The 72,089-nt window shown below is 43.8% G+C and overlaps 1 long non-coding RNA gene across 2 annotated transcripts; it reads left to right on the top strand.

Annotated features, from left to right (window-relative positions):
• Window positions 1-12,863: 12,863 nt before the first annotated feature.
• On the top strand, window positions 12,864-22,452 carry LOC129785202 (uncharacterized). 2 transcript variants are annotated; one of them, XR_008748876.1, is made up of 4 exons: window positions 12,864-13,048; window positions 15,343-15,577; window positions 17,082-17,159; window positions 18,153-22,452. It is a non-coding gene; the product is annotated as an uncharacterized LOC129785202 (long non-coding RNA). The 2 variants fall into 2 exon arrangements; XR_008748875.1 differs by having other exon boundaries at window positions 15,343-17,159.
• The last annotated feature ends 49,637 nt before the right edge of the window (window positions 22,453-72,089 follow it).

A 72,089-nucleotide genomic window follows, 5' to 3' on the forward strand; every position in this document is an offset into this window, starting at 1 on the left:
GAATCAGAAACCCAAGGGTTTTTCCTGATCTAGTGTCTCTCCCTGTATAATCATATAACTACATTTGTCTTCCATAGCATGTTTAATAAATTCACACTATAGTTTTGAAATGATGCCTTTGCAACCTAGGGAGTTGATTATCACCTGCTCACTGTACATAGTACCTCTCTAAACCCACCACTCCTTAGGAGTTAGACAGATAGTATTCTAATTGCATATCATTAAATGCTTTACCTATACTGAATATTCTCTGTGAAGTCTATGGGGCCATAATTTCCTCCCCTGTAACTGAGTTCACACGGCAGCACTGGCAAAGTACCTTTTGGAGGGCAGGGAGGTAAAAAGGATCCGCACTAGGTCTGAGCGAGCCCCTTATCTGTGCTGATACCCCAGTCCTGGGTTTGTGAGCGTTACGCTGACGAGAGTGAGCAGTGCCACATCGCCTGTGTCCCTGGCAGAGGAAACTTCTGCTCAGGTCAGATGCTCCTGAGCCCAGTGGATCTCCTTATCCTAGACCCCCTCTAACCTTGCTTTTACTGCATCAGATCTCAACAGGCACCCTTCTCTGCCATCACTCGGCAAGTTTTAAAAGGCTGTTAACGAAACCTCTGGACTTTGTCTCGTTTTACAGAAAGAGAAACGAAGTAGGTGATGGGGTTTGAGAGGCTCACTTGTGAGTGAGTCAGTATCCAAAAGGGAGAAGCAGGACATGTGGGACAGCCCGGCACTGTCTGGACCCACCACCAGCACTGGCAGCCTGCTGAGCTCCGGCACGGAGGTTTCTGCATTTCCCAAAGCCTGGCTTGCCATGAGCTCTGTCTCCTGGCTTCCAAGGGAGGAGTTAAGCCATGTTTTTACACAGGTTAGGCCATTTCTACAGGCTGCTCCCCACCATAATATTATTTTGGTGCTGTCATATCTGAAGCCACACAAAATCTTGCTGCAGCAGCTCCTGGCACCGTGGACACCTGTAGACTCGCTTACTGATTTTTATAACGCTTGCAGGACAAGCAGTGCCCCTGGAACCTCTACCCCTCCACTCCCACCCCCCGTCAAAGTAGGTTGAAATTGAGCAATGAGTCCAAAAGTTATTGGGGAGGGGAGGAGGATGTAGACACAGACGCACAGACAGTACGATTGCATAAGCCTTGTTCCCATGAGAAACCAGGCTGAAAAACAAACTGTCCTAACATGGATTCTCATAACTCTGCCTAGTAAGTAGGTCATGCCAGGTCTCAGACTCACGTAACTTTGCCTTTATCACCGATGGGCTCTCCTCTAGGAGGCAGTCCTGGGTCTGGCAGGTTCGACCCCTCCTCTTTCAACTCACCTAGGCATCCTTAAGGTAAAAAACCAGACAAGCCCTCTCGCAGGTCGATATGATGCAATGTCAAAACCCACTGCAGTCTCATGCCCCAGCAAGATTTATGCTATGGGGTAGAGTCAGGGAGCAAATAAACCAGCAGGGAACAGCTATGGCAATACCCCTGCCTACCCACCTGCTCCCACTGCTCTGGGAGATCGCGTGGTCTAAAATAATATTCTACATCTCTAGTGGGTCTCTTCTGCCCTTGAGGCAGGAGAAACTTTCCCACTAACATGAACAGGAATTATGTGTCTGCCCTGGAAATAGAATGGACATTAGGCTTGTTCCCAAGAAATGAAATCTTTGCATGCATGCTGCAGAGAGGCACGCTCAAAAATAATCTGTTGAGAAAATACACTAATAAAGGTAGCCTTTCAGTTTAATTCTGAGGCCTCACACTCTTCTCTATGCATTTGTCTCCAAACTCATGAACAGCTCATCAAGTATATACTTTTCTGGGGGAATACCAGCAGACAAAACCAGTCTGTTTTTCAAACTCCGCAAGCTCCTGGCAATGGTCACCCTTAGGCATGGACCAGGCATCAGGTAGCCCAGCAAGGCAGGACCAGTAAGTCTCGCCATCAGAGGAGCCCCGAGTCCTCCCAGAGCTGTGATCTCTTTGCCTGTGAAGGGAAACTTCATTTTACATCTCTTTGCACCCACATCAGCTCCTGTGTGCAAGAGGGGCTGCTCAGCTGCTGCCCCACTGACCGTGTCACAGCTGAAAGAGACCCAGAAGCGCTGTTGTAAGGAATGTTACATGCTTGTAAGTCAAATAAGAAAGACTTCTGCAGTGGATCAAAATGCTTTTGGAGCCCTCCCCAACACCGAACTGGGAATTGCAATGCTAATTGCTGGCAGAGGCCAAATGTAAGGATGGGTGACCCGTTCTGGGCTACCCTTTCTGCATCTGCACACCCTGGTAGGGACGGCAGGCACAGCGCAGCCAGACACACAGCTGCTTCAGGGTGCTGAAATCTTCTTGCTTTTGAGTAGTGCCTGCCGCAGATGCTGGTATGGGAATACAGCCACTCCTCCGACAGCTGAGCAGTGTGAGACTTGTGAACAGAGCGGCCGAGATGGAAAACAAGAGAGGTCCAAAGAAATACAATGAGAAACCCCACTCATTTCAACAGATACATTTACAGGAAAAGTAATTTATTTTTTTTATTTTTAAACACATAGAGGAATGTTCTTTCTCTTTCTCTTTCTTTTCTTTGAAAAAAACGAAAACAAAACCAGAAACTTCTCCACCTCTTGTAGTTTACCAATTGCGCTTTTTATTTTTTTTCCTTGCGGGAACTTTTAGTAAAATATATCCTGGTCAGACTCCAACTATAGCCAAGGAAGCTCCAAATTTGTTCACATCAGACACTCAGTGCATAGAAAGCATCATAGTGTCAGATTTATTTCCACCAGCTACTTCTTTGGTCAAGTGTGTGCAAAGGCCCTTACTGAGGTGCCACGTAACGTTGTCCCTTGTAGCTGGGTATTTATTCGTGCAAACTTCTAGAGAGTTGATCACCAGAGTATTCAAGGATTTGGACAATGGGCTCTTTCTGCATTTTTTCTGTTGTGCTTGGTGATTAGGGAAGGTGGGCACACAAATGCCTGCTCCTCACAGTCTGCTGCGTTCACTTTTCACATACGCTTTCCATAATGTTCCAGTGACAGGCCACAGCTTCATCCAGCGTAGCTCTCTGCCAATGAAATCTGCAGATTTTTGTTTATAAATTGGACTTGCATCTCAAATTAAAGGGCTAGGAGCTTTCCAGCTCTGCCCCTTGCAAATCGCTCTGCAAGCACAAACATTACAGGAGCCAAATACCTCTGAAAAGAGTGACAGGCATAACCACAATAAAAAAAAAGAAAAAAAAAGAAAAGCACATTTCTTTTAGTAAAAAATTAAAAAAGGAAAATGCATGCACTGTTGTGCTCGCTTTTGATTTCCATACAAAGCTACTTCAGTCACACATGAGGATTTTACAGGTGATATTACCTGTCTTGCATGCGGCATTACAAATGGATTTAAAACACTTTGCTGGAAAAACGGGGAAGGAACTCAGCTGAGCAGAAAAATAAACATTGCTCTGAAAAGTAAAACAAAATAAATCCTTCTACAATTAAAGGTAAATTGCAAAAGACCTGCAAAAAAAATACTCGGGAACATTACTGAGATTCATTAAAAAATCAGATTTTTTCAAGTTTTACGTGACCATGGAAATAACCAGTGCTCCTTCAGCTGATTTGTTCTCCATAAAACTCTTCTATTTTCTGTCACCTAAAAATATCTGGCTCTTTCTGAAAAACTGATGAAGAACCCAGCTCCTTTTCTTCTCCCAACATGCCTCAGCTTGAAATCGTCAGAGCAGCGATGCTCGGCTTCTCTCCTCAGCCAAGAGTGGGAACCGCCAGGATAGGATTTCTCTCACCTAGTTTTAACCACCAAAAAAGTGGGTATCAAGTGCGAGCTGCCTCTCTAGGTGCTTTTTATGACCAGTATAGAACAAATAGCCCTTTGGAGGTGCCACTGACTATTGACGAATAATTTAGACTAAACACCTATAAGTAGGTGAGATGAATCCCACCCACAGAGTTTTCTTCTTCCTTGAGGCCAATTAGATATAAATGCTGCTTCACCGTGATCTAGTTTCAAGACTTTGAAACAAGGCTTTCAGTCAAAAATGCAAATTCAGTGAAAACAAGACCTTTTTGTGGGAAAGGGCTGGTTTCTGATTCCTGTCTTAAAAAGATATTTAGAAGAAAACAAGAGGTGTGGTTTCTACATTTTCAAAAAGCAAAATTTCCATTTTCTGTTTGAAATGAGTCTTGTGTTTGAAATTCACAGGAATGTATAGTCATTTAAAAATAAAGGGTCAACATAAAAAAGGAATCATTCCATTGGCCCAGCCTTTCTCCTTATATTTAAAGCACAGATCTGCAAAGAAATTTCAAATTTTTCCTTTCATCCTGATTTAGAGAAGGAAAAAAAAACCAACCAAGCCACCAATCAAAAGTTCAGACATCTATTTGGGAAATGAAAGCTATTTCCAATACAGCTTTAAGGCTTCAGCTAGAGCTGAATCACTGTGCTGAAAGGGTTGAGCTGACTTCACTTGAGTCGGGGGACTCCTGCTGCTACCAATTTTCGTTCCTCTTCTACTGCTTGGTGCCCAGCTCCAGCACTGGTCAGAGGCACCCCAGCTGCGGCATGGGGTGCTGCTGTGCCTGCGTTGGCCAGAAGCACCGTGAGAGGTGCTGGGCACCAACCTGGCTGTGTTTTGCTCATGCTCTGAGCCACAAGGACTTGGCCCAGGTCCCACCTGGCAGCTGAGTGAGCAGGTCAGCAAGGTGCAGAGCCCCAGCTCCGGCACCTACCTCTCTGCTCAGACTTGGTGCTTTGCCGACATGGTCAAACAAACCCTTGGTGCTGAACCGAAAGGCCAACAAACCCTTTAACAGATGCACAAAACCCAGGGGGAAGGTTTGCTGTGACTTTTCCTGCGGGTGAGTTTATGCTGGGCTGTGTGTGGCAGTTTGGCAGAGCAGCCCCTCGTTTCACCCGGTCTGAGCAGAGCTGTTTGCTCCTTGCAGACACAGTTTCCATGCCACAAAGTCCCGTAGTGCCCCTTGAGCCTCTGCCACCCCTTAACGCAGCCGCACAAAAACCAATATTGAAAAAGAGTTAACATCTCAGCATGAAACTAAGCTGTACGGCATATGCTTTTAACATTAGAAAGAGGAAACAGTTCAGGGAAAAAGATGCAGACCTGGCAAGTTTTTCTTTGTGGGGGAGAAAAAAAGAAAAAGGAGAAGAAGAAGAAAAAACAGCGAAGAGTTTTGCCTTTTTTCAGATGGAGAGGGGAGAGAGGAGCAGCAGTGCAGGGCACAGGGTACAGATCAGTGCCTGAGAACTGTTGCTGCTGATATTGCAGGGTTTAATTCACAGAGGTAACTGCCCCATTTCTGGCACCAAGAGCAGCCTTGCTTTCCCAGTGACAGCCCTTTCCTATTGCAGCCTCCTTGCCTGCTGGCTGCAGGGCTGCGAGACGGACTCTGCAGTGCTGTGCAGCCCAGTCTGAGGAATTGCACGGGCTCCGTGTGATGCAGGAGTGATGCTAGGGAGCAGGTGGAGCAGGGCTGATGGCAGCTGTGATCTTTGGTGCATTTTTAGATAGTCCCCAGCTCCTGCACCTATGCAGAAGTCTCAGCCTTCATTTATTTCAGTAATTAAGTCAGAACGGTGTTTTGGCTACAGAGAAAGACTTCAAAATAGTCATTGTGTGGATTCAAAAAACAGTAAGCAAATAAGCAGAACATCCTTATTTAAAAAAAAAAAATAAAATAACAAAAACAACTGGGGAAAAAGCCCTCTATTTTTTTAACCAGTCTCAGTATCTTGTGGTATTTGAAAGGCTGGGGCTGATAATCCTTGCACAGGGCTAAGTGCAAAGGCACTAAACCCTGCTCTCGTTTCTCCAGTGGGCCAGCACGGGTGTAGCTGAGAGTAAAAGCAGACCCACAGTGAATGGCTGCTCTGAGAGAGGAAGGGGATATTGAAAACAGCAGGCCACCGCTTAATTGTTTGGCCAGTATCTTCGAGACGAGCATTGTTTGCCTGGCAAAGCCACCCAAGCTGCCATCTTGGATTTTCCTTCAGATTTTTCAGCAATGTTATTTGCAAGCCTCCTAATTAATGCCAGGCCAAAAGCCCTGCGGGAAGGCTGACTCAAGGGAACGGTGGAGCAAGAGGCTGCCCCATCCAGGCAAAGCCCCGGGATGCTCAAACCCTTTTCTTCTCAAGACAAATAGTTCACTGCGAACCGTTATGAGCTTCTGAGTTTGTGGGATGAGGATAAGAGCTTGTGTCTCCTTGCTTCTAAAGGAGATAAATAGATCATGTGGTGATCTGAGAGTTTACTGGGAGTTACACACAGGCTCTGGTATGTCTTTAATAAGGATACAGCTCGTACTTTGGATCCACTTTCTCTCCAGCCCTCCTTTCTTCTCTGCCTCCTGTGTATTTGCTTGCATGTGTATGAACACACACGTGCGCGCACACACAAACCACAGACATGTGGACGAATAACCCACGGGACCAAATCTCGTTAACAAAAAGACTTTCAAAGGGAATAGGCCCCTCCCCGTTGGTTGAAATCAGAAAGAAAACGGGACTCTGAAATACTGCTGGTGATGCTCTGGTAGAAGGCCAGGAATACCTCAACCTCCCCGAGATGCTCTTAGATCAGATTGGTGCCCGTCTTGTGCTGCTGTGCTGCTGAGGATTGCCTTCCAGGTGTGGGAACTCAGCTGAGCCTCTATGAGCACCACTTTTATCTTCTGACTTCCTGACTGATTTTTTCTTCTCGTTTCCGTCAATTGAGAAAGCTTTACTCTTCCACTCCTTGAAGTCCACATCCAGAACCTCCCTTCTTCCTCTGTGATCCAAACGTGCAGGCAGGGTGGGAAGGGGACAGGCAAAACCCCACCAGCCTGTGTCCCCTCATTGCTTCTGGGCTGCTCTCACGTATTTGAGGATAATTCACAGCGGTTCTTCATGCTTAAAGGGAACTTTCCCTCTCAGGTGTCTAAACTACAGATTTTTTTCCCTCCTCTGGAAGAACCAAGGAAAGGCAGGCAGCTGAGAGTTTTGTGTGTGTGTGTGTGTATATTTATTTATTGTAGAGAATGTGGGTTAAAAACATTTGAAGCAGCCTAGGCTAATACTTCAGTGTGGCTGTGTGAAGTCAGAACAAAGCCCATTTTTTTGATTCACAGGCTCTACACGCAGGGGAATTGCACAAGATGGACTGTCCCTTTCTTCCTCTCTGCTCATGTCAATGGTACAGAATGGAAAATTTGCACGCGAGAAAAAAAGGTCTCCTTGAAGTTACATGAATCATTCTGAGGGGCATTGCCCTACCTTGCCTTTTCTAAGTCATCTCCTCTATTTCCTCTCCAAGGTATCACGTGAAGGCAAACCACAACAGACTGTGCCATCGCTTACTCAAGCAGCTTATTTTTATCCAGCAGTGAATATCCTGACTTCCCCCTTTTCGATAGATCAATGGCTCTCCCAAAATCTCTTACTGCAACAGAGCTTCCTGCAAATTTAACTGTGTCTGCACTGATGGCATCTTTAATAATCAAACAACTGACTTGCTTTCGTATTTCTTAAACAGTGACATTCTCATCGCTGGAGAGATCATGGAAAAAGTTCAGTGGAAAAAAATTATGTACTTTTACCTCAAAGTCTCTCTTGGCATCACAATTGCTCTGATGCCTCTGTTTCCAAAGTTAAGCTGGCCATACTGAGCAAAATCAGGCAGTTTACACTCGGCTTTTCTCCATTCCTTTTTCAAACAAATATAATTACTTAGAATTTTAGCTGGCAAGGGTTGAATGAAAATCGGTAAAGTTATCATTAACTGACCTCTTTTATTTTTAGAAATAAGAAACTACCCACGGTTCCTCCTTTCCTTTCATGTAATCAAAACCCCCAAACAGTTGACACTATTGTAAAGGCATAAAATGTTGGCAAGTAGAAAAAAAAAAAATCAGACACAGAAAGAAATGCCAATGAAAAATGTATGTGCTACCCTGCAGGTGATGTGGCCTGTCACTGCAGTCAGTTATGGGCCAGGGAATAAAGCACTAGTCCCTGAGTAAGGATTTTACAGCCTTAACAGAGAAAAGAATCGTTTCAACCAGAAAACAACACAAACCCAAGCAGAAATGTGCTAGAGAGGAGGATTTGTAGCCATGCGGAGCAGTGACGCTCTCCCAACAGGACAAGGAACAGCAGAGTATCTCACTTCTTTTCAGCCAGGTCTTGATCCTCTTTTAGGAGCGTACGGCACAGTTCCCAGCACCTGCCCGGGGGGTTTCCCTCAGCTTTGCAGGTTTGTACTTTTAATAGAGTCACTGTAAGAAGAAAAGATGTATTTTTTCCAGTGTGCCTGTCCTGCTCTGACTGGGGGATGAGGAGTGCCAGCCGGCGCTCTTTTAGCTGTGCGGCTTATTGCATTTAGGGAACGTACTACCAAGACTTGCTAAATCCCCCTCTCCTCCTCCCCAAACCAAAGCCAATACTGTTATAAGCATCCTGGCTCAGGAAGGAGACAAATCTTTTGGGGACTTCTGACACTAGTAGAAATCTGGGTATCTGAGCAGCCTGGGGTCCTGGAGCTCCCCAAATATGTGTTCTTCCTCTGCTTTAAGACAGGGGCAAAGCACAGCCCCCTGCTATAAGCCACTGCTCAAGATTTCATGCCAGGCACCCTCCTTTAGTACAACATCATGCTCTTCCTCTTTCATCTGAGCCCAGAGCAGGTCCAAACTGGAACTTCAAACATACAACCAACAGATGTTGTGAACATCAAGGGCCCCAAAAGGCGACTCAAATCCCATGATCCCAAAAGAGGAACTTGCTTTGTGAAATGTTTTCTTGCATGTACCCACAGATACTAGAAATCTCACGAGGACAACCGATCTGATAACATTTCCACTGTTCCGAAGGATTACTTTTCCAGTCAGAACAAATAAAGACATTTTAGTAACTGCAAACATAAAGCAGAGCCCTGCTTCAGCCACACAACTGAAACGCTGCCGTCCTTGCCTAACCGCAAAACCCATCTGGACCCTGCTGACACCCTTCTCACTCACATTTAATTCCAGCAGCCATCAAATTGCTTCTCCAACCTAAATTTTGTCTCCCTGTACCTGTTAGTTCCACCATGCCCACCCAGCGCTCAGCTCTTGGGGACATCTGCAAAACATCAACTGACTTTTTATTAAAGGTTTTATTGGTCAGAAGGGGCTATCTCTTTAAAGGGAGAAGCTGGATGGATTCCTTTTTCCCCAGGCTGCTGAAATACACAAATATTGTCACATTTGCTGAGGCTATTTCAAAAATAAATAAATGAAGCCCGCAGGCTGGGTAGCGATGGAGATCTACAGCTGCAGGGTGTAAAATTGGAATCCCCATCTACGGCCATGCCGCAGGGCTGCTCCCCTTGCACAACATGCAAAGGAAGGAAGTTGAAAGGAAGCAATTTATGAGTTAGCTCTGAGTAATACAGTGATATGGTTAGCAATGCAGAGGTAGAAAAGCCTCTATGACAGTGAATATACGTGGGCTTGTAAATCAGTGCTGAACGGGAAACTAACGTGAGGAGAGAAGCTGCGTAATTTTATCAGCGTGCATCCAGTAAGGTCACGGCCAACAGCAGATGCATCGGATAATGGGAAAAGGGGAAGAAAGGCTGCTTTTTTGCATTTTATACCTGTACCTCAACTGTAACATAAATGGTCAAGCAGCGTTTTCCTTTCCTTCATGATTTTCTCTGAAGGAGGCAACTGTTATAGAGCAAAATTATTTTCTCCTAACATCCAGTCTAAGAAGAATGGGATATAGTTCCTTATTCAATAGACAGTCCAGATTCAGAGAGAGAGAGAAGAGGTTTTTGCTGTAATTTTGCTTATTGCTCTTGTTTACTTTTTCACAGTTCTTAATAATGAAAAATTTCAGATGAAACAAAACACACTCCGAGTCGCTCAGCTCCTGTGCTGAGTTTGAATAAAACTTCACAGCAACTTTTTCTAGTGATCAAAAATATCTAATGAGTTTTTCCCCTAATCACTTGGCATTTTTGTCAAATTAACTTCTTGGACCTGTCGATGATCAAAGATATCATAACACATAGAGAATAGCAGTAAAGGCTGCCTACTGTTGTAATTTTCTTTTTTTTTTTTTTTTTTTTAATTGAAAAATAACCAAACCTCTGGTACGTATTTGAGTTTTGATTAATCTCTGAAGGTTCACACAAGGTTTTGGGTATTTATCAAAACACATACATGAACCTGAGGCTTTTAAGGTTTGGTAATCAATATTTAATTTATTCCTGTATAGACAGCTCCAGCCTACCAATTATGCATTTGTTTAAAAGAAGAGGTCTAATGGTAATACTTCTGGCTTCGAAGATAAAGTCCAGCATTTAGAAAGGTACAAGAAATGTAAATTGAACGGAGAATTTGAAACCATCTGCTGAATTTTTATTTAATTAAGGCCTCATCTGCATTTGAAACACAAATTAAGGTAAAGTGTGAATTTAAATGAAAAAGAGATTGATGAATAACTTCATGGGCATTTGAGTTCTGGGACAAGAGTGCATTGTCCCTATTTACCTTAATATACTTTGAAATTATGTTATTCAAATTAGAAACACAGACTTCTGTATTCAAGAACAAGAGCATTGATACTTGGAGTTAATCAGAAACACTCAAGAGCAATCTATATGCAAGACAGTTTATAAGAAAAGTTAGCAAGGAATTGTGAAATGAGCTTTGCACTCCACATGTAACATATTTCATAGAACTGCAGTTTAGGGAAGTTTCAGGCGCACAACTTACTCAAACCTCACACAGATTGTTCTGAGTAACATCTTCCTTGGGTGTGCATCTGGTGTAATGAATAGAAATAAGGGTGTGTTGTTTAAGGATACAAAGAATATTAAATGTAAACGTAATCATAGGCAGTTTGGGGTTGCATAGCTCTTTCTGGTTTTGCCAGATAGGTTTAAAGTGAGCACAGAGAAATTGCAAAAATTGCACACCACAGGGAGAGTTTTAGGGCTGAAATCCTGGTCCAGCTGAGCAGAGCAGATCCTGAAACTCAAGATGTCCTGGGATATCTCCAGCCTCAGAATAAAGGATTCATCTCATACTTTGGGGCACCAAAGAGGAGTCTTCTGTGTTTTTCAGAACAGGACTTGCACCCCTGCATTGAGAAATCTCTCTGTTAACTTGGCATGAGCTGCAGCAAGCCTGAAACTCCCATTGAACAGCCCTATGAAACTGATGAGACGTTAGTTTTCTAGCAAAAGCCCCAGTGGTGAAATGCACCGATTTCAAGTCACCCTTTTGCCATACTCCGTTTTTGCTGTCATCAACATTTCTCTGATCCCCCTGCAGAACAGTTCCAACTTTATCAGGGTTTAGAGGATCCAAAATTTTTATCTCTGAATCTTCTCCCACAAACCAGGCTTTAGTGATTCACATAAAATAACTTCTGGGCCTGAACTGACAAACTTTTGCAAAATGTAAAGCACCCCTTTTCCATCAGTTGTCAAGATGGATAAAAGCCAGGGCATTCAATCTGACCTGTGCTTGACCACACAGACTTTGGAACCAATGCTGCCTTGCTCTGCTTATGGGAGCTTAGCTATTGATTTCAAGGGAAACATGAAAATGGAGCCTGAATCTGAGCTAACCTAGGTTACTGGTCTGGTTCTAAAAGATAAACCCCTAATTCTTCCTTGTTAGAAAGCCAAAATACTGTATCGATATTGGGCCTACATCAGGCGTTTCATTACAGAAGGTCACTTATTAACATGTTCCTCTTCCTTGGACAGTTGGGTGGACCACCATATATGCTGGAACAGTACTAGTATATATAAAAAAAAAAAATTAAAATCCCGACCACACTAACAGTCCCGTTGGGGAACAGTGATGAACTCACAGTATAGATGATAAAAAGAGCAGCTGTGGCAATCTCATATTCATTGCTTGTGTTTACAGCCTTCTGCAGAAAGTGGGAAGCACTTTGCTTCAACACCCGAATACATGTAATTCTGCCCCCCCCCCCCAAATAAACAAACATTTATTTTAGTTAGATGATGTTTTTGATTATTTCTCCCAAAATTATTTCTTCTCAGAGTCAAAACTTACCTCAAGATGCACAGAGCAGAGAAAAGACACTGCGGATTACACAGAAGCCTAAAACCCGCCTGTAAGTAAATAAAATCAAATAACTGTAATAAAAAAAAAAAAGTTAATTCTAGCCTTTTGTTTGTTTCCATTGTAAAATTGCCATGGGACTGAGGAAATATAGTAGCGCTTAATTTTAATAGTTCCATCATTGTAGATTGGCTGGGTATTAATTGTGTTAATGGTGATCATACTGAATTCATTTGGTATTTATTGAGAGACCACCTGTGCACCCATATGGTTTCCATCATTATTTAGGAGTAGTTAATGGACCCATTAGGAGTTAGCAGAAAGATGTGGGCTGGCAGTACTTCCCGAGAGTGGTAGAAACATTCTGTTGATATCCATTGCATTTTGAGGATTTTCCAAAGAGCTATTTGCTTCCCACCAATTTTCTTTTTTCTTTAAATTACATATAATCTCATCTTAGCTTTCAAGAACTCCTGGAAAAATGAATTCGTGTTTCTTTGCGTATGACAAATCGAGGGGGGCAACCTTTAGCCTTCTGATTTTGCAAAATCTCTCTTAACATGTTTGCTGCGTAGCTCTCTGGAGGAAGCAGGGCAGAGGAAAGCTTCCAGCATCACAACAGAGCTTCTGCTGGGTGGGTGAACTTGTGTGCTGGGGGGAGAGGATGGGGAAAAGGGGAAATGTTTACTGGGACGCTCAGCCTGCAGCGTGACAAATTTGCCCATGCAATATGTAGTCTCAGTTGTGCAAGACCAGAAACCTGTGATGGGGAGGGGATGGTGGGGGAGTCACATGCAGAGAATCAGCCTTGACTGTCAGCAGAGGAGAAGGAAGAATGCTTTGGCTGGGTGTGGTGGTAACCAAGGCTGCTCGCTGACCGCAATGACCTCCTGCTTTGATCCACGTATCTGAAAAGGCGCTGCTAACGCTCTGCTGCTGCACAGGGTGAGTAAACACGCAAGAGGCTGTAGCAAAGCATTTCCATTTTTGGTGCCATGACAATGGGCAGATGGAGGAGCATCTGTGTAGCTTCAGTGCAAAAGGACAGTTACTTTGTTCAAACTGGAATCTCTGGAGCAGTCTAAAATGAATTAAGTGCTTATTTCCGCAGAAACAGGGAGTCTAGCTGCCCCCACGCATACTTGGTAATTTCAGGCTTATTTTCTGTGTCTATCCCTAACAATACGAAGCTTATGCAATCTCTGCTCTGCACCAGTATCCATCTGTCAGCCATCTCTAATAACATCTGAACTTATTGGATAGTTGCAACCAGATTTGATAAAACAGTGGAGGTCTCAAAGGTTTTAGGTTCATACTGGTTTCATAAAAATGGGGGGAGAGGATAAAGGAAGGGGAGAGACCCCAGCTAGTGCTTATACAGAGCAAAGGGGCTCAGTCTTGGCTCAACTGTAGCCCAGACAACAGAGACTCCACTCCTCAGTGAAGTTTTCTTTCCCTTACAGGTGTCTGAAAGATTTTCTCCTATGTTTAAAGAATTTTAAAACTCTCTCCCTCTCACATACACGATTAAAGAGGAAAACATTGAAGCTGCAGATTTCCTAGATCTCAAGTAAGTCAGGAAGCCACGTGGTACACATCATGAGAAACCAAAATTCATTAGTTCTCTTGCTCATGGAAATACTTGTTTCAATAAACAAGGAAGAAACCAGGCTGTCTTTCTATTTTGCTAGAGAAACAATTAAATTAACAGTTATTCATCATGAGTGTATTCAGTGTGAAGGAGGCCTGAAACAGTAATTTCTGCATGTAAGGTATATAATCAAGGTACTGTTGACATGACTCTGGTGATTATTCATACTTATATTCACAACCTGATCTTGTTAAATGAGGCTGCGTCCTCACAAACACACCTTTGGCATTTAAAAGAGGCTCTTTTCTGTAGCTATGGAAGCCAGGTCAGACTTCAGTGCACCTCTTGATGGGACCCCTTCCTTTTCTGATCTGGGTATAGTTGGGCTGTGCTCTTAAGCAGCTATTAATACAATAGACACACCTACGTTAGCATTTTCATAATTCCCTCTTGAAGGAAATCTGGCAAATGTCTTCATTTACTGTGCTTAGGTTTGAAGTGCACAACAGTCTTGAAGGGCACAAATCAGATTATTTTGGGGAGTATTTAAAGCAACAGATGTGCATCCAAAGGGTTCCAACTGCTAATGAGCTTTCAGACTAGATCTTATGTAAAATAGGCCCCCAAACATGTACGATATGGAGGTCAGGTTCTCGTCACCGGCAGTTTCACTCCACAGATTTGTCTCTGTTGCATTCCCCCTCCAGCACGGTGTGCCCTGGTGCCCGTGCCAGCTTGCTGTGGAGATCAGAGCAGTGCACAGAGTGGGCCGTTGCACTCCAGCAGAACTGTCTTCAGACCAGATCTCATTAAGTTATTTCCCAAACTTCTCATTTCAATTCTTTCTAACTGCTGTGTAACAGCAGAGCAGTGCTTTTGCTTTTTGTTTCTTGTATCAGTGATGTGAAATGTTAGTGGCTTGAAATGTCACGACACTGGGAAGTGAGAATTTGATGGCTTCACAGCATATCCTAACAGCTATCCAGACTTCTTCTCAATCCTCGGCATGGCTGTGCCACACGGTCAAAAGCCATTAATAGATGGCTCCTCAGCCACTGATAATGTTTCCTTCTTTATGCTTTTAAAATATTTCTAGTCACTTTCTGTAAAAGGACCTAAATCACAAACATTTTCATTTCCAATAGCTTCATGCTTGTAGTTTTTCAATATTGCAATAACCCTCTTTTGTCTTTTCCTTTTTCCTCTATTGCACCTTCCCTCACCTAATTCTAGCACTCCTGCTTTTGTTTATTCTACTTTCTTTACTTTGTCCTATCTATGTTGCAAAATCACACTATTGAAACTGTTGGAGCGGTGTTACATTCGGAAGTTTACCTTCCCCATGGCTCTGCACATATGTCACCCTCTGTGCTGTTCCAGCACCACAAAATGATGCCAGGTGTCCACAGGGTGCCCCTACTCAGCTGTGTGGAGCTGCATCTGGTGCTGCTCGCCCTGGTCCAGCTGCTCCAGTGCAGGAGGCTTTTCAGGGAATTACTGCCCAAGGTGGCTTGTTCTGTTTCAGTCTGCTTTCTTACCCTACTCTCTAGTGTGACCAATCTGTGCACACAGGCCTTTAAAGTTTGTGTCATGATTGAGCCATTTCACTGCCTCTTACATAAAATCCTTCTCTTGTCCTTTTCCTTAGGGTCCACACAGCTGAGGATGCACCTGAAATGCAAGAGCATCTCTGTGCCTTACCTACTGCTTCATTCAGCAGCACAGCACTGAGAGCACTGGAAACAAGACAAATTGAAGCCGTTTTCTTTTGAAAGGGGTTAAAACCCCTTGCAGCACCCCTTTTAAGCTAAGATGAGCAGACAGTGGATCCTCCTAGAAATCCACACTGAAGATGCTCTCAAGCAGTCCTGTAAGGTGCAGTGGTCCATCACATCTTCTCTGCGCATGTACTTTTAGTGGAAGTCCACCCATAATTAACACTTTTCAGTGAGTGTGCTTTTGGGCTGTAAACAACAGTAAGGAAACACAGGATGCTGCAGGTAGTTTCCCTGGGTGAAACAAGGCCTGCCCAAGTGAAAGCGAAGCCAAAGAGAGTGTTTTAAGATTATTACCATTCCAAGTGGAAATTCAGCAAGTAGGAAAAGTGATTGCACAGCTGCTGAATGCTGCGCGAAGGCTGGATGTGGCAGTAGCTGTCTCTCCAGCCACGTGGCTTTTCCCAAACAGTAGTTCTGTTTAGAAGTCAGCGCTGCCACTGGTATGCTCCCGGGCAGGATATAGAGGAGAAGAAATACTCTGTGCCAGTACTTCTCCCATAGTTCATGCAGCACCGTTAGCGCTGGGTCACCCGAAGGTGACAGGGGAAGGTAAGCGCACCTGTGGGGTGGCCAGGATGCTCCATCTCCGCAGGAGGAGGAAGCAGAAGAGGAACTGAACTGCTCGGGGTAGGTCTACACCACCAGTTAACAGCAGATTTAGGCATGTTGTGTCCAGCCCTGCACATGTTCCGCCCACGCTGCTCAGTCACATAGTGTAGGAAACATTTCCCACAACGTTATAGAATCTCCTGTGTCTAAATATGTCTGAGTAACCTATGCAAGCCTCTGTGTAGACATGACACCTGAGCTAGCTGCCTAGCGTGGCTGCTATTAGGGGGCAGAGAGGAGCACTGCTAAAGCATGACCCTTCTGACCTCCTTTAGATGCTCTTCTTAGAAGGAGATAGTTGGTAACCCTAGAAATGCTTGTGTCTCTCCCTTGATTATACGCAGAGCCAGGGTAATTAGCTTGGCAGCAGATATCTGAAGGTTAATGGGATGAATTCCACCTCAGCTACACTTAGGAGGACACTTGGACACGGAAAGACATTGCACGCGGTCAGGGTATAAAGCTCTTCATCAGACCTTCGGAGACACCCGCTAGGTGCAGCCAGCACACACGGTTCACTCCTGCTCTGTATGAAGGATGGAGCTGAGGCCAGCGTGGACCGTGGCTGGTTTGGCCACCAACGGCGATGTTGGGCTGAGAGCTTTTCTGTGTGTGCTTTGTATATGAACACGTGAAGGATGGAAGGATCTAGTCCTGGGATCAAGTGTGAGCCTACGCTTTGACAGCACAGATGTGTTCCCGAGCAACACGGACCCAGCGACATACAGCTTGACAAGGGGTTTGCCTACAAATGGGATCTAGCTTTGAGTTAGTGGGTTTTGTTACTGAAAAAGAGGGTCACCTCCATCACACAGGATAAAGCTTGGGGAACAGCAGGTAAAGATGCATGGAACCAGGAAAATAATTGCAACCGGCCTTTGATCCTTAACCTGTGTATTCAAACTCCACAGGAACACCCCCCAAACCTGAATATCTCATTGTTTATATTTATGGTTATGGTTTTTAATGGACTTCTACCCTTCCTTCCCCTGGGTACGAGCTGTGTGGCCAAAAATAATGTGAGACCTGGTCTTTCCACCATGTTTTGACTCCTAGGGAACTGAAGAACCGTGAGAAGGTCTTATCTGATGTTATTTCAGCCCCACAAATAGCTCCCTAAGTGATTCAAAGTGCTTGAAAAAGGGGAAAAAAAAAGTAAACACAAATACCTGGAATGAAAATATAAGTCCCCAGAGCCCCACACACCACAGCCTGTCAGAGCATGAGGGACTGACAACCCAACCCCTCTTGGCAATATCTAATGTCTCTAAAAGGTTCTCTGGGTAATTTGTCCATGTTTAACATTGCATTGGAGGGGAAGTTGAAGAAGTTGTATTGTTCCTTTGTATTGTTCCTTTTAACCAGTTGTACTGCACTGCCTGTTGCTCCTCTTCTTCCCTGAGACCTTAGCAGAGACTGAACCAGACCTCAGACATCTAAATCAGTGAAGCTCCATGACTGTTAGCTACAGAGCTGGACACAGGGTTTTCCCTCTCAGCCCTCTGCTCCCCCAGGCTTGCCTGAGGCATGGCACGAATTTCAGCTGTATCTCCTATGCTGCCCTGAATGAACAGTGCCTTCCCCTTTAAACAGTGGGCTCATCGCTGTGACCAGCTACACTAAACTTAACACAACCCACCTGCTCCCAGCACAACTGCTTGCCACTGCGTGTCTCCCCCCATCCCACCGCATCCCACCTCACTGCAGGGAACGCCTGCGCTGCCACCCCCAGGGGCACGGCCACGCAGGAAAGGCTATTTTATACAAACCTTGCACCCCCACCTCAGAGAAGATACGACCATTGTGCCTGCTTCCCCTTGTACTGAAGTGGGTCTTTCAATAGATGCTGTGGGAACCCACCTAGAGCTGATTATGGTGTAGACCAACGTGTCTTTTGTTCCTTCATGTGGGAGGCAGCAGGGATTATTTTTGGGGGCTATGTAAACCACCACACATCAACTATAAACTCTTAGTCATCTGCAAGGGATGGTATGCCCCCTTTATTCATTACTTCATTGTAGGCTTTATTTTCTTAAATGAATGAATCTTTATTTAGTTTTCTTTCTTTCAGACATGAACATGCGAATCACACATGCAGCAAGGATCCAAGAATCCATCGACACATGAACTCCTAGTTTTAAAGCAAGGAGTATCCAAATATTACAGAATGGAGAGCTTGTACTCTGTGGCATAGCAGATTTCAGCCATTCAGTGTCCAATTTAGGAGAATACTGAAAAGTCTGACCTCAGTTTTACCCATACAATGTCAACGTTTCAGTACAAACCAAGAGCTATTTACAGTGGTGCCTTGGGACAGATGGGATCTGCTGAACTTTCTGGCTGCCAGTGATGTAAAATGACTATGTGGGTAGGAAACAGCATGCCTGGACCACTAGGCTGTAGGTCACAATACCCAAGATAATTTGATTTTTGATTGTGCCCATTTCCCTTTAACATAGGACAAATCCTTTTACCTCCTTGTCTCTCCATCCAGCTCTTGTCTCCAGCTAGCCTGGGCACAGCTTGGCTATAGCAAGCATCTGGTGATTTTATTAACCATATTGACCTGGGTGATCTCTGAAATGAAAAGGTCAATCAGACACAGAATCTGGAAGATGGCATTTCCATTTGGGGAGAGAAAACTCTTTGGAGATGGGTTGCAAAGGCACATCTCAAATTCTCTAAGTTTCCAACTACTTTAGGCCCAGGTTTTTAGCTTAAGCACATCTGGAACAATTACTGCTCCAAACATGTGGTACATGTCCTAGAAGAAAGTATTTTAAAACAAAATAATAATAATAAAAAACCCCCAACAACCAGAATGAAGTCTCTGGCTTTTCCACGGAAGGAAGGCAGGACCACTACCACACTCAGTGCCAACAGCTTTGGAAGCCCAAAATGAAGTTATATAGTAACGACAAATATCAAACAAACTGAAGAAAATGGGAGTGGGGGGAAATGCTGCTCTCCCTCTTCCCACCTCGCTCCCTCCTCCCCTTTTCCTGGCCCACCCATGTGTAACTGACTCCAGTAAACCACGAAAAGAGCAACTTGGCAGCCGCTGGCACGCTGGACCTGGGCAGATGCCAGATGCTGCGTTCTCACTGGTTTTTAAAGTAGCATTTATTTTTTTTTTTTATATATAAAATCTATAGTGTCACTCTGAATGGCTAAATGAGCCACTGAAACCAAGATAAGCAAAAGCAGCAACTGGCATGCACCCTGCTTGTTCTCCACATCGTGTCCAGTTACTATGTCAGGCTAAATCCTCTAATGAGGTTCTTATGCAACTTTATTTTAGTCACAGGGAGCCTGAGTCCTCCTCCTGTCAGTCAGTAGGAAGTTTTCAGCTGAATATGAAGACCAGTATTTTGCCATGAATTTGTCAAGCATAAGAAGCTACAGTATTTGGCTTTCAGTGTCACAGTCAGGGAGATTTCCCTGTGTAATAAGAAATCAATTAGATTTCTCTATGCAATTGGACACAGAAATATGCTGTTTTCTTATTTGTATCTATTATTTATTTTGTGGAATATCTCTTTACTGAGGCCACATTTGATGCTTCATGTAAAGAGAAAAAAAGACAGCCCCTGCCCCAGGGAAATGCCCGATGTGACACTTGTTAACTTTTCAAAGCAGCAGTAAGATCTGCAGCGAAGGGGGTCTCTGAACTGGGTGTGTAGTGATGAGATCCCTTCAGGAAGCAAAGGGCTCGTCTGGGTCGTGAGTGCTGGCGGGTGAGGCAGCAAAGCAGGTTGCTAGCATCACCCAGACAGGAGCACAACCTGTGATAAACTCCCTGGTTGCCCCCTGTTATCACATTTCCTCCGTTTGTTCCGAGGGGAACTGTGGCTCAGAGCTGCCTGAGCACATCTTGGAGTCACACTGGCCCAAGTGTCGCTTTTTGCTTTGCTGACCCCTGAAATGTCTTTGAGCATCTGCCTTGTGCAGGCATTCAGCCATGTCTGGAAAGACGACTCTTCAGAAAAACAGCGTGTTTTTCCTGTGTCTTAACTTGAGCTGGAAAATGGAGCGCAGGCTCCAACAACTCACAGACTAAACACCAGAACCTATGATTTCTTCTTTTGTTTTAAAACTCACATCAGCAACAGAGAATGGAAAAAACGTGTGAATCAGGTCATTTCCAAGTGATGTGATTCACTCCAATAGGATGTTGCATTTCTTTGTGTCTCTTCAAGGAATCACATGGAACAAAACCACAACAGGCTGCTGACTTGCTATGGGGTAGGGGCGGGTGGAGGGAAAGAGCAAAAGTGCCCCTTATTTTAAGAAAATAACTGTTGTGCTTATCTTCTCCCAGGTGTCTATGAGGCCTGTAGAGGTTTGACAGGATTCCCACGAATGAGAACTTTTGCCCACGATTCTGTTCCAATCTCTCTCTCTCTCACATATAATAGAGCTGGAGGCTTGTGGTCGAGTGACCTCAGCATCGTTGCGAAAGTAGTTTGCTTGCATTATTCTCACCACACGTGATTCCATAAGAAACACCACTCTATGCCTAGCTATTTTTCATTAACTCTTTCCTGGGAGGCAAAACACTGAAAAAACAGAGGCATGGGACCCTTTCTCTGTAGAAGCCATGCTGGGCAGTTCCAGGCATTTGCCCACATCACAAGCGCTCCAGGGCTGAGTTTCTCTGCCCCAAGAGGGCTGCAGCCTTGGGGAGCAGTACCTGCCTGTGCCGTGGGTCGGAGGTGTGCGAGGGAGCGCTGCTGCTTTTTGTCAGATGCACTAAAGAAACCTGCCCCTGCCCTCCAGGAGAAGGGGCCCTGCACAAGCAAAGCCCAACGCTGACCTCGTGGTGCCTGTTTGCCAGCCCAGAACACTTGGGCTCACCTAGAACTGTATGATGGGCATCTTCTTAGTCCTATTTATGTCAGGAGTACATGAAGGGAGCAACAGAGTTTTGGATTAAGCAGATTTTTCTCTCCAAAAAAGTTGAAATACTGGAGGGGGGCAAAGAAATGGAGAAGTGTTGTCCTCTTTAAACTTCCCTATCAAGTGTATGTTTTCTTCTCACAGCACTGCTTTTTGCCATCATTCATTCCTTGAATAGAGATACTGGGGTCAGGGGCAGTCAGAGAAGTTGTCCTCTCCCTCCCTGAGCCCTCTGTGCTACTGGGAGAGAGCAGCCCAGCCAAAGTTTGCCACCACTGCAGGCTCTGGACACTGGGGTGAACGGCTTGTAAAACTGTCTTTCTGCATGTTTGCAAAGCACTTAGCACAGCAAGGGTCGATTGTATTACTACAGGGCTGATAATAAATATTGGTAATAATGAAAGTAGGAAGAAATTGTTACTGGAGTGCTGTGTGAGAATGGCAAATTTGGCTACTGCTGTTTGCAAGTGTATGGAGACTGGGATGAGAAATTCTTTGCGTGCACAGTGTGGTGTTCAGAAAAGGTTCCTTCCAAAATCTAGACGAGGATGTGTGGAAGCAATCCTTAATGCATTCATTCCAGGCCTGGTATAAAATCTCCTTTATATTAAGAGACACAGTCCCAGTGCAAGTCCCCAGCCAGGAGGGATGCCGTGAACAAATGCCACAGGACAGGGCAGGCACTCCTCTCAAATCAGACAGTGAAAACAGCATAACGGAATGGGGAATCTTGTTCATTTAATCAAGCCATTCCAGTGTGCTGGAATATAGATGTTTTCTGAGGGATGACAGCTTCAGGCAAGGGACTCCCAGCAGCGAGAAAGCAGAGCCAGCGAAAGCAGGAACACACAGCGCACGGCTCTCAGAGGGAACTGTCCCTGCCACATAACGGAGATCACCATGTTTCACAAAGCATCCTCGTTTAAAACACGTTAAGGCTTGTTGTTCATAACCTGAATGAAGTCCAGGTGTCGCAGAGGGCCAGACCGTCCCCTCCTCCAAGGTGCACCCCTCGTGCTGTGGGTGCTGAGCACATGCAGGGGTCCTGAGGGCTGTGAGAGCTTTGCAAGCCACAGGTGCAGCCGTGATCTCCACTCCTCAGTCAGGGTGCTTGCTGGCTGCCAAACTGTATGTGATGATTACGCAGTGTGGACATCTCATCAGCTGCTAAAATGAGGCCTTCTGATTCATTTCCACTTGGAATCTAGATGACAGTTTGGTTTGAATTAGACATGGGCTAGAGCCAAAACCCTGGATCTGAACTTCCTCAGATTTTGGGAAGGCTCCAACCTGGATCTGAGCTTAGCTCATGGCTCTCATACAAAGATTGGAGCCAAACCCTAGATCAGAACATTCCCAGAATATGGGGAAGCTCAGAGCTCATCTTTGATGCTGGGTTCATCTCAAGCATGGGTTTCCAAGGATTAAATACTGTCCTTATGTCAGCTTGCTCTGTTTTCTTCTATAGCTGGTGTTTAACAAGTGCATTTTTAGCTCTACAATTGTACCTTTCCAGTTCTTGCAAATGAGAATAAACAAGAAAGAAAAAAAAAAAGAAAAAAGTGTGTGTGTGTATATTTCAACTGGAAAAGCATCTTCTTGTGAATTTGCCTATTGGATACACAAGAGGCTTTTTGGCTTCAAGGCACGACAGTTGTGTCTCATTCAAAAAATGCTGGACACAGTTCCCTTGCCTTTCAGCGCAGGAGTTACGACTGTGGCACCGTGACTGTGGGGAGAGCTCCTCGGGCATGCCCCCCCCCCCTCAGCTCACCCCTGCACGAATCCTTTAAAAGAAAGGAAAGGACTGAAGAGTAACAAAATTCCACTTTCAAGCTGCTCAGAAGACAGTGCTGACAAACAGCCCCCAGAAGGCGAGATCTCGCAATCTGCTGCTGCGGAGCAGCTGAGAAGCCGGCTCTCAAGTCCCAGGGATCTCAGGGTGTGAACACGGGCAGGGAAGCACGAGAAATCCCACAGAAGGTGTCCCCTCGAACGTCTGGAAAGTGTCGAACTGCCTGCCACTCTGTGCTGAGGAAAATCTCAGCTCCAACAGAAGGCTTTGTCAACACAGCGCCGTATCATTAGCTGGAGGTTTATACACTTCAGTTGACACCTCTCCCTTGTCCTACAGATGTTGCGCTGCATTTCGGATGGAGCCTCTAACAGTACAGCTGTTTGAACACATGTGCATTTTCCACTCAACAAACCGCAAGAATACAGCAGCGGGGTTACAACGTTTGGATCCTAGGGCTAGAACAAGAGAAGCAGAAAAGGTGTTTCTTTGGGAAATCTCTGTAATTTCTCCTGTAGCTTCTCTCTTTCCGATTTTATTCACTGACTGTGCTACGCTCAGGCCATGGGGAAGGTAAAGTCTGATTGATATTGTAAGTGACAACTAAGGCCTTGAAATCATTTCCTCAGTTCATCTTCGGGAGGTGTTAAGCCCACAGCGTTTTGCCGGTGCTAGAGAGGTAGAGTCATTTTGACTTCTGCTTGTAAAAATCCACTTTATTCCAATTCCTGTTAATCCACTGGTACTTATGAATAAATTAGAGCCTGCCCCAATAAAAGGGTTTGAAGAGGAATTGTCAGATGTACTCAGAAGGGAAAGAGTTTATAAAATTCGTTCCACTTTTGCCATTGTAGAATACGAGAGGAGATGGTTAGGGCTTGCCAGGGGTCTCACAAAATCATTGAATGCCTTTCTGCTACCAATAAAGTACAAAAGTTGGGGCCACTCGCACAAGTGACTTAATAAGATAAAGCGAGCCCCAAAATGGGCTTCTTAAGGAACATGAGGCCTCAGGTATTGTTCTCTTATTGCTAAGGGCACCTATCGCAGGTCCCTTCAGTTATTTGACTCCTGATTTACGTCAGTTGGTGTAAGGAGAATTGCATTTCTCTTTCATCTGATCAACATCTGTTTTTTTGAAAAACAGATGTGCACAAATCAATCTGATTAATGTACTTGATTCTGCAATTACTGCAGGATAAATCAGCAGCGCACTAAAATCAACCTGGTGTCAAATTTATGCTCCTACACCTTCCATGTTCAGCCTGACTTGAATTGGATTTTTGCTTTGTGGAACTTCTTTAGATACAAAAGAGCCAGAGTAAAATCCCACGTGCCTGGATGTGGAGCAGTTCAGATGACCTGATGTGGAATTATCACTAACTAAAAGTTTCCATCTGGGGCTGCAACGAAAAAATGCAATACCTTTAAACAGGCTGCAGGCTAGCTCATGTGTTAGCAGGGCAGAAAGATCCATTTCTCACAGTTACTCAAGCTTCTTAGATATTAATTGGGGTTGTCAAAGCAAAATATAAATGTATATAGAATACAAAAATAGAAATATATTTTATAGCTAATATAAAAATATAGACTGAATAAAAGGACACACACCTTTGTTCAAGCAATGAGGGATGCAGCTGATTATCTGGTGGAGAATCAGTCTCCATGCTGTGTAAATCCGCTGGAAATCCCAGAACACGTTGCTATTTTGTTTGAAGGTCCTGCTGCTCCAGGAGACAGAGGAAACATAAGAACTGAAATGAATGGTTTAATTTACAGATTGGGTTATGACTTATTTTGCTGTCCATGTGAGGGAAAAGGTGAGTGGGAAGATCCACATGGACACTCTGCTGCTCACCTAAGCCTGGTACAAGGTGCTATTTGCATTGCCCTGTGTTGTGAAAAGACTGTCACACAGGCAGATGTCACATTCTGCATCACTTCGTTTCCCCTGGGAGGGAAGTCTGTTTCGTACCTGTGCTCTCCATCTCCTGGTGGGCTGGGAGCTGGGACCACCCCAGCCGGCCCGGTTCAGCACAGCTGATTGTCACCTCCCATGGCTGCAGCAGTCGCTGGTTGTAGGTCCGGTGCTGATACCGATGGTTAGCACTGACACAAATGTACTCCTTGACGTTGATATTTTTATAAGAGGGAGTGATTAAAGCAAGATAAAACTGAGGAAGATTTCTGCGCCCCTCTTATTCATTCTTTCACAGCAGAATCTCCTGTAAATCATCAAAATTTCAAAAAATCATCAAAAACCCCCACCATCAAAACTCAAATACACATCCAAACCTGCATTTTCCCAAATCTGTGGATGTTTTGAGCTGGAATCCATATTTTTATTTTATTTTTTTTTTTCCAGCTGAAACATAATAAGTGCGCTGTGTAAAAAATGACTTCAGCCAACATCTGGAGGCAGATAAAAATCCTCCAAGCTACTGTTCCACGATCTTAGGGATCATTAGTACTGCAGAATGTCTATACAGAATATTTATCTTAAGCATGTGATAAAATGAAACCTACTGTGCCAAATTCAGAACAACCTCTGATGAAAAGAATGCCTCACGTCAACATTAAGCTAGAGCTTTTCTAGCCAGGGAGAAGCTTTTCTCTAGCCAAAGCACAGCAACTTGTAGTTACAAAAGCTTAACGCTAAGCGCAGGGGGGGAATTTATTATTTTAATTGTGAGAGTTCATCACCAGTTAAATGTGTCTTTCCCCCTTTTTCTTAGAATCACCCTCCCCCTCTCCTTGGGATGGTTTATCGCTTGTAAATTATTTGTCACATCGTTGTAATTCTATCCAGATCCTTAACTTTCTAATCATGCATCTTTTATGGGGTCTCTTTTAAAGAAGCACTATAATTACTTGCCAAGGGTCCCTGTAAATTTTATCAGGCTGTAAAATATTATACTTTAATTATTTGAAAAAAAAAATTGGAAACGTTCCCTCTGAAAGGCTACACGATCGATATTGCAAGGAGCGAGGCACCTTCTGCAGCTTTGCATTTGTTCCTGATGTATACCTCAGAAGCCTTCAAAACTCTTCCACTTCATTCAGTGTCATGAGAAAGTATTAATGGAGAAACTGGCCTTTGATTAAGCTGAAGAAATTGCTTACTACATGTTTTAGCTGTTATAAAAGCTAAGAAGAGGATGGCAAAGGATGCTTTCCCATTCTTTTGTAGGAGGCACAGGGACCCAGCTATTGGCTCGGTGAAAGAGGTTTGCACCTAAAAGCAGAAACGCAGAATAAACTGCAGATGCAGAAATGAGTTATACGTCTCTCACAGGAGGTGGAACTTCTTTTAGAGGGAGAACTCTGTACAGATTTTGAAATTAGCATCTTGACAATTTGTTTAGTTTGATTAGTAGTAAAATAGATTTACATTTTATAAATGTATTTATAAATATAAAAATAACACATCAACTACTACTCTTTCTACTGGCAGCAGACATTTGAGACTTATTTCTGTCAACCTTTACTACAGAAACTAGCAACTTCCACGATGCTATTTTCTGGAAAATGTATGAGGAAATTAGGTACCAGACAGTGACCTGAAGTAGTTCCCAGGCAGCGTTTCGTAAAGCACTTGTCCAAAAACTGGTTTGCAGTTAGCTTAAACCTGTATGTGTAGGTGTAAAATTATATATCATACTCAGCAGCAGCGCTTCAATTAAATGGACATAGTAGCTCAGCTCTTGCACATTTCTGGTAAGTATGCATTTCCTTGGATAGCTGAGCTGAAATATGAGGAAGTTAAATGATTTGGTCAAGGAGCACAGTAAGCTAGAAGCAAAGTAAAACATAGATCTCACCTCAGCTCCTTACTCTTGGGGGACACTATGGGATGTGCTTAAGGGGAAGGAAACACTATCTATACCGTTCCTTTTTATCCTAAGAGAAACCCTGAGAGGATCCTAAGAGATCCTCTTATCCAGTGACTTTCCAGGTACTAGCCTGGGAATACCCACTATTCCCCGCCCCCCTAAACAGCACTAGACTTGCCAGAACTCAAACAGCTCAAGGAAAGGAACAGATAGATCCATGCATGATGGACAGGTGGTCCTGTTTTTTCCCAGGTTTTCCGTAAATACCCAAAGTACTGTTCCTGAATGCCCTCTCTGTAAAAGCACAGCACCACTCGCAAACTGTCCACGTTCTGCACAGCACCAGCTGTTGCAGCAGGCTTTGGCTTGGTGGCCAAGGACATTGGCATATGTCGCATTTTAACGTGGAGACATCTCGGTGCATCATCCCATGTGTGCAGGGAACACATTCACACAGAGCTGTAAGAGCAGAGAGCCACATCTTACAGCACCAGCACCTGGAAGAGCCAGTGTGCTGTGTCACACAGCAGCACTCAGGACATCACGAAGGAAATCTTTTTCCATCCATGATTCAGACCAAGTCAACCAATGATTTTTAATGACTGTTCATGAATGAGACAGACCTTGATATCTATTTACAGTGGTTGTTGACTGTCAGAAACCGTTCAATAAATATCTCTTATAAACCGCACACAGGTAAATATAAAGTTGGCTCCAACTACTATATGTTGTTGCTATTTTTAAGAGCTGAACACTGACAGAAGGTAGCGGTAAGGGTGGTAACCATGTTTAAACACAGATATGGATATGGATGGCTGAATTATTCATTGCAAGCCAGGGGTTCAACTGAAGTAACCTTTCCACCTGTAGGCAGGTTGTCCACAAAGAGGTCTGTGTTTGTGTCATAGCCATCTCTGTCCTGGTACAGCCAAATAAAGTAGCTGTGACAACAGGTAGCCTGGAACACATAAAATACATCGGCTTGCAATTAACCAGACATGCTGCAGATGTTTGAAAATAAGTATAAAACTGATTTCCACAAACTGATATCTGGTCCTACAAGGGTCCCTGGGGACTTTTCTGCTGTTGCATTAGCTCAGGGGTCAGGTGCACGCTCCGAACCAGCTCCCCAAACCCCTCAGCTGTTTACCTTGCTGCTGTGAAAGTTTACACCCCTACCCAGGTCTGGAGGGAGCCAAGTGTCTCGCTCACTGGAAACTCCAGCACCAGGTTTATAGCCCTTCGCCAGAGCCACCCCGCCGGCAGGGACAGTGCCCCTGGCTGAACCAAAATGGGTTCAGACCTGGAGATTAAAAAAAAAGGCACCGTACACAGAGCTGTTCTGCATCCCAAAGGCCAGGGAGCAAAACATGCGATAGTTGCTTTGTGGAACCTGCGAAGTCGCCCCTGCCAACAGCCGTCATTACCCCCTTCACAACCACTTCAGTGTTGCTCTTTTATTCCCCATTCAAAACAGCTTCTTCCCTCTGATTCCCACCTGGCAGGGCCAGTATTTACCCTCCAGCCTGCATTTATGCTCCCATCCTTGCCTGAATTCCCTGCCTTTACCTGGGGAGCCGGGGACCCCCAGCTGTGCCGCCTGCCCCCCTGCAGCCATGTGGCCACAGCCTGGTGGCTCGGAGCCCGGCTGCTGGGGCACATCAGCGGTGCTGGAGGGCAGGCAGCAGCTGGGGAGCAAACAGGCTCCCAGCTCCGGGGGGTACAAGCCATCCTGCAGGCTGGCTGACAGCTACAAATCAGCTCCACGGAAGGAGAGGGGAGGGAGATGCTTTTTGCGTGTAAACTTTGCAGCCAGGGATTTGGGGACTTGCTCCTTTCTCCTGGCATGCAGATGGTATCTGTCACAACCACCATTTTCTGTAGCAAGAGGAACAGGGAAAAGGAATTAACTAAATGAGCAGAAATAACCACTGCTTTTCTCTTTAGTGCACGTTTTTGCTGATTTATCACTTGCACGTTTCAACAACTACTTTGTAAGTGGTTAGCAAACTATATTAATTTCTGGAGAGTTTAGTGATCAGTATCTGTAATACTGAGAAACAACAGTAAAATAAAGCATGTCCTCAAATGTTATTGCTATAGGCACACAAAATGGAGTCTTACAAGCTATAGATTAATAAAAAAAAAGCTATAACCTTGTTCCTCTTCCCTTTTCTCTTCCATCCATGACTACAAAAGCATCTTAGCTTCTGGTCTGAAAAAAAACTGTACCCCACAGTATCTCCTCTACTAGATCACCTCTACAGACTAAAGATCCTCCTTTTTTTCAATATAGCAATTCAAAATACCTAATGAAATCAAACCCAGCAACTTGTAGTGGACTGAACACCAGAAGGGTTACTTAATGGTGATGACCTGACACGTGTTTTAAAGGTGACAGGGCCAGGAACACAGCTGCCAGCGCAACACCTTGGCCAGGCATGCGGCATTCGGAGACGCACGGAGCGCGCAGGGCTGTCACACGCCGTCACAAAAGGCCAGTTGGTTACGGAGGCAAAGCTGTATCAGATGAAACGTAAAACAAACCAGAAGCGGTTTCTCCAAGGCTTTTAAAGTTAAAAGCATGGCTAATCTTGGGTAGTTAGAACCAATAACACTCAGATATTCCCTTTGATCCCATATTCCTGCAAGTCCATTATGAAACCGTCAATATCGTGTGAAGGTCGGAGGGAAGGTGCAGGCTCTCAGAGGATTGGCCAAATGCTACCTTTGCATCTCTCTCAGCTCCCCTTTCCAATATTTACCTCCATCAGTGATGCTGATAACATAAACAAGGGGAGCTCACATCAAACTCAAGGCAGCGAGGGGAAAAAGAAGTAAGAGTTATTTGCCAGGGATGTTGCTGTCCTGGGTCTGTCCCGGCCACCTGGCCACAGGTGTCCTGTAACACCTCACCTCTAGGTACTGGGTTTGCCTCAGGCAGCTTCCCTCCATGTAATGTTAAAGAGAAACAGTAAATCAACACGTTTATAGGCACTGACTTAGAATTCAGCAAACACAAAATCATTGCAGCTCTGGGCCCTAAACTGTACAGAAGTCACTAGGAGTACAAGGCAGGGGTGCAATGTCAATGAGGTCTCCCACCATCTGCTCTTGCCCCCCGGATTAGATGGGAAATTTCTCCATTTATTTGGGATGGACATTAGTGTACAGGTTGTCCCCTTAGATATCTACCAGATTCCGAAGTTCAAGAAACTATCAGCAATGCTTTGCCAGTGATTCCCATGAAAAGTCTGTCACAAGGATTATTTCCCAGCTGAGGGGGATGGAGGAGGTAATAGCCCCCAGGTGCTGTGCAATTATCTTATAATTACAAGTCTTAGACACAGCAAAAAATCTGAATATGTTAGAAAATGGGACTGCAGACAAAATGTCTATGGCTGGAGTTTAGAATTTTTTTTACCAAATCCTAAAATCAATTAGCTGTGACAATAAATGGATAGAGGTGTAGCTGATTCACACGAGGTCAGGGAGTCTCTCTGTCTCTGCCACGAAAACCAGTAGAATTTGTGGCATGGAGAAGCTGCAATATCTCCTCCAGCTTCCATGGTGCCAGCACTACCTTTCCTAGGACAAGGAAACCCCCAGCTGAAGACCGTGCTGCGTGGAGGAAAGCAGCACAAAGACCCTTGAAGAGACTCAAGGTGGCCAGCTCCCGGCTCCCTTTCCCAGGGCAAACCTGGCCCCGTGAATGAGATGCCAACGCTCAGGTGCCTCATACACCTGGCAGCAGGTAGGGCTCGTTTTGGGGTCACACAAACTCTGAGGGGGCTCCGCTCCCGGGCAGGTCTGCACTTTCAGACCCATTGGGATGGCCGGATAGTGCAGACCCATCGGGATGGCTGGATTCCCCAAGGAGCAGCATCTTTCTGATGCATACAGACCTCCAGCGCCTAGAGGAGCGGAGCTGAGAGTGTGCTGTTGCCATAGCAGGAGCAGGGGAATCTATGGAAACCCCTGAAAGGGGATTGCTCTATGTAGCTGCAAAACAGCATCGCCAAAGACACTACCAGGGCACTTACAAGGCATGCTGTGAAGCTAGGATAATTTCAATCCATTTAGCAAAGTGCTTCCAGTCCTCGTTTCAGAGCAGGTAAAAGGAAAATATAGTAAATATTGAACAAACAAAGTTAATCTGTATCCACAGCACTTTACCCAAGAAAAAGCTAAAACTGTCTGACTGCTGCCCGCTCTTAGTTTATTATTTTCCTCTCGGGCAGAACGCCTCTTTGTGCGTGCGTGGTTTGTTTAGAAGACTGCTGCTGCGTGATGGTTAGCTGCTCCCATCCCCTCCATATACAGACTCACTAACCCATAAGGGACAGGTGAAAATCATGGGGTAGTCAATACCCTATGGCAATGGCAGACATTCTGGTAACATGATATATATCTGTGAGTAATCACACACTTTCCTCCTCAGTTAGGGTGGAAAAGTGCCCTTGAAAATTGCTTACTCTCCCACTAAAACGTGCAGGATTTGTACTCTAAGGGACAAAGCAGAAGTCCAATGAATCACTGAAATCAGGAAAAAACAAGTAAGGTTCTTTGAATTTGCCCTTTCACAGACAGAGTCAGGTCTCAGTTCTTAAAATTTTGCTTAGTATTGCATTACGCTGTGTTCTTGGTTACAGCAATTTAAATATCAACAGGTATAGCTAAATTTCTTCTTGAAATTTGCAAGTAGGGTGACCATGGATGAATTTTTCTTTCAAGGCTAATAGATTTTTCAATCTGGTTTTGTCTGCTACAATTTACATCATCCTAGTAGTCAAAAGCATTATAAAATGCCCGACCAAAAGCATTTATGGAATACATGATGAAGGCACCCCAATTCCTTGTGAAGTTTACAAATCCCTGGTTTTCCAGACAAAATGCTCATTTTCCATTGAACTCAGGCAGCTTTGGACAAGATCATCTTTGATGTTCTCTTTTCCAGGGAAACCCTCACTGGATATAAATAGCTACAGCACTCATGACTTCCAGTAGTTTTAGTGAAGCTATTACTCTGGTATAGAAACTTAACTGGTTATGCAAGTTTTGTTGAGACGATTTCAAGCAGCCTGCTGCTGTGCCTGCTAGAGACACTTCTCATCCATTGCTAGCTACAAGGACGTTGGAGATTGTGGAAGAATTATTGTGTTTCAAGGCCAACAGGGGTCATTTTGATCGCTAACTCTGGATTCTTGCATTTTAATCTTCTTAAGCCCAGGGCCCTGGTAGGCTAGCCTGTTGAAAGCAGGACACTGTGGTTGAGAGTGCGTGGAGAAATGATTGCCTAGCATCAGCTAACCCCAGCTAGATCAGCTCAGAGCCTGCAGGATATTTGCAAAACAAGTCTTAAACTTGACCTTCTTAATCAAGTAGGAAGGTGCTTTAAAAATGCTCTGCCACCATATTTGTTCCACTGTATAATGCCACTCTGTACAGTTCACAGAGGGCAGCCTTTCATTTTTTGGGTGGGTCTTTCCTGCTTTGTCACATGTAAGTGGAAGCAGCAGAAGACCCACAATGAAGGTGCAAGAGCTATAACCTCCTCCTGAGGCAGCTCACACAAACTCAAGCAGGACTATAGAAGGGTGGCTGAGAGTTAAGTGAGTCATCTAGAGATCTAATAGATGGGTAAGCTCAGAGCAGAAGACCTGGAGAGGAGGAACACCATTCCTTCAACTCAGGCAGATGCAGGGAGAAAAGCCGCGGGGAGCTGCAGTCCAGGCTGGATAGAGGCTTTGCTCTGCTGTTGCACCTAGGGCTGCATTTGCAGAGAACCACCTGTGCTGTGTTTCTGTCTGAAGAACACAAGTGATCAGACTATGGGTGTCTGAAGCACCCCTTCTGGAAGGGCCAGTCTCACTAGAGGGAAACAGGCAGCAAACATCACCACAACAGGGTGTTTGAGATGAGCATGACACTCAGCTGTCCCACACAGCTCATAAGAGCAGCTTTCAAGGACATGTTGACCATTGCACAACCCTACCAAAATCATCAGGTCATACACAACTCTCACTAAAACTGCCTTGTCTATATCAGTCTTACATCATCACGGCACAAACAAACTGGCTAACTGCAAAAAGGCTTTACCATTGGTCAGATCCTACTGTCCATGCTGGTTTTCCATCCCACAGAGATCAGACCACACTCCCTCTTGCCCCCACCTCATCCAAGTCCTTCCTTCTCCAAGCTCCTCCCCTCCTCAGTGCTATTTAACCACTTTGCAGGAACAAGCTACAGCTGCACATCATCCATGTCAATCAAGCCACTGCCTCCATTCCTCTACATTACATAGCATTAGCACAAGCAGAGGAAAGCTTTGAGTGGGAATCAAGCACATCTGCAATACTCTGAAGAACGACTGTCTGCCCTAGAGCCTGAAGGGATGAAACACCCCGACTGTTTGAAAGTCAATGACACCTTGGCTCTTAGCTCACCTACGGTCAGGAGTAGAAGCTTGTAAATGAGTATCATATAACCAGAGAAAACTACTATGCTGTCAGTAAGCCTGTTATTCTGGACAATCGGTGTCTCCAGACAAACTCTAATGAAAGATATTTAGTAATTATTAGAAAGTAGAATGGAAACTGCACTACGAGCTCCATTTTCTATCAACTGGAACGTTGTACAGCTATTTAGATTGATAAAGAGAAAATGTAAAACACATGCTTTTTGTAAATGCTGCTGAATCCAAAGAAAACTGCATCTATTTGAGGTCTGTGTGTGAAACACGTTACAAGATATCAGATGCAATCTCAGAATTTTGTGAGTGCTGTTCAGTATTTCATGTGATCTAGAGGGACTTCAGGGGCAGGTCACCCATTCAAGAACATCCAGACTTGAGTAACGTTGACCTAGGAAATGACATTTCTCTTTTGTAAGGATGAATTTCTCAATCTGGTCAAGAATGAAGATGCTATCCCAGATTGGAGGGAAAGCTCTCTCTCTTCCCTCCCTGTTTCTCCAGAGGAAAGAAGATTTGAAAATTGCACTTGGAAGACATTCAATCAAACAGACGGTCAGCTGTGCTCACATACCGTTTGGATCAGGTTTTTAGAACTATGCCAGAACGTACCTTATGCAAAAAGAGTAAAAACAATAACACCAGAGCAGAGGAATGGCACAGCAAACCGTACAAACACGTAAGGCACAACCAGCCATTAGGTGAAAGGCCAACATCATTTAGCAACTCACAAGTTCATAAACGGTAGATTTACAGAAATTTAATCCCTTTCTACTCATCAAGGGATTTCACTACAGACCAGAAATAGCTAACTGGGACTCGGAGCAACATATTTAAAAAAATGAAACACACTTCAGAAAACTCCTTAGAATCCTTCAAAAAGTAAAAGCACTAATTAAAAAAAGATGTTTCTTTAAGGAACAGTCACAGGTTTACAGGGTGGGAATTGGCTAACTTATTAGAGTCTGTTCTGTGTGTCTGGCCACTGGTTGGCAAATGCAGACCTTTACGCTATAAAAACTGTTTCAGTAACACTTTGAAATACTTGCCCAATCATGTTTAGTTCACTTGGGATTCATTATAATACCATTAGATGGGATTATATCATTTGGTTTAATGTCAATTGCATTTCCATATTGTGTCCAGTGGTTTTATGATGTGGACAAATATTCCACCAAGGACTACGCTGAGGCCATCACATTTAAATTCTTTTCCTGAGTCACAGCTGGCAGAAATCTTCATCTCAAGACATCCAGGCTGCAAAACCCTCCTTGGAAGCAAAGGGGAGATCAAACACAGTTTTATGCTATTCAGAGGATCACTGCAATGGTGCTTTGTGTTCTAGAGTCTGCTGAACCCACCTAAGTGCTTGAGTCAAATACAACATTCATTGCCTATCTGTCCCTTCATCTTGACTAGAAAGGCCACAGTGAATTACAGATCTGAGATCTTCTGATTCATTGTGGCCGGCCAAAGCAGGAGCATGAGCACCAGGACAGATGCCTGAGCCTCCTCACAATGGAAGAGCTGCGCTGACAGACGTCTGACCTGCCTGGGGAGCTGGCGATGAGCTGAAGCCCTCAGACTCAAATGTCTCATCACATCTGCTTTCATGTCCAAAACATTAAATGCTTCCAACAGTAATAAGGCTCTAGAAAAATGGAATCATCATCAGTGGCAACAAGAATGATGTCAGACTTGTTGTCACACAAGATTTGTACTATGGTCCTCATCGCTGTTTGAGGACAATAAGTAAAGAAGCCCTTGTCTTATAAGGGGAACAAGCAAAGCTCGGATGTATCAAATTGCATAATGCATTTTCAACAAGAGTTTTGTTGCTGGCACCTCTGATAGGAATTAAATATATGTGCTAATGGCCTAGGTGACAGGAATGCAGGTTTCTCTGTATGGGAAAAAGTTGCTTTCTAACAAACTTAGAGAAGAAGGTGGATTCTGCTGTCTAAACCTGACTGGAAATGTTTTGAAGTACATGGCAAAGCACAGAAAACATCTCAGGAAATAATAATAAAAAAAGAGCAAGCTAAAAGTACCAGGGCTTTATATTAATAATAAAAATCTTAATTAAAATAATGTTTAATGGGACTATACTAAGAAGCAGCCCTAAACTACATAAAGTGAAAGATCTGTTTTAGGTGGGCTACAACAGACTGTATGTTGATGAAGCATTTCTTCCTGATCATAAAATAATATCCATCATTAGAATGTTAGGTGTTAAAAAAATTATATCTAGTCCAGAGATGATTTGCTGTAAAAATGACCGTGATGCGCTGATTTCAATGAGTGTGCCTGGGTGTCTTTTGGGAGCCCTCTGCTCCCTAACTCTTATATCCCCCACCTGGGTGTAACATGTGAGCAGGGAACCCGGGGTTCCTGACACCTCCCACCCCAGGGTGACTGTGGGAGGAGGCAGCCCCCTGCAAGGGAAACTTTCCCTCTTTCCTCTGTGCAAAAGCAGAATGGGGCAAGAGTGCAGTGCAGTCTTTTTGCAAACCTTGGAGAAATATAATGTCTTCAAGGCCTCTTCCCCTCTATCAAATTTGACTGAACACCAGCTCAAAAGCAAAGAGGATAAAGTGCAATAGTTGGCCACAAGCACTCAGTCTCGCAGCCCCCACAGAAGACTTCCTTCCAGAAAGACATAAACTGCTTTTCCACAAGACACAGACCAGGAGGGAGAAAGGTGTTCGGAATGGTTGTACCTCTGTTGGATGTGCAATGAGCTTGGCAGGTTGTCCTCTGCCCGTGTTGTCCCTGGTGTCAGCTGGACAGCCCAAGGAAGCTGCGGAGAGGGCTCCTCTCGGCTGGAACCTGGCCCGTGGTGCTGTTTCTAGCGGAGAGTCTCCGTGTGCCTGTCGGGAGGCTTAAGCTTCTTTCTAGGCACCAACCAACACTTGGCCTGGGGAGAGCAAATGAGTCACATCTGCACAGCTCCTTGGCAAACAAACACCCTGTAAAACTCTGCTTTCTTTTAGTTAGGAGTTTCTCAGAGGGAAGATATATTTTCATGGGAATTTATAATTTTTTGCCCTCGAGAGAAACTTCACCGTTTTCCTTAATCAAAAGCGGTGTCATTTTTACCACTAAACATCTCACTTCTTCCCATCTGGCCAAAGACACTTCAGTGAGACATGGGCTTGGAAGAACTTGCAAGCCTTGGAGGGCCAGATGCAGCGGACCAGGCTGACTCAGTTCCTTTATGGCTCTGGGCAGTGGGCTTGCCTATGAAGGCATAGCCTTGTGCGGATGTAACCCCGGCATGCGCAGTTCCTGGCAGATGCGGAGCAGAAGCCAAGAGACAGAGCAGATTTAAACCACACTCTCTCCTGGAATAGTGAAGTTGGTCTGAAGTGCAGACTTCAATGGTGCTTGGGCAGTGGTGAGGACAGGTCTGGTTTTGGCAGGCACAGAGCCATATGCTGTCCTGCGACTTAACTACTGGAAGTGATGGATTTGCTGTGGAAAGACCTTGAGTGACCGTGTGGGTCATGGAAGCGCCACGCACGCTGTCCGTGCAGCATTTCCCAGCACTGCTGGGCAGCTGTGCACCAAGGTCATGCTGGAGTATAGTCAGATGGTCCATTTTATTCTGGGCTTTGGTCCTTCCAAAGTCAAATCTCCAAATCTCAAGCACACATGCCCATCATGACGCAGCCTATGTAACCTCATGTATAACCGCGTGGGGAAGCAGTTCTTGGGTCTGCTTGAGATGTGTTTTGCCTGCAGGTCTGGTGATCATGGGAAGATACAGAACTCTGAAGAAGAGCTAGTTGACATTTACCATTAGGTATATTTTTCCATCATTAAAATGGAAGGAAACCTCAAGGAAAAATGTCAGGTTTTTAATTACTTCCCAAGAAATAAAACCCTAGTAATTGAAAGTGTTCACAGTAACCAACAAGGGAAACATTTCTCTAACAATCAAAAAGTGGAAGTCTGCAGTCTGTCATGCAGATATTTCCTGAAATGTTCAACTGGATAGCTTCTCCAGTTGCTGAAAACTAGAAAAAAAAAATCAATGAATTTCTCTCCTTGCAATAAGAAATATTTTTATTTTGTGCACACTCAACAGTTTTGCAGTGCGAGAATATTTTCTTGACCCTGTGTCCAGCACTACAACAGTAAAATACAGGCTTTCTATTTCCCTCTCAGTGTTTTGCTTATGCTCCTCTCCTTTCCTATTAGGATTTCAGCTGCAATTCCCAATTCTGAACTCATGTAGGACAGACCTGCGGACTAGAGACCTTTTTATTCCTTAGCAGGTTGCCAGCAAGCATGCCAGTGAGAGATCACTGAAAATCAGGTCTTCTTGTGCTTTTATGTGTGCTTCCCTGTGCAAGCACGAGAAGTTTGCATAGGGCCCCGTTACATGCGGGGTAGGGCACAGCTCCCTGGCAGGAGGTTTGCTGGGTGATGCTGTTTTGTACCACCTGGCCTTGCAGCACTGGTGTCAGCATCTGCCACCCCCTCCCACAGTGCGGAGAGGGTGGCTGAGGGCAAGAAATGCAGGGCAAGAAGCTCTTAGTCTGCTTGCTCTGATAAACTGAGAGAACCTGGTAGCCCTTCAAAGCCCAAAATTACCAAATTTGAAGATTGACCCCATGAGCCTGCCAATCTGAAGTGACATGAAAGGAGACAAGAAAATGAGACTGAGTGACTTATAGTTTATCGAATTTATATGGAGCCTTGTGTTTTCTAGTCCCGTTCAAGTTCTTCAAGAAGGTACATGTGTCCCTTTTCTTTTGTTTGAAAATATCCAGGACATGGCTGATGGTTTGTTTCAGAGGACGTCTGAGACGCAAAGCCATAAATTCCAGCAGGTTGTGTGAGAGGTGTGTCATCTTTTCTGTTTGTTTATGTGTTTTTTTTCCCCTGAGGATAAAAAACAGTAATAATTAATGCTGTCATTTAACATGTTCCTTCTGAAGAACAAACCTATTCTTCCTTCAGTGCCTTCCCTTTCTTGTGTTGTTTCTGAGAAGAAGTGCTGAATGAAAACAGAAAGCTGCATTTTCCAAAACCACATTCAGTGAGGCTGTGCACGTTTCTGCTTGGTTTAAAAATATCTCTACGCTTCTAGACACGTTCAGCTCCTGCCTTTCTGAGAAAAGATCTCCAGTTGAGTGTTGGCTCACAAAAAGGTGAGCTGGATGGCAGTGCACACGAGCGGACACGTGGAAGAGCTGAACTGAAAAGGAGGAGGAAGATATGCTGTCCTGGACAGAGAGATGTCTGCGTGCGGGTGCTGACAGGGTGGCATTAAAAGCAAAAGAATGGGAGAGCACAGAGCAGGTGGGATATTTAACGTGGGGACGATGTGTTTTAGTTTCTCTTTCAACAGTTTCTTCAGGAGGCAGAACTTCCACCACATGGAGCTAAGGGCCAAGAAATGTCAGTTTAATTTGGTCTCTGATACTCAATCAGCGCATGGCCTCAGGCAAGAGACTTATCTTTCCTCTATCTAAACGTCTACATCAGTGAAACAGCAGCGAAAGTACTTTCCTCAGGAGTGTCAGTGAGTTTAGCATAGCTCATTAATGGCTGCTTGGAGCTTTTAAATCCTGCAGCAAACTATTCTCTGCAGGCACCGGTGGTTAATGCACTGTAGGGGTGACGGGCAGGAGAAACCGAAGCCCAGCGCCCCTGTTCTGTGCTCGGTGACTGACAGTTGGCCGCCCGTGGTAGGTCCCCATCAGCGTGATTAGAGGATGCTCCCACTGGAAAAGATTGTGACTGGGAGAGTGCCAACGATGTCTCACTGAGAAACAAACAACCAGTGTATCAGCCCTGATCACTGCATTCAGCTAATGAAAATGTATGTAATTGATATTTTATAACTATATGGAGAAAGGATTTTTTTAGGGCTTTAATGGTATCGATTGACGGAAGAAAGCCAGATAGATGTCTCTAAGCTGCAGGCTATAGGGCTAAAGTGCCTTTGAGTCAGGAAATGTATACTTGTTTAAAATTCACTTCAAATTTTCACATCATTTGCAGCTTTTAATGGCATTTTTGCACCCTGACAATTAATCACATAGCCACTCCAGTCAACTGATTGTCTCATTTCTGACCAACTATTGTTGTCAGCCCTCTTCCCCTATATTCTGCATACTGACTTGTACCAGGGTCTGAAAGAGGATCATTGCCACCAAGTCCTGGGATATGCTTTGGGATGCTCTCCTTGGAGGTGGTCCCTGATACAGAACTTTTGTCCTCGTTCTTTTCTGAGGTTCATCACCGCTCATTTCATGTGAAGCTGCTTGGAGTGGCCCAGTGGAGGCAATACCGCTGCTTTAAAATATATGCAGATATTGTTGCTTGCTATGTCAATGAGCCATTCAAGGCAAAGATTGTCTTTTTCTTTGTGCTAGTGCAGCCCCTTGAAAAGAGAGTCATGGTCTTGGTCATTAATTAGGCTCCTCATGGTGCCAAAATATATTAAGTCATTTGGGTTCTGTTTGTATCCAACTGTGTCTACATGGGCTGCTTTTTTGGCCATGGCATCGTGCTGGGCCGTAGCCAACATATAGAAATAAGAGTTAATTTTTCTCTGTAAAATAAGAAGGTGAAAGAGCAGGGGATCTGCAGCAGCAAGATCCTACTGCAGAGAAAAAAAGGAAAAGGAGAACCTGGGCTCCCCATGCAGGCGACTCTAAGATGCAACCCAAATCTAGATGAGACTGAGTGAAAAGGAGGCACGTGAAATGAGCTTACTATGGCAAGTGCATGGGTTGGAAAGCAAGTGAGAAGGTTACTTTAGACAAAGGGTAGTTTCTGTTGACTTCAATGGGATTTGGGTAGTCCAATAATGCTGGCTTAGGTTTAAACACACAGGTTGGGTTTGGTCATTGTAAAAAAAAAATCTTTCTGGTGTGAGATTGGAAAGTGGACCAAGAAACAGACAACGGAGGTCCAGTTTGCAGCCTTACGCAGCATAGAAGCTGTCAGTTTGTGTTGTTTTCTTTTTTTTTGTTCATTGAGGATTTTATTTGTTGCTCATCTTGAGATATTTTTAAAAGTGATGTGGATGTCATTCCCTTTTTCTTTTTTTCATCTCCCTCATTGGAGCAAAACATGAAAGATGCCCATGCAAAGCATTAAACCAAAAGAAGAAATTAAAAAGAGTAAAAGACAAGTAAAAGGAAGAGAAGTTGGCATTTCCTGATCTACCTCTCCATGCGCCCATGCACAGAGAAGTGTCTTGCTCAGGCACATCGCAGGGACTTAACTATGAACGTAATGTGAGATTTCATTTTCAGTTCTTACAAAACGAAATGGTTACCCTGAGAGAGAAAAGGAATGGGCTGGATGTGAGACGAAAGTGCAGAGTCATTCTTTCTCTTCTTCTGGTCAGTGTGTCATACCTTGGTTGTAGCTATGCTTGGGACACTGCTGCAGAAAGAAAATGAAGAAAATCTGATTTGTTTGAGTACTACTGGTAAAATTGTACTGTCATTGCATGCAGGACTGTCATGTAATTAGAAGGTTGCCCCTAAAAACATAACTGTGAAAGTGTTACATTTTTCTTCTCTGCCACCACTTCTGTTCCCAGTTCCTCTAACGTTCATTCCACATACCTCATTTGCAAGACCTGGCTTAGACAATTCAACATTAGAAAATAGCATTTATGGAGATTGAAAGTTGTGGTAATTAATCATCTTTGGGTGAAATTCTAGCTCAATGAAGTCAGTAGCAAAACTCCCACAGCTTCAAGGTTTCAGCTCATGGCATCTTACTGCCACAGATTATTTGCAGTCTGGATGTCTCTTGAAGCTTTGTGTACGTTAAGGGAATATATTGGTTTTGTGTGTTTGGTCATTAGGAAGGAATAAACAATTGCTGCAAGTTTAAAAAGTTATACAGAGTTACAGGCTTTGGTATTTCTTTTGTCTCTGCAGATCTCAAGCCCAAATCAGTTTTAAAAAGTTTTTTGTGACTGCCCTGCAAACAGTCGGGGATCTAGAAATTGAGCCATGTACCTTCTGGCTAGCGGTAGTCACAATTTAGTTCATGAGTGTGCTAATGATGCATGAGACACAAACCAGATTTCTCCTAAGTTTCATTGGTTTTGCAGGACTAACCATAAAAAAGCTTTCCTGTATTTATGGAGACTTAGTTACAGCTCACTGGCATCAGTAGAAAGCTGCCCTGTTGCTGTCAATGAGCTTTTGGCTCAGATCCAGAAAAATCTGATTCTCCTATTTGAATTGGTATGACTGCATTATGCAATATTTAAGTGTTTGTAACACTAGATCAGAATACACCATAGATGAATTGCAAACGAGCTTATTTAATCCATGTAATAGAAGAGGATTAATCCTTTTTTTTCTTTTTCCCTCCCAAATAATTTACTAAAGCAAAACCTAAGGGATTCCTTAAACCCCCAGGACCTGCAGTAACGGGCTGTTTACAGTAATCCCTCTCTGGCCTTAGAAAGATGGCCACAAATACTATTTATAAGCACTTAATTTACCACCACCACCACCACCCCCCATCCTTCTTGAGTTTGTTGCACTGCCAGATACAGAGATAAAGAGAATAATCCTGAGGGAAGCTGCAGCTGTCTTATTCAAACTCTGAAAATTCTTGGTTGTTCTGTTTGGCAACAGCCACTTTCTCAGCAATCAGGTCTGGGTTTGGTTTTTTGCCTAAGTAGTCAGGATGGGACCACAGGTGATGACAGTACCAACAATTAACAAGCAGCAACACCACTGAGTGCTGCTGTGACCAGTATTGCCAAAGTTAGTGCTTGCGGTGCCTCTGCCTTTCTCAATGGTTACGGGGGGGTTTGCCTGTCTTTAGACCGGAGGAGGAAAGCAACCAGGAGGACTTGTGTGATTTGCCCACGTCACGCAAGTCAGTAGCAAAAGTCATAAAAACATCTAGTAATGGATATTTTTCTTCTCTTTTCTCAGGCAACTACAGATTTTCTAATGAGAATTTTTCCCTCTCATATCAGTGACAATGTTGGTTTTCAAAAGTTCAAGGGGAAACTCCCACTCGCCTCTGGGCATGCAATAAATCATCCAATATCACTCTTAAGAATTGATCACCCGTGAGAGGCCGTGATCTCATCACTGGCTGGGAGAAAGGAACAGTTGGTATGAGGCAAAAGCACTCCTCAGACACGTTGTATAACTTTTTGTATTCATTAAGATGCTTCAGATACAGAACAACCCTCTTTGTTCAATATTTATCTTTTTCATCTGCCCTGACCTGGGAACTGTGAGCACTTTGAGAAGTTAATTGAAAGCTTGCTTTGTTTCATTTTAGCTTTCAGGTCTAAAACTTCACTGTCAGTAATGGCACTGAGAACACTTTTGTCCTGTCTGCAATAGCTCAGAAACCTTTTCCAGCAACAACTGGGAATTCGTTATTGATCACCATTGTCTTATTCCAGGAATTCTCCACTGAGATAATTTTTCTTACTGAATGACAACACGAACCCCCAACCCAAGAAGGGAATTACTCCTCTCATCTTTCCATAGCCAGAACGGTTCCTCAGTCACAACATGCTCTACACAGGCTGCCTGTATTTTCTGTCCTAGATGAGGTGGATTTTTTTTTGTTTTTAGTCCATCCTCCCTCACCCAAGTCCACCACCTGCCAAGAGGGGCTGAAGTCTGAGCAAGGATTTCAGAGACCTGCACTCAGACTCTGAGCTGTACAAGATTCTTACGTAGCTTTTGGGAAATACTTGTGCCTGAACTGACATCTCAGTAAATTGGCAAAAATAATGATATTCTTCTGTTATTAATATGGCCCATAAATTTTTTGGAGCAGCAACTGTTTCTAATAAGATTTATATATATACTTTGTACAGTAGTGTCCATATCTGCTGGCAGAAGAAAAGATTTAGCAGGGGCTTATTAATTAAAAAAAGAAAAACAATAGTTGCAAATTGGCATCATTATTTTGAATAAAACTTGAAGACGCACAAGGTGAGTAAAATGGGGGACTGAGACATGAAGAGAATGGTAGAATATATGCAGAGATACATAATTGAACATCTATTTTTGATCATTTCTAGAGGCGGAAATTCATGAAGGAACAGATAAATACTGATTTATCAGTAGTTCCGTGTTAACATTTCCTTGCAATACAGTGTACTTAACTAGTTCCATACCATTCCCTTATTCACAGACCTCTGCTTTACAACAGCTGTTCTCATAAGATTTTTTTTTCAAAGGACAGAGTAGGAAAACCAACAAAACATTTAGGTACCGAGACAACAGACTGTCTCCCAAAGCAAGGAATAGAAATTTCAGCCAAGTGTGAAGTCTAGATCAAAACATTTTATATCCACAGAAGGAATGAATCCCAAGACTTTGCATGGGGTGAAAGATGGAGCAGTGGTTATTTGAGACTAGCCTTCATCTGCTGGTGATATTAATCATGTTATTTAAAAATGTTTACCACTGTATCCAGCATCAGTGGTGACATCATATTTTTAAGTTCAAAATTCAGGGGTTAAATTGCCCATGAAATCAGGAGGCATGCTCAAGAAGTTCAGAAGGAAACAAAAATAAACACATAAAAATAAGGAAACACCAACATGTTTTGGCGCTGCACCTTTTATCTGCTTTACAGATCCTGATCCTCTCATGTTACATTCTTGAATTCTTCTCCACAAGCCCAAGGGTGACACACACTCATTTTTTTCTGGGGTCTTTGCAAAAATCAGCGGGGTCCCAGTAACTGAGCTCAGAGAAATGTGCTGCTCATTGTAAAAGCTGGTGACACCTTAGATCCACTCTCCACAGCAATACTGGGAGCTTCAGAGAGCTTTTGCCCTTAATGCTCTGTCTCTTGGTTCTTATCTAAGGATTTAAAGCTACAGTGTTTCATGCAAATGCGTTATTCATTTAGTCCAGAAAATGTTGAGATCTTATATTTTTTTTAATCCTTAATTAATCCAAATCTCTACATGTCTTAATATAATGAAAGACTAAAAATAATGACCTAAACACTCTCACCCTGCCCCAGGCACTTTTTTCTAAATCTTTTTTTTTTTTCAAGGGGGTTAATTTTAGACTTGGCATCTTTGCCCCATGAACTTCCCACATGTGGTTAAAGCTACAAGCCAGGTCCTGCCACCAGCCATATTTACCAGAAACAGCAGCAGAAATTTCCAGCAGAACAGTAAAGGGGCTGCAGTTCCTGTTGTTCTGCCAGTATATTTCATCTAAAAATATTATTCATCTTGCCAACCACTTTAATGCAATTGGGGAATGGCAGAGCTGGGAAGTCAGAAGAAAAGCTCTTTGTTAAAAAATTTCAGCTCAGAAGTCACTCTATTTTCTTCTGTATTGTTTGCCTCTCTTTTCTGTTTCTTTCTGTAAGTCCTTTGCTGTTTATCCCATCTGCTTCTCCGTCTTTCCCCAGTTGTATTAATTATCATTCACCAAAATACTAATTGTTGAAGATGCCTGTGCTTTACTTTTAAACAACTTTTTAAAACTCTGCACAAAGAGAGATGGAGTAAAGAATTATACAGCTGAAGGGTCAAAATCCTTCCTGATGTAACTACCTGGATTTACATCATGGGAGTAACCTGGAAATAGTCATGGGGAGCATGGCACACAGGCTGGACTTTGCTGAGCCAGCCACAGCCCTCATCTTTGGCTTTCCCTCGTTTCGTTGACTCGGCCATTTCTTTTCTTTGTAGTTTTCTGTTGCTGAAGTAGAAGCTGGAAGATGATCAGAGAGGAAAGCAGAGACACTGAGGTCAAGTGTCCTTGAAGTCTGTTTGTGACTAATACATTAATGAACTTATTTGGGGGAAATCCAAAACCAACTTGTTCTGCACCTGAGCATGAAGGGCACCTGCCCAGGGATGGGCAGCAGGGCTGGGGCGGGGGCTGGGGCACCAGTCTGATGGTGGGCCACTGGAGGACCAGTGCCCCTGCTTGGTGGGGGCTCCCAGCCTCCCTGCAGCCCGCTGCAAGGGGGGGGCCTTCTGAGGGTGGTCACGGGGGTGCTCTTGGCTGGCAGGTTAGCTCTCTGTGCTCAGTTCATCCCAGGTGAATGCCTTGGTGAAGCTCCTTTGTGGTACTTTGCAGTAAAAATAATCCTCACCTTCTGCCTTCTGTTTGCTCTTTTACATAGATATGTGAGGATCCGTACAAATAAAGAAAAAGCAGAAAAGGCTAGATTGTAAAACAAATTGTGGTTCAAGCCAGTCGGAGCCAGGAGAAAACTTCTAACAAATGAGTTTTAACCTTGCGTACACTTTCATTTGTAATTATAGTTTATGACGATTACTACCATTAATTTATTTAGTGACCTGAGTGTACATGTTATTCTGACAGGAGTCAATGAAACAATCTCTTCCCCCTCCAAATCCAATAGTCTAAAAGCGGCAGGATACTAACTAGATCTAGCACAACCTGATAAAATCATTACAACACGAACATGGTGTAGTACAGAGGAGACTTTTAAGAAGATTTCTAAGGAAGACACTGACGGATGTTAACATATATTAATAGGAAAGCTGCTGCGGGCATATGAGTGGGCTGAAGACGAGCAGTGTGGAGTGAGCAGGGGAGACAAGGCAGGGCAGGGCTGAGGGCAGGCATCGAGAGGAGAAGAGCTGGTTCCTGCCTCGCTGGTGAGTCGAGGCAATGCCCCAGCCTTCAGACTCATGCTAGGAGCCAAGCAGGTGGATTCACTGGCAATCCAGTCTGGTGGATCCAGCCCGCTCACCAAGACTGCTGTACAAAACAGACATCACCTCTGAGGAAAGTACAGTTCTTTGGCAAGGAGAAAAGGAGAGAGGACCTAAAAATGAGGAGGAAGAGGAGCAAATTGGTAATGGGCAATCCACAGTACCATCGATGCCAGGCTGCAAGATGAGCCACCTGCCTGCATCACTGTGGTGGTATATGAGGAGCGCAGTGAGAAGGTCGCTCAGGTGCCCACCTTGCACCAGCAAATCAGGGTGAGAGCTGTCCCTGGGACTCTGTGGACAGTGCTCACCTCCACCACACTCTCTTACTTGCCATACAATCCAAATTGATTCAGGCACCCTTGTATTCCCACCCTCCCACCCACCCCTGCCTGGTTTTGGCAATTCTCAAAGGTTTTAACCCTCCACTTTGCTTTGAGTCAAAGCCTGTATTGTCTTGGCCAACTAGCAGCTATAGATGTACACACTGGGATGGATCATTGCCTCCTAACATTCTTTTCTGACACTTTTTTATCCAATGGAGGAAAAATATTGGGTCAGATTGTGCAACAACCAGCCATAAAACAGGAGCAAAACTCCCTGGGGAAAAGATCTCTCGGCTATGCTTTGGTCCATCCCCCAGAGCTGGGTGAGCTTGTAAAAACCTGAGCTGTGGTAAAGGAGGTCTTATCTTCAACACCTATGACTTGCACCACCTGAACTTGTGGCCGTCTTACTCCATGAAGTCCATCTCTGAGCCTTTTTGCTCTGCAAGAGCAGTATAAAGCAGGAGAGCTGGAGCTTGCAGCTATTCACAATTAGGTGCAAAATATTGAATATGAAGAAAAAATCGTGACGATACCAGTGTTACCAACGATGGAGTATTTTCTTTCCAGCTTTTGAAAGCTTCCATTTGGATTTGGGAGAAAGAGCAAAGGACTCTGTGTGTGTGTGTGCGTGTGTGATGGTGCTGGGGTCAGGAGAGCACTGGAGAGAGATGAATTCCCTGACCCTCTTCTGTGGAATCTTAATAACGTGTTAAGTTATTGTGCAGCGGAGGAATGCAATTAGCACAGTGGCCAAATCCTCCTCCAGCAGGTCATTACTGCATTAGTAAATGGAGGCTGTTAAGGCACACAGCATCCTTAAACATACCAGAGGGGCTGCTGGCCCAACAGGACCCAGGATTGATGAGAAAACTCCCACTGCTCTCTCCCCTTCTCCATCCACTTTTCATTATTGCTTTTCTGATCAAGCATCCTTCCCCATCCTCCCCCACACCCTGTTCCTGAGACGCGCTCCCAGGAGGCCTCTCTGGAAAATCAAATCACAACCCACCAAGAGGTGTCTGTGAGATATGCAAAAGCAAGTTCCAGCTGTGAGGAACTTCGACAGGCCTGCAGGGAGCTTCCCCAGCCGAAGTCGAGCTGGCAGAGCCGAGACTGGAAGGTGTGCTCCCCGGGGAGGTGCAGAAGCAGAGCCAGGCTGCTGTGTACCGATTCCAGACAAGGTGACAGGCAACCCCAGCCCAGCCCTGGGTGCTAACCCGCTCACTGTGCTGCCCTGCTGCAATGTAGGGGAATTTCTATCATATCTTGAGGGGCAGGTTACCAGCACCTTGCTACTCAGGCTCAGTGGAAAGCATGGAAGAGGTTTCTCCACTAAAGTTGCTGGACACAAATTAACTCTGTGGTTTCCTAGTCTGACAAATGTCATTGCGCTTGGTACGGCTTCTGCAGTCTCCTGAGTTAGCCTAAGCTGTTCCAGGCAAGCCTGGTGAACCCTGCGGATTATATCACAACTGCATTTGTTTTCACATGTTTTAAGTAATTCTGGATATTTTGGAACTTTTCTGATTAAATTAAATGCAAGTTGGCATCTTTTTTTCCTACGACAAAACCTGGCAGCCTGAGGTTAGCCATAAGGGTAATGAAAGAGCCAGTGTCTTGCTCATGGTAAAGACCTCCAGCCCAGCGAGGTCAGGACATCGCTGGCCCCCAGTAACTGGTGACATGTTTTAAATCCATACTCTGTGTTTAGACACTGGCCTCTGAAACATTCTATAAAGTGGGCTCCACACATAATGAACGTATCTTTCTCCCCACCAACGTGCTGAAGGTTAGAGTCATTCCAGCAAACTTCAGGATGACATGGCCATCGGAGCCAACCATGTGAACTCTTCAAGGAGATGGGTAAGTGAAAGTCACTGCTAGTATTTCCTTATATTCCCTGAGGAGCTAACAGCTGACTGTAACAGAGATCTGACTCCTGGGATAGGATACAACCCGATGCAATGACTTCTCATAAGGCAAATTAAAACACAAAGACAGAGTGAGAAAGCAAGTCTTCTAGATTATTCTTGACCCATCTATGTCTTCAAGCAGTCGCAGGTATCACTAGTAATCACTGTCCACCCCAGACCACTGCAGAGCACACGCTCTGTATTTGTTATTCCCTGTGCGCAGCAAATGGGAATGTCTGCAGTACAACGTGGTTACGTTCCACACAGTCAGGAACCTGTGAATTAGAGACCATAGTACGTGCTTATAAATAAATAAATAGAACTATAGTTTTAAACATAAAATAGTGATTTTTTTTTTACCAGAGTATTGTTTCCAGCTTTTCAGCATTAGAGACTATGTTTATATTGCTATGCAAATTATTCCTCATAGCGAGTTTACAAATTTTATGTTCATTATTAATAGTTTTATGAGTTTTTCCCCTTCCTGTTTGGTGCTATCTATAGTGCTTGGGTAATACATAATTAATGTTAACTGCTTGTGCGCTGGCCCCTGTACTAGTTTACATTAGGATATTTTTCCATGTCTTTTGTCTCTGGCTGTTGAAAATTGGCGTTCAATGGGAATGAAATAGCCAGATTACTTTGTGCAGCTCTTTCCAGGCCTTTCATCTGTCTGACTAATGTGGTGCTGGTGGATTAAATCACTAACTTCTCTCCTTTTGCAGTCTTGGGTTCAAAAATATGTTTAAGCCTTGGCAAATTTGGCAGTTCCCCTTTGGGCCAGGTCTTGTCTGCAATTTGTTGATAATACAGCCAGGGTGGTTCGAGGTGTGATTCTTCAGTGATGTTTTCATACCACAACAGTCCAGGGTAGATCACGTATACCATCAGAAACTCCCCCGAAAGTACCTTTCCTAATAAAATGTGTACCTTCTAGGAAACTGTCATAAATCATAGCAGCAAAAATCAGAGCAGAAACTATATCTACAAGCCTGGACAAACAATTCCCTTTAAAGTAGACTTAACCTTCCAGGTCAAGTGGATTATTTTATAATAGCCACCGGTTTAGATTAATTGGTAGTCTCAGTTTAAGTTGCTAGAGCAATAGGGCAGGGATGCCGGTGTGGTTGCAGTGATAGCGATGAAGGGAAGTTTCAGGCGAGGACAGAAATGCTTTGATCAAACCCTCTGCATCAGCGAACCTGCTCCCTGCTTGTCAGGCCAAGCTCTACCTCGTTGCACAACATGGGATTGCAGCCTTCATCTGCTGAATGCATCTCCCAGACGTGTAAACACCCAGTGCTCCAGAAAGAGCAAGAAAATCTGCAGCTTAGTGAAGAATGCCAGCACAAATGAAACCTGGAGAAGGAAAACCCAGCGCTGGCAGGCTGTGAGATGGAGCCTCTCCTATCACAACTCTTCAGCCCTGCAAAATTGCAGGTCTCCCCTCTGTGTCGAAGCAAGATGCTCACAGGAGCATTAAACTCTGGAATCAACTTTTCACTGAGACATTTCCAAGGCAGCAGCTTCTCTCCCCTGTCAAACCACCAAGGTTACTAATAAAACTTTGGGCTGCTCGTACCCTGATGTTTGAAGTGCCACAGACTAGCGACAAGTTGATAGACCTAGACGGCACCATCTTCCCTTTGTGTTAAACCAGTTCTCTAAACAGGACAAGTTCAAGATGCAGCAGCTGTGCGGTAATGGGAGATTTGAATATAGCAGCTTCAAATCGGTTCCACCTACTGCTTTTTGGTGAGGCATCAAGGTGAAATAACACCCATTTTGGAAACTGAATTTATTGGGACAAAATTCTGCATGCTCTGTAGCCCTAAGGGAAGAGAGGACAGAGAAGTCTCTATGCAGAACATGGCCAGACCCCATTTCTGCAAACTGAAGGGCTCTGGGCACTTCTTTCTAATGCAAAGTCAGGAGCAGAGATGCCTGCCTTATATGCAAGAGCAAGGTTCAGCGTAGAATGCAGTAGCATAACCTAACATTATGTCTGTGAAATAGGATACTGAGTTTGATTAGGTTACAATTGAAGAGATTTTATAAGCTCTAATCCTATATCTGTAATTCATTTCAGTAACATGCTTTTGCTTTTGTGCAATAATAGCAAACTGTTGTGCCATTCATGTGCCCTGGCAAGTGTTGCAAACATACCTTGCAGGTTCTCTTTACTAGGAAAATGAGTTTTGGGGGATCCTGCAACTTTATTCACCTGGAAAACAACAATAAAAGCATGTTTCTCCTCCTTTCAACCCCGAAGCAGAAAAAACAAAATAATGAAAACATTCACAGGTGCCATTCAGAGGGGTAAAAGCCTGGGGTTTTTAACAACTGAATGTTAGGAAACCAACTGAAATGGAGGTGATTTTATTTCAGAGCACCAGCTGCCTTTGTTCAAATCTCTGGGTTGACTTTGCAGGTATGAAGTCAGCTCTGGGTGACTCGAGAGACTCTTTCCCTTTGTTGGTGCCATCCCAGCCTTCTGCTACATGGGAATACGTAGAGCCCTCACAGTTATTTGTGCCTTCTCTCCTTGTCTCTCTCTCTTACCATCCATGTCATGTTTGCTCAATTTACTACACAACAAGTATTTCCACTTCTTACCCTGAAGGGTCAAGCGAGCTCATAAAAAAATCTGTCTGTCTCCATGCATCACCACTAAGAGTGCCCATCAGGCCCGAATCAGAGTCTATTTTCTGTTGCCGAGCGATAGGTGATGGTGTATAAAGGAGACAGGGGTTAATCCACAGGGTTGAGAGAGTATCAGCCACATGTTTTAACTAGTAAAGGAGCACCGATTGCTGGGAAGCCGGTGAGTCAGCGGGCGAATGTCTGTGTTTGTGTACGTAGGTGTGTGTGAGAGAACAAGAGAGGCATACCCAGCCGTACATGCTGCATTACTCAGGACCAGATTGATCGGGCTGCAAGTGGATGCAGCTCCCACTGAAATCAAGGAATAATTATTCTGTCCTCCTGGCCAAGTGCACTTCTGTCGGACGCTGCCATGCCTTGTGCTGAGGATGCTTCTGGGCCTCTGTCAGGATGCATCACAGCAAAGCTGTACAGGGAATGGGACGTTTCGGTTTTTCAAAGCATAACGTCATGTATGTAACATCTGATTCTATCACTTACAGCTGATCTGTGCCTGCTGGCCTCCCTGTGAGAACTTAAATTCTTCCCCAGACCCCTAAAATCTGGACTGGCAAAGCTCCAAGAGTTTCATTTCATAACTATTTTTTTCTTTTGTTTCTTGCTGGAATGAAATTGAGATGTTTTCAACACCTATCAAAAAAAAAAAAAAAAAAAAAAAAGACACATAGCTGATCAATCTATAACCCAGCAGCTTGAATGTTCCCAGGAGATGCAGAAGTTGCAGGTTTAGGTACCTTTAACTCATTTCTTCTTTTTTTATTCCCATAGTATAACTACCCCAGGTGGAGCTTCTGGAAGTACAGTTTTGTTTAATGACCCTTTCACACATGCCATTATCACTCATATCATAGCTTTGGTGTCATCCAAACTTGTTCCACTTGCTTTTTTGCCCTGTCCATCAGGAAGCACAATACTACCCTGAGCCAGACTATTAAGGGGTTTCCATGCCATCTTGTTCACTTTAGGAAAGAAACTAGTTTCTTTGATGCAGCCATTGAATTTTTTTTATTTTGGGGTCAATAGCTGAGGCATGGAACAAAAACCAGCTCAGACGTATAACTGTAAAGGAAACGTAAACCTGTCATCGAATGTGCTTCTATGTTCCCCTTCCTTCCTGACTGTGGTGTTCAAACACTTCATAAATGTTACTCTGTGTCCTTCCAGCACACCTCAGTCAAGGCAGCTGCTATTCTTGTTTTAGAGGTAGGAAACTGGGGTACAGAGATACTGTGTCATTTCAGGGTCACCCAAGAAGGCTTTCGTAGAATGACAAACCAAACCTTGGCTTCCTCAGCTCCCGCACTACTGTCCTTCCCCTCTGGAAATACAAGCAAACGCATGTTTTTAAGAATGAGACACTGGCAAAACGCACAAGAAACTCCTTTCCGAGTATGGATAAGCCATTGAACAGACATCACCCTGCCACACAGACTGCGCGAGGAGCCTGAGTGGCAGAGAAGGCACAGCTTATCTCTGAGATGGCAATTACCTGGGTGGCACCAGTGGGTGCTGGAGGAGTTTGAGCCCGTGGGTGGGGTGTGGTGTTCCTAGAACGTGCTGGCTCAATTGGGAAAACCAGCCATGCCCTGCGGCGGAGGTGCTTATTGAAGCACTATATTTCAGGGAGGTGTCAGAGACAGCCTAGCAGCCTGTTCCTCCAGAACATGTCTGAGTCTGTCTCCTCCCGGAGCAGGGATATAAAAGGGCAGCTGCAGTAGGTGGTTGATTTTTAGCAGGCAACACGTGCAAATCAGACCTTCTGGGGTTAAAAAAGGCAGATTTGCAATGAGCAGAAGGGAGGTTTGCCTTGCAAGAGAACTTCCATATTGCAGCCCCCTCAGCTTGAGGATATGCCTTGCAGTAACCTGCAGATTTGGCTTAAACCTGGCTCCCAGAGATCTTATTAATCGATGACAAAGAAACTTCAGCTTTCCTGTAAAAAAGCAATCCTTCCTCTCCATTCTCCAGCTCTGCAGTTGAGCTCCTAATGTGGCTTTGAATAAAATATTTCATGCTCTTTTTTTTTTTTTTTTTTAAATTAGTAGTAATACATCTCTTGATTTTCTTGACTCATGCTGGTTGAATTTTTGGGGTGAACAGTGATGGGGTCTTTTCATTTCACGCTGAGGCAGAAAAGTTGCTTGTTGGGACTTGCAAAGCAATTGCATCATCAAGCATATGAGAGTCCCTTTGAGGAGGGCTGGGGGGTGGGGTGGTTAAAGAGGAAAAGAGTTTTTCTTCCCTCTGCTTGTTTTGGTTTGTGAGTTTCTCTTATCAACGTGCATCAGACCTCTGTTTATTGAATTTCCACCAGCCGCTGAGATCTACGGCATGATGAACAGGAGATGCACACAGGGAGTGGAGAGGGTGCCTTAGGAAAGGTGAGGTGCTCGAGGCAGGGATGTAATGATTTTCTTGTCCTTTGCATGGAAGGAATGCACACATTGAATGTTTGTACAGCATCCAGCACTGTGAAGCCCCGATGTGATGAGAGCCTTCTGACTAATATATTTGGAGTGATAAAAGTGGCTGCTATTTGCTAATGGGAGTGGTGGGAACGAAAAATGAATCCTTGGTTTCATCATTTTCTAGGAATGCAGTTCCTCCTGGTTACCCAGGGGTTCATCTACCATCCAGCTGCCGTGTGGGCTGCAACTGAGCATGTAGTTAGGAGAAGAGGGGAGAAACAGGGTTCTTCAACAGCTTGATGATGTAAAAATAGTGTATTTGAGTACATGATATAGACATCTTCAGATATATGGACCTCATAGTGATAATTTCTGAAAACATTACCAACAGGGTTTTCTGAGAATGAAATATAGGGGCAGGAGGATCAGAGCTTTCAAAGAACTGTAGAGACCAACAATAATAAAACTCAGTCAGACCTTTGACTGGAGGCAGAGCTTACACCAGAGCTGAGAAAATAGGTCTTACTAACGCTCTGTCATGAGAGCAGCTCTTCAGGAGTCTGTTCTTCTGGGTCATCTCTCAGTCCTCTTTTGATTCATTTCTGTAGCAAAATATGGCCTTGAAGTTGCCAAGATGTGGGGCTATAAAATTTAATAGAAAATGATTTGTTAGAAGATTTCTCTTTTACAGGGGAGAACAAAGAAGAATCAACTTATAAAAGAACTAGGTTCCCTCTAAAGCTGAGAAGAGAACCAAAGCCCTGGAATAGAACAAAAGGATCTACCTTAAAAAGAAAAAAAAGTAATTAAAAGTTTGAGTATATCAGCAATCAGCTGATGCCACCCAAGTGTTCAGTGATTTACTTAGGCACCGGTGAAGAATCAGTCATTATGTGTCAGAATATTATGTAATAATTTTAATGTGTAAAAATATCTCAGCAGCCACATAATGTGCAGGATTTGGTTACAACACCCATTTGCATTTGAAAAACTAGGAGACAGAACAACTTTCTGGTTTGTTTTAAGTTTAAACCAAAGGGGAAGAAATCAGAGATATAATGAATGATCCTGTTACTATATTTTCTCCTGTAAGCAGCTCTCACTGATCAGGAGGAAGATGTCGAACCACAAATTTTCTAAGAAAGAAGCCCACAAACCGTAGTGTGTTGTCCCCAGAGAAGATTGGTCTTCAATCTTGGCTCTTCTGTTTTCTTGAGAATTAAGGTCAATCAAAATGTATCAAGATTTATTGCTTGCTTCGACACAGTGATGGAGCAGTGAAAGTCTGGGTGGCACTGGATGGAAAGGAAAGGTGCATCAATCCTTTAGAGCATGACTGTAGAAATTATGGAAGAGTTGGTGTTTTGTGACACATGAGCTGCTCAGTAAGCACACACCTAATTTCCAGGCGCTTTATCAAAATGAAGGGAAGTTTCATTTACGTTGTTTAGACATGAAATCTTGCAGCGAAGATACCGATTGCTCAGATTTTGACAGAAATGGCCTTAAATGGCCTTTTTTTTTTTTTTTTTAACTGAAGTCAGTTCTGAAATCTAAAATAAAAAACAAGAAGAAATTAAGTTCAAACAGAATTTTGTCGACAAGAAGGACTAAGCCGTCTGGAAATCCTTGGTGCTTCCTGATTTCTTTTATCTCCTCGGAGTGCTGATTTAAATAATTAAAGAGTAACACAAATCCACAAATCTTGCAATAAGGAAATGCAAAGTCACAGTGTCACAGAACAGCTACTATTTCTTGTATCAAGAGGCTGGCTTAAATTAGAAAGCCAATGGTAGACAACTTTGTCACTGCCTTTTCACAAATTAACTATTCCTTACCTGTAGCGTGACACTACTATTTCCCACATATTATTCCACTTTCTCAGCTCAATGAGCCACTACATAATAATCATATTTAGTTATTATACAATATTTTTCTTCCCATGTTAATAGCTAGAAAAGCTAAAACAGAGTTTGAGGCTAACATTTTCCAAAGAGACTTCTCGTTCTGGAAACTTCAGGTTTCTAACTTGAGGGAACCTTGGACTGATTTTCTGAAGACGTGAGCACCTACAGCCCTATGTTGACCACATTTTCCAGTCATGAATTGTCAGATGTGTTTTCTCAATTTGAAAAGCTCCTGGTGTGATTTTTAGAAACTGCTGAATACCCAAACTCTGGGAAAACCAGGCTCTGCTAAAGCCTCTGAACTCCTCTCCCCAACAGTTGGTTTTGAAAGTCTTGGCAATGGACTTCAACTCAAGTGGTTGAAACTTGCAACAGAAACAGCGTGACTTCAGGTGCCTGATGAGAGAATGCATTTGTCTGGAGATGGCATATGAGTTATTACTTTTGCTATTTTCTGTACCTGCATCCCAGATATTTCAATAATAATTTTTTGTTGTTAATGAAATGTGATTTTCCTAGGACCCAACTGACCACTACTTCCCAACTCCCATTATGTCTTTGTTCTTGGAGAAATATCTACCAGGCATGCAGTCAACCAGTTCTACAATTTGACTTCCTTCTACTCTTTTTGGCATTGCACTGGACAATGTGGGTGACAATTTCGGGAACACCAGGAACTGTCTTCAAAATATGCCACAGGAAACCTGGCAATACTTGAATGGGAAGGTGCAAATAAGGTCATCGTGGTTCTTGTACAACTGGCAAATAAGATCACTGTGGTTCCCTCAGGGGAACTGGGATATCATATGCTCCGTTATTGCAAAATGTAAATGATTCCTCCTAGAGATATGGAAGGAACTTAAGAGAGTAATAGGTTTTCGAGGAAACCTTCTCTTTTTTTCATTTAAATGTAGTTCTTAAAGAAAAAGAGACTGGAAAGGCTCAGTTGTGTGACTCTCTTACTTATCATTCTTATCGATGCCAGCTACACATTTTCTAATTTCACAGGCAAAAGGATAGTATACTCAAACAAAAGTTCTGCAAACTCCTCCTGAGGTGTGGAAATAAAAATACATTATGCTTCCTCACAATAAAACTTTAGCAACTAGAATATGTTTGGAGATATTTGGATTTGGAGATTTGGAGAGTCCCAGCCTCTGACAGTCAGATACCAAAACCTGAAACTTTCTGAGGCCATTGACACTCCTTTTCTCTGTAAAAACCTAAAATAAAGCATTTTCATTCAAGAACTATGAGGCAAAGGACTTGTGCTGGATTGGTGAGATCAGCCGCACCACAGACTTCTTTTCATAAAGCTTGCAAGCTCTGCATCCTAGAATAAAGCATATTTTCTGGGCAAAGCCCGATTCTTTCTTTATAGAAAAGGATATTTTAGATTAGTTCCCCCTTCCTCTTCTATCTCCTCATCTCAGAGATGTATACAGAGGTTTCTGCTTTTACCGAGATTTCTAGATGACCTTTTGGGTTTTGCCTCTCTTAAGCGCCGCTTCTCAAACTAGAGGAAACCATTGCACACTTTCCACTTTGCCTGCGCACCTGCCAAGCCTAAGGGTACAACCCAGTGTAAGTGGGCCACTGCAGGAGAATCTGGTGCTCAAGGAGCACGTATTTCCTGGTCACTGAAAAGGTAAAAATGGAATCACCATTCTGACTCATTCAAGTAGCAAACTGCTCTGAAGATCACATGCCTGCCGAGCCAATGTTATTTTTGGCAGCTCTTCATGGAAAGCTATGGGTTTTGTTTTGCCACATCTGTTCTCTTAAGTATATTTTGTTTCAGATGAGCCTGTTCCACCTTGTGCATTTTTTTTTTCCTTGGGGGAGGGGGCAGGAGGGAAGGGGGCTGAGTTTGAATATTGCATTGCATTGCAAAAGCACATTTTCATAGCAGAAAAAAAGTTCTCCCCTCTGGGCCTTAAACAGTATTTCCAGCTATTGTGTGTACTCCCCGACCCTTACACTGTTTCTAAGAGAAATGATTTCTTTTGCAGATGTTGGAAGGAACACATGCACAAAAGACTCTGAGGACTTTTATAAAGATAGCGAGATGGGGCATACAGGTGTGCCACAGACAAATGGGGCAAAGAAAGAAGAGGATATTTTATATTGTGCAGAATAAGTGTAGCTTTGAGAATCTGACAGACAGCGAGGGTGCTGTTTCAAGGAACCAAGGCTTGTATGGCAGAGTTCAGAGGCCAGGCTGTGTTAAGCCAGCCCATTGTGTCACCCAGCAGGAATCAGAGAGACACAGTTTAGTGAAAGCCACAGGCTAATCTTCAGTGTTTCTTTGAAATATAACTTTTGTTTTTTACCAGCAGTTGGTTTTGATTGTGCTGCAGTTGTCATTACTGGAACAGGGCACCATTTGTTATTAGAAGGTGATTATTTGGAATCTGCACATCAGTCCTTTAGTGACACATATGTGTGTGCAAGACAAAGTGTGCACATATGTCTGTGAATGCACAATTTTTTGATAATGATGCCCAGAATTTGTTTGATTCAGGTTGATGCATATTGATGCATTCCTCTGGGGCACTTTGTATATATTGTGTTTTTTTCCCCTATCAATTTTCTGATTTGTATCAGGGAAGGATAATTTGGGTGTGTTTTTAAACCTTTTTTTTTTTTTTTTCAGAAGTCCTAACCCTGTACCCCCTTACTTGATGACTCACTCCCTTCTCCTTCACATAAAACACCCTTTCAACAGCTTAGTACTGAAAGCATTAGGCCTGTCTCTTGGTCACAAAGTTATTGTTTTCATATCTCTTGGAGCAAGACCCTGGGATATCTCCACTGACAAATTAGCAGTCGTGTTGAATGAACAATTACGTCAAGGCAATATTAATCTGGGGGCCTAGCTAGAGCGGAGAAGGTTCCTGATTTCAGTATAGGAGGAGGTGCTGAGAGGACAACCTATGTGATCTCATTAGATAAATGCACAACGCATACTGGTGGGATCTCATCAAATCTTTAACAGCTATGTATGTTTGCATCAGCTTTCCAAAAGGAATGCCTGGTACTCAAATATAACTGGAGTTTTTTTTCAATAAAAATGGGCTTTCTTACATTAACCCCCTCCCTCTGAGGTAGACACTTTTTTCCTCTTACTGCCTCAGTGTAGCCATCTACATAGGAAATGGGTTTACCTCCAAAACAATCTTCTAAATGAACGAATGTGTTATTGCAAGCCTCCTACCACCTCCAGGCTGAGGCGCCTCAGGAGCGTTCCCATGCAATTCTTCTGTTTTCAGGATATTTTTATGAAATGCTGATGAAACGAGAAGCTGCAGACATTCTAGCAACAACTGCTCCGGAACAGGAAAGTTAGTGCTTGCCTTTGATTTTCACAAGCTGGAATCATCCAGGAAAACTGACACCAAAAATATTTTCATATGTACCCTCGTAAACCAAAACTGCTGAGTTTCACACGGCTGCTGGGCTGAAGAGCTCGGCTTCCTGCGTGGGCGCTGGACTTGCTGACTTACACATCAGGGGAAAACTGAGCTGGCTTCCAACCAGCGCATCCCCGTCCCGAGTGCAGCCCTTGCTCTTGGAGACACCCAAGTGAAGTCTCCTGGCCCTGCGGGCGTTATCGTTACACCTGCCAGATCTCTAATGTCACTGGTCACCTGCCAGCCAGAAAGGACAATTCTTGTTCTGCCAGGTTAGGGCTGCAAACCAAGAAGAGAGAGACCCAGAAGGGAGGGAAAAGGGAGGGAAGATGCAGATGTCTGCTGTTGGACCAGGAGCATCTTTTAAATAGTCATAAGTCAGCATCCATTAATTCATTTGCTTTATCCTGACAGGGAATTAGCACAGCTACACGCAGAGTGGTTATAAAGTGCCACATTGATATCCATCACATAAACCCCTCATATGAAGTGAAGGGCCTTGTGCAATGGCTCTGAACCTTTGGGCACAGACTGGCTTTTTTTTAGTTTCTTTTCTAACATTTTGAAATTTGTCCCAAGGATGCACAGCTAGGCGAACTCCTTACTGAGGGCTCATAGGAAACTGTACAGATACCCAGGGGCCAGAGGTGGAAATCTGGGAATGAGGTTACTGTGAGCAACGTGACTAAGACAGTCTTGGTGGAAAGGTACTTCCTTAAACTCTCAGTTTTTGGAGGAGCAAGACCTGGCTTGTCAGTGGAATGAGTACAGGAATAAGTTTTTTTCTTTTTTTTTTTTTTTTTAATTTTTTTATTTTTTATATAAATCTTCAGTCTTGTGTAACTTTGCACTCAGAAAATAATCTCTGCCTCTAAAGCTGAGTGTCGGAGCCTCTCACTCCTCAGCTGCATCCCAGACACCCTAGCAACATGCACTGCTGAGACTTGCATCTATGAGGTTTGCTCAGTGTGACCATATTTTGGGGTACAAAGGATGCCCTTGAAAAAGGAGGCCACTCCACTGAAAATGCAGACCTCAGCAATGCCTATGGGAGTGGGCAGCAGCTATCTAATGAACATGAACTTGGTGTCTTCACCATCCATACAGGCTTCTGTGCCATGGACAGGAATGACCTGTAGACAGGAGCATGTTAGTATCTATTTCAATACTTTGGTAGTCTGAGCTGTTTCAGTTCTACATCTTTCCTTAACCTCAAAATGAGATTAGCGCCAAACTCATGTCAAGTGTCCCACAGCTAACCTCTAAACGAATTTTTTATTGCCTTGAAGAGAAGGATTGAGCAAAATATTTATAGGCCCTGGAAGAATAGTAAAAGTTTGCAAGCATTTAGGGCTTTTACTCAATAAACCTTTATGTGCCCTTCATGCACCCATTCAGCTCTGAGAAAAAGTAAAAAATAATAATAAAAAAATTATAAAAAAACACAGGAAAATAGTGCTCTGACAGTAAGTCGAAAATCTCATAAATTCCAGATAGAACCAATACCCACACATTGTAGGAACCCATCTGTAGGCAGCCTTTTGTACAAGCCCAAAAGCAGGGAGAAGAATTAAGATGGTTCATGCTTCACTTCAGATTTCTTTTTCCATTTAGGTCAAAACACACTCAAACCTATTTACACTTTTTTTTTAATCCACACCCAAGTCCTCTGTGATTCTTCTTATTTGTTTCCTTTTGGTGTTTTGTATCAATTGAAGGTTTGCTCCTTGCGTCTGCATTCCCTGAGTGATAGTATCTCCTCCATTCCCACCTCCTGAGTACCTGACATCTCACTCTTCCTACCTTTGTTCTTGCACTTCTTCACCCTGCATAATGCTCACTTTCCTCTCTCACAGACTATGCCTTTATAAACCACTTCTTCCAGGGAAACCTCCATGAGCGTTACCTCATGGCTCACGTGTGTGCTTTCAGTGTTCGCTCCCAACCCTTTTTTGGGGTTTGCTGTCCATTGTGGCTGCAAGGACCTTCTCATCTTTTTGCTTGCAAACTGCTAAGCCCGTCTGACTTGCAAATAAATAGCCAGGGTTGACATGGGTCTTGGTGCAAAGAATAGACAAAAGTTTTTCTTCCCCTGTCTCAGCAATCACATCTTTCCTTCCACTTCTGCTTTTCAGATTCCTCCATCCTCATAGCCCAGCTCACAAGCTTCTTCAGCCCGTGGCCCCATGAATTCATGCTGTAATCACATGACCAGACCACTGAAGAGCACTGCTCATATAAACAGCATAGTTTTTATTAATTACAACAAAACTAGAAGTGAAAATGTTTGTAGCTTCTCTGTTAGATAAGGAACTGATTTTCTATGAAGAATAATAAGTAACACATGCAAAAAGGTAAAAGAAACCTAAGATCCCCCCTCCACTCCCCTGCCTTCCCCAGTTATTATTGTGATTTTGTTCTGAGAGTCTTTGGAGGTTGAAACAGAACATGGGACAACACTTTGCTGGTACTTATGTGAAACACTGTCAAAGTCCAGACCAAGATGAGCAGGTAAGACAAAGTACAGAGGAAAGGAAAAATCAATGCCTCATCTTGGGAAAATTGAGCTGAGAAGCTGAGAGATGAAATGTCTCGCAGAGCAGATCTCAGGGCAGAGCTGAGAACCTAGCACAGACTGGTTTTGGTTGATCCTTTTGGCATAATTCATGCAAAATGTAGTTCATCAAGTGAATATAAAATATTCAATAGCCTGAGAAGCCTCCACTCTGTGGTGCCGGCTGTGGAAATGTTGACCCATCAATAAATTGTTTGGACAGGCTGCCCCAGACCTTGCCCATGTGTTGAAAATACGCTTTCATAATAACATGTCATTTCTAGCATAGCAGCGTTCGGGACAAGCGTACTCAGGCTGCCGGTCGTTTAAAATTGGTCTAGCTCCGAATGCAAGGAGAGCACAGTGCGTGTTTCAGAGGCCGAGGAGCGAGTACGCAGGAGAGGCTGGGTAGAGCAGCCACAGGTCCGTATTTTGCAGCTCTTCAGTGCACAACTAATTTCTGTAGTTTCACTGGCTGTGGCTTGTCTGATCCAGTTACAGTCTCAAATATGATCTGATTCCTGGGGGGATACATTTTTTTCCTGGGTAATTTCTCTACTGAGCTTTATACTCTCGTTTGTCATTTGCAGTAAATATACTGAATTTCAATTTTTATTTCTTTGCAAAAGGCTGCGTTGGCTGAGTGTTGCACCAACATGAGTCCAGCTGGGGGCTGGGTGAAAATGCCGCCTGGTCTGGGGAGGGAGCTGAGGTCAGGCTGTGGCACAGGACCCTGCCACGCTGAAGGTGTGTTTGCAATTTGAGATTCGTTTCCTGGCCTGGTGGCAGATGTAGGTCCATTGTAAGGGAGTTTGTATGCAACTGGGCCTGTGCAATCTGCATCCTTCTCCGATGCTGAAAGGGCAGGGGGTTAAAGCAAAACTCAAGGAAGGGCAGAACTGCAATGGAGAACCCTCCCTCTGCCCCACCACTGTGCTGTGTGGTAAGCAGCTGAGGCGAAAAAAAACTTGGAAAAGGGTCCTCATCTTTTTAAATTCACTGTGATGAAAAGGTTCCTATAAAGCTGGATTAAAATTAAAACTAATGACTATGACTAGGCCTGCTCCAAACAGGAAACAGGAGCACATTTCCGACAGGAAAGACAGTGCATCACAGGACCCATCTACCAAGGGATGGGGACATTCTGCATCCCCAGCTATCTGCACGGAAAACAAGAAACCAAACAGTATGTGATTTTTCAGAAAACACCTCAGCAGTCTGGGCCTTAGAAAAGCATGTTAAAAGCCAACAAAGCCACGGCTTGCCCCAGATATCTGAACAAAGTGAGGAAATTGCTGTATAATAATACACCGGAGCTCCATGGAACCAGCGAGCTGTTCCCTCTCAAAAGTTTCACCCCAAGCAGTAACAAGCACGTGGGGGATTGCTCCAGGCCCTGTGTTCAGAGCTGTTCGGACTCCTGAAGATATTTCAAGGCACCTTAAACCCACAACTTCCACTACCAGGGAAGGATGACGGACCTTTGCAAAAGTGTGGGTTTGCAGGCACAGGCAGAGGTTGCCCAGGGAAGCCAAGGTCAGTGCCGACCACTCCAGCAGTACGGGGACTTCTTCCCAAGGCACTGGGAGGTCATTTTCCACCCAAGTAACACTAAACAATGAAACGGTAGTGAGGGAAGAAACACTGCAATGGGAGACACAGGGTGAAAGAAGTAAAAAAGAGCAGCAAGTAATTGGAAGCAGAAGTACAGAGACGAGGAAATTCAGTGAAAGTTGTGTCTCTCCTGCTTGCTCCTTCCAGACACAGCAAAGTGATGTCTGAAAAGTGATGAATCAGGGACCACAGGCAAGGACAGGAGCAACAAGGCTCAATTGTGTGACCTGAGGCATGGATGGGAAAGTAGAGCAGAGAGAGGGAAAGCAGAGAAAACTGTCAGATTTCTGTGGGCATTACCATGCTGTGTGTGCTCTTCATAAAACATTTATTGCAGAGGATGCCTCATTCCTTTGATTTGGGATTCAGAACCTCGACCAGATTTAGACCAGGCATTTTCTTTCTCTCTTTTCCTTTGTCCTCCATCTAATTTTAATATAAATTAGGAAGAAATGTATACCCCCACCCCCCCCACCCTCCCACCCCTCATATTAGCCTACAGACAGCAGATAAAGAACTGTATCACGCATACCCAGGGCCCTAGAATTTGAGTTTCTCCCTGATCTTAACAGCTTAATTTGAACAGCGATTAAAAAATAAATGAACCCTTTGCTCATCACAACAGCATTAACATGTGAGCATGAAGAAGCGCTTATTTATCTTGGCAAGACCCAGAGCTGGAATAAATGATTCCAGCTGAAGATAGAATTATGTCTCTCTCCCAGCTAAATTTGGGGCCAAATATGTACTCCCCTTACTGCAGTAAATGTCACTTTCCTGATCCTAACCCATCAGTTCCAGCGTATATTGATGCAATCCACCGCAACAGCAAAATCACTACTGCTGTAATATTGCTCCCATAAAGCACTGGATGGAGGCCTGATCGACTGCATCGGACAACAATTACCTCAAATCAAATTCTCGCTTTCTGGACAGTGGTGTAAATGGGGAGTATCTTCATAGCAGATCAATGCAGCCACAGCAGAGGCGTCAGGGAGGAGGGGGCTCTATGCAGAGAGGTTGTGCTCATTTCCATTTTTGTCCAGGGAAGCACGAAACACTTCTGCTGCTCCCCAATAACTGTGCTCAAGGAGAAGCACCCGTGCACCCAGCAATTATAAACCTCAAAAGATAATTGGGGGCCAGACAGCCCTAACAGAAGTAGCTGGGGCTGGCATCCCTGCGCGTGGTGTGCCTTGCCTGGAGCACAGAGTGTTTGGCCAAGTCCCAGAGGCAGTCAAGTGAAAGGGTCTCACCTGCTACCTGCAATCAATCCTTGCCTACAGTGTCAAGCCGCCCTCACCGGGGGTCACTCGGCAAGGCTGAGCCATTGCTCTGTCTTTGTCAGCGGGGATCGGTTCAATGCTTCCTGTAAGGGTCAGTGGCAAAGGCTGGCAGTAATTTTCAGCTAGGTATGTGGAAGGGGGGGATGCAGCCCGAGGCACTACTGGCTTCAATAAATACTTAAGGAATTTAACAACCCAGTGCCGACCCTGTGTCAGTGGATGATGATGATGATGTGATGGAGCTCACGCTCAGCGCTGCAGAGCTCTGTCATTAAACATCTCTGCGGCAGGGCAGCTGTGCCACGCGGGCAAGCTGATACACAAACGGTGTGCCTCATCTATCGCATTTCTCCAGACAATCAGGATCAGCACCCACTAATACCATCAGTATCCTGGATGTACAACACTGAGCTGACTCATGTCAATGGAAAAAAGAGGCCGGTGGTAATGTTCTGGCCAAAATTGCTCCACATCACAATACAGGCATTACTCATGCTGGGTCACTTCTTAAATATAGTACAATCATGCAATATGCCTAGGCCTACAGGGTAAGCAAGGGCTCCTTTGTATTTTTTTAAACCCGGGAATTAGATTTTTAAAATTTTTTTGGTTTTTTTTTGTAGCCTTAAAGGGTTAGAGATTTCAATAGAGGTTTCCATTTTGCAGAAGGAATGCACAATAACTACAGGAAGAAAAAGGAGATTTTCTGGGCATAGAGCCAAACCAAGGCACAGGTCACCTGGCTGCTATAATCTTCTGTGCCATAGACTCCCCATCTGCCTCCTGGCAAGTCATTTATTCTACCCTCATCCTTTGTGCTGCAGCTGTAAGTGGGGATAATAACACATCTCTACATCACAGGGCAAATGTGAGGATAAGCATGGTGGTATCAGTGCAACTATTGCATAATGTGTTGGTGGGCCAGAGGGATTACTGTCCCTTAGCACTCCCTGTGAGCTGACCAGCCCTCTGAGTGATCATCTCTCTGGTCATTTGTCCCTTGCAAAGACTAAGCTGAAACTTCAGCATTTTCTGTCGCAGGTCTTACACACACCAAGACATTCCGCACAGTGATTGGATTGCAACAAGTTACAAGTCTCCACCGAAAGTAAGAGATCAGCCCTGCAGGAGATGATGGGGTTCAGCAAAATTAAATGATGTGTTTCTCGAGCAGGCAAATAAAGAGGGATAGACTAAAGTGAGCAGGGAAATTCTGTGTACCAGCACCCGCTGCTTCTGATGAGGTTTCTACCACCTTAGATCTGCCAGCAAAGCTGGTTGTGGGAAGGCGTTTGGACTCCTTTCAGTTCAAATGGGTCAAGTTAACAAAAATCTTTGATCTTGGCAGCATGAACAAGTGCAATTTAGATCGAAATGGGCCTGGGAGTGAGACAGGAGTAGGTCAGTGACCAGACTAAACTATTGCTGGTGACAGCTGCTGGTGTGAGCTGGGAATTCCTAGGAAGAATGGTGGAAGCTTTCCCAGGAACATCCACCAAGGTTTCCAGGATGCACATCTGCCCTTAGACGCAGCACTGCTTCTGAAGCAGCTTTCTCTCTGCAGGCAAGCTGTACTGCTTGTGAATCCCCCATCCTGTAGGCCAAAGCAAAAGGAAGAATAGGGATGTGAGTTGTCTATTGGTAAGTATGACTTGAAGATGATATAAGCCAGCGCAACACACAAGCTGACGAGGCCAGAAGCAATGGTAAATTACAAAGATTTTTTGGCTTGTCTATACTAATTTACTAAATGAAGCTAAACCCATTTAAACAAGGCTTAAACCATTTTAAGTGTGTTGAGCTGGCACCAAAGTAGCTTGATCCACTTTACATTGATTTAATTACACCACTGCGATTTATAGACCATGTTGTTGCCTCTTATAGCCTTAGCTTTCCTCAGCTTCACCTCTGAATTGGGTTCATAAGGGAAGAGGTCTCCAAAATATTCATTTTTAATGTAAATTTGGAATGCATTTAATTATGGATGCCATGGGACTGGGCAACCAGCATCCCCCCTCAGGCATCCCACACTATAGAGATTAGCTCTTTAATGCTACATTGAGAATCTTTCCATCTGCTCCTCACAGTGCCGATAGCATCACCTCAAAAACACCCAATCTGAACCCAAAAGTGAAGAAGAAATGAAATTTGCACATGGTTCAGGAGATTCAATAATTCACGATATTTCATTAGACAACATCTCCATTAGGAGTCTGACATTTATATTCATGGTTGAGCAGAGGGATAACTTATGAGTTATCTCTTCTGTCTTTTTGAGTGAAGATTAATGTCATAAACGCTCAGCAATCATGTATCATATATATACACACACACACTCAACATGCATTATTTTTATCTTCTATGATTTTCAGGAGTGAAAGCACTTGAGACAACAGTTTAGAGGGAAAGCAGTTTCTGAACGTGGTCAGACTGTGCACAAACCAGGGGAAAAATTGTGTCATCAGTTGAACCATCTAAACAATAGGCATATATCAAGCCAGGGAGAGCGGTCTGTGCTGAAACTGTCACACGCTTGCACTGTTTAATAGGGTGTATGTAACTCTAGGGGGTCTGCTCTGAATGGTGACCCTATTCTTTGTGCAAGACGGGAAGAAAAGGAGGGAGAGGCAATTATTTGCCACCTTACTGCTCTCAGGTCTGAGCCCAGTAGCATCCAAAGCCCATTCTTGCATAACTTAAGGAAGTTTGACTGAATTTCCAAAAGAAAGTGGTTGCAGCTAGTGACTACCGTGGCTTAATCACTATGCACTGTGTTTCACCCCCTTCCTATCTCTTATGCCAAAAGGCTGTGTGGTAAAGAACAGGGAATGCCAATTTTGTGCCATCTGGGGATTTCCTTAAGACAGCTTTCTGGCTGCTTCAGCTGAAAGCAGCTAGGCTTGCAACAGAGCTTGCATAGTCCAGGAGTCGCTTTTAGTGGAAATCTATTCTAAGCATTGTACAAGGGAAGTGCATAATAAACACAATTTATCACATGGTTCTCAAATTCATTACTGAGCTCTCACCTACGAGCCTACAGATTTATAGACATTGGGATCCATGGCCAAAAGGTGCTATGTAAGTGCAAATAGTTATGGTTGTTGGAAAGATGCTCTTGGATTATCCAGTCCAGCCGCATGCATTCCCGCAAATGCATAAGCAGGTTCAATGATTTGATACAAAAATCACTGCCTCATATTGTCTAAGATGACTGATGTCTCTTGAATGATCTTCTTGACTGTGTTTTTAATCTTAATTAAATAGGCTGGCTGGACTGTGCCAAGAGATAGAGCAGGCCAGATTTGTATTATTCTGACTAGTAACATTTATTCCAACACAAACGGGTGCAGTGCATCCCTCTCATATACACAAAAAGATAGCCTGCTATGGGATATGACAGTATATACCCTGATCCACATGTTCTCAACCCCCTTTTCATCTGTTCCCCGTCATCCCCACACCCAGCTTGCACAAGACAGCTAATTTTGGGTAGTTTATACAGATTTTAATTTCATTTGCTGAACTGCACAGACATTCCTTTGAGGTATTTGAGAGAACAAGGACGAGAAAGCATACATAAAAATATTCAGATTAAAGCTCTATTCTTGCTGTAATTTGTGTGTTACTTAGGCAAAACAATACAAAAATCCAGGAGTTATGCCAGCAGCTGAGAAATAACCAGAGCTCAAGTCCTGGCAGTTCATCTTCAGCAAGTAAAGGTCTGACCCCAAAATGCATTCGGGGGTTGCCTGACTCAGTGCAGTGCGATGCAGAAAAGCCCCAGCTCTGCCTATGGGAAGCAGTACGGCCGTTTTGCTGCAGCGTTTTGCCCAAGCTAGTTATTTCCACTGTAGATCATTCATATTGTCTCCCATAGCCCCAGGGGAGCTCCCATCCCCTCTCCCAGAGATGTACCCTGTCAGAGCTGCCAGTGCAGCATGCGCTGGCACACCACTGCTGCAGCAGGCTGGCAGATCAGGCCCTTTTGATGCATCCCTTGTCCCTTCAATAGAGATGACTGTCTTTTCATTTTAAGGGACACAAAACTAAAACGTGTGCCCACTAGCTGTTTGTTATATGCCTTTCTGCATATTTAACTTATTATCCTAAGGAGCACACATTTACTCTGCAACCAAACCTAGAAATAACTCATTTTACCACCCTGCTTTAAAAACACTGCACTGCCGCTGTTCATGCTCTCTGGAGAAATTTCTAAACCCATTTGCTCACGTGGGCTTGTGTGCGTGGGAGACACCACTGTGCAAATCCCTCCTGCAGCAGGGTCCAGAGGCTGCGAACATTTTTTCTGCGTGAAATTAATTGAGCTCCAAGGGTCAGCAGGTTATGAGTAGGCTCATTATGACAAATGATTTCTGTCTGAGCAGGAAGACCTTTGGGGTCAGTTCAGGATTCTGCCTAAATTTTGTAATTACGCATGCCTCAGGCCTTAAACAAACTAAGTGTCCCTTAACATGTGGAGGGAGGCTGCCTGCAGATTAAGGAACAAGCCGAAACAGCCTGGCTTAGTCTAGCAGGACAGGTTTTTAGCTGAATCTTGTAAATAAAAACCCTGACAAGCTCAACAGGGCTGGAGACAGGCTTAGGGCCTGACAGGGATGGATCTGGAGTCTCGAGGAACTCTTTATCCCTGGGACGATTACAAGAAGTCCAGCTGGGAAAAGCTCATCATAATTCCTACTCTGCCTGAGATGGAGATGCTTCGCTTTGCCAAACCCGAAAAGGATAACATGCTGCAAAATATGCAACTTGATTGTACGTGGAGCGGTTTTAGTAACTTCAGGGCTTAGCTTGTGACTCATAGCTCCGGCTGGAGGGAGGACTGTGCCAGAAAACCAGGCCAGGCTCTAACATCGAATGAAGTGACTTACTGAGCCTTTGTACGGTGCTTTTCCTTCGCAGACAGCACCGGAGGGCTGGGGGTGGATACGGCCCCATGCCCAGGTCTCTGCTGGGGACCCTGACTTCAGCAGATGGCAAGGAGGGGGACAGGAGTGTCCCTGGGCTGGGACTCACCCCCCCAACTTCACTGCTGCAGGTTATTTGAAGTTAGATTTATTCACCTGTGCAAACTCAAAGGCAAAGGGTGGGCACTTCCAAAACATGATTCATCCTATCCTGAAATAGATGGGAAAGATCCACTTTGGACAATAGTTCTACAGAAAAAGTCTAGGATTCCTGAAGCTCAGAGAAGGAGCTTTTAATGAGGTGAGATGGAGACACCCAGGGGTACCTCACCCCAAGCCCTGTGGGACAGAGCCCAGGCTGTCTACCTTGAGGCAGCACTGGTGGGACCGCTGGGCATGCCCAGGTGCCCAAGCAGCACCTACACAAAAGAGCTGCTTTCCAGTTATTTTACATTCTGTTCCTCTGCAAAAGCTGTCTGTAGGCTGCTCCTCGAGCCCAGAAGGAGATGCAAAATGTTTCCTCATGCTGCTGGCCAGATGGCCAACGGTGGATGGAGAAACAAGCAATACAGAGAAAAATACTTTCCTGGAAGTTCCCACTAGACTACAATACCTCATGGCTCGTGGTCACATGCATATCAATTCATTAGTCTAATTAAATTTTATATGTATGCACATAACACATATTGCTACATTTTTAAATATCTGTGCAAGGTATTTCATGAAGCATACAGCTAATATCTAATCTTGTTTAAAAACATTCACTTTGAAACCATTATTGGCTCTGAAAGCTGAGCTTAATTATTAGGATTTAAATCTGAATTTCTGGGACATTTATCCCTCATATTCTTTCTCCTTACTGCAGATTTAAGTTAGATATTCGTATAAATCAAAGTTTGGGATGAAAAATAGATTGACATTCAAGTATTTCATTCAATATTTGTTTGAAAATCAGGCTAGTCGTTTCTCCCAAGTAAGGCTCCCTATTATGATTTGCAGCATTTAATTCATTGGTCTTTTCTTCTAGTACATTTTCTTCTAATCCTGAAAAACCATAGGAGCATAGCATTGCTTGAATCTATTTTAATTATTCATGTAAATTAAAGAGACAGAATAAAAATTACATATTCAGACAAAATGGTCTGTCTTTCTCATAACATTGTACTTATAAAAGCAGAGTGGTTTTTATTTCATCATTTTTCACTGGTCTTTTATTATGCTTTATCGTACTCTGATCACCATGGACACTTGATCTACAGACAAACAGATTCATGGTTGTTTTCGAATACATCTGTAATCGTGTGTGTGTGTCTGTGTGAAATTTTTTTGCAATGATTCCATGATTATACTCTGATCCGAATTGGCAACACAATATAGGAACGATTTTTAAATGGCATTTAATGCAGTTTTTATAAACTTGCATAAGGTTAATCATAAAATAAGATAACACTGCTGAATTTATTTTTAACAAAGGAAATGTGGGTATATGTCACAAAATTTTATTGTTATATTTCTTACATTTGTCTTTTGTGAAACTTACAGGGCTTTTTTCTATTTTGAGATAATTTTGGATAATTCTTATACCTTAGAATTAACTTTTCAATCTCATTTTTGAAGCTGTCAGATAGAAAGTAAACTCTTGTACACATAGTGAGATGACAACTGTTAAGTAATACTGGCCAGCTTAACCTAGAGAAATGCTCTGCAGATATGGCTAGGACTTTTTCTATGAATAAAGATGATCTCAGTTGGTTTTGGGTTTCTCAGAGAATGAAGTTAATAATGTGTGATGATACTATTTATAGTGTCTTCCCTGTGCAGAGCCATACAATGATATCCAAAGAGGTTGGCCTCATCTTTGTTTTGGATTTCAAAAGTAATTCAGAAACTTAGGCTAGGTATGCAAGTCCAAGAGGAGGTGCTTAGGAGAGGATTCAGTCCAAGATAGATGATGAGGAGATGGAAAACATGAGGCACTAGGCAGGAGGCGAGCCGGTCCTCCAGCCCAGCCCAGGGATGCTGCTGCATCTCCTTTTCTGAGCAGAGTATCCCTGTGGTCTTTGGCAATTACCTGTGCCCAGATTTTTAGAACTGGGCACATGCAATTGCATGTTTCATTTGCCCATATAATTGCTGTAATTGTGACCACAGTTGTGGTAATCGTACATGCAAACAATCAATTAGACATCCAGACTGGAAGATGGCACATCCTCTGCTGTGCTCCAAACAGCATTTTCGGCTGCACCTCGCCGGCTGAGCACCTACAGTAAGCTCTCCTTAGTTAATGCAGCATTGTGCAGTACACGCTGCCTTTCTCTGGCAGAGAATTAGATTATACAACCTAATCAGTCATTTCCCTTCAGTCCCCCCAAATGATGTCTTTTGGAGACAGCGATGCAGATAGCAATTGGCAAAGATGTCTAGTTTGTGATGTGCCAGCACTTGAAGCAAGAAAACAAACCAAAATTACCGATGAAGCTGTTAAGGCATGAAACTCTATTAAGAACCCACGGGAGAAGCTGCTTCCCTGACTACATGTAATATGCACTAGGCACTCTTAGCCTACCCAGCAATGGTAAGAAAAATCCCCAGAGGGCTGTGTCGTCCGCTGGCCTGCCGCCAGATCTGTTACACTGAAAGTGTTCTTCTACCCTGAAAAGTGTCTGGGTGAAAAATAGCATCATTGGGCTTCATGTTCAGCTTACAAGTGAAAATGGTGCTGGGACAGAGGTTTAGGTTTTGGTGTAGTTTCTCTCTGCCCTGCCTGCTAATCCTGTGAGCTAGAAGTAACGATGGAAGCATCCGGCAAGGTTCACTCTTTCATGTGGCGTTGCTTTCAGCAAAAGTTTTTATAGGCCAGATTATATCCTCAGGTTAGGTCCCTGCAGTCATTAATCTTTTTGTTTCTCTCTCAGTTTCATGTTTATCAGAAGGTTGAACATGTCTACATGATGGGAGTTAGGCATTCAGTGATGATGCTGGAGAGGAGAGGCTGCGTGCCTGCCTTAGCCGTATCTCCTCAACAGGGTGAGCAAGGGATAAAAATAGTAAGTATTCGTTTTGAGTCATGAAAATGTAATGGAATAAACTTCTACTGAATTCTGTAGGGGGATTTAAAAACCTCATATGATGGCACACTTAAATTCTATGTATAGGCTATTAGATTAAAAATAGCACCTTATTGATCCAGAGCTTTCCCCAAACCCAGAGTCAATACGTAGAAGAACTCGCATTGACTTCCTCTAGTTTTGGATCATTTCTTTTTGTCTTAGCTGAGGAGCGGGGAAAAGAACAGTAGGAAATAATTGTAC

Source organism: Falco peregrinus, chromosome 9 (genome assembly GCF_023634155.1).
Source record: "Falco peregrinus isolate bFalPer1 chromosome 9, bFalPer1.pri, whole genome shotgun sequence".
Lineage (NCBI taxonomy): Eukaryota > Metazoa > Chordata > Aves > Falconiformes > Falconidae > Falco > Falco peregrinus.